A 71,336-nucleotide genomic window follows, 5' to 3' on the forward strand; every position below is an offset into this window, starting at 1 on the left:
AAACCACAGATCTTGTTCAACCCTTATACACGTAGAAAACTAAAGCCCAAAGAGATGGCCTTAGTCCACTAGGCTGCTATAACAAAATGCCATAGACTGGGTGGCTTATAAACAATGGAAATTTATTGCTCACAGTTCTGGAGGCTGGAAGTCTGAGATCAGGGTGCAGGCATGGTCGGGTGAGGGCCCTCTTCTGGGTCACAGGCTTCATTTATAAGGGCTTCATTTATAAGGGCATTAATCCTATTCTTGAGGGCTCCACTCTCACGACCTCATCACCTAATTACCTCCCAAAGGCCCCACCTCCCAATACTATCACCTTGGGTCACCTTAGGTCTCAACATATGAATTTTAGGGAGACACCAACGTTCGGACCATAGCAGCGATCTTGCACAAAGAGGGAGCAGCAGGGCGAGGTCTTCATCTCCTAATTCTTGGGATTCTGCTGTTCCTTGCTCCCCACTCTGTTGTGAAGAACAGAGCCAGAGTGTGAGGTTATAGGGGTGTGTGGGGTCCGGCCCAGGTTCACAGGGGGTGTCTGCCGGATTTTCCCCAGCTCAGTCAGCAAAACATTTTTTTCTTCAGGGGAAAGGCATTATAGATATTTTGCCGAGGGAAGTCTAGAAAGATCTGTGGTAAGAGGCTTTTATGTGTGTTTAAAGCTTTCTGCTTTTGAGTGTCTCTTGGCACCTGTGAGAGGGGGAGTAGGATGGTGTATTAGTCCAGGTCCTCTGAGAAGCAAGCACCAAGATGGGATTAAAAGTGCAAGGATTTTATGAGGGCAAACATTTGTGAGAGAAAATGGGAAGGGGGCTAGGAAGGCTAGGAGAGCCCATCAGACTGTGATGCAAGTGGAGGAGAGAGGGAAGGAAGTTTGGTGGGAAATGTTCTTGACCACACAGCTGACAGCAAGGAAGCCAATCAGAAGAGTCCATGTCTCCCAGGACTGGGCCTGTCTTGGTATCCCTGCTATACTGGGGAATTGGCTAGAAGGAGGCTGAGGGAAGTCTAGTCTCAGCATAAACATGGCGATGGATTTCAGAGTGTCACGGCAGGGCCCTTGTTCGGTATTGCATCCTGTAATCGGAGGCCTGTGGGACACGTTCTATGGCCACCCCAGATGGCATGGTGACTCCCATTTTACAGGCAGAATTCCAGAAAAATTCCAGGGTCTGCCTGAAGTCACAAAGCAGGATGAGAGTCCTCACCTCTCGACTCTCATCCCGAGCTCCTTCCTGTGTGACATAAGTCCGCAGTCCAGAGGTGGTTGATGGATTCTTAGTGCATCTGGACTTAGCATCCCAGTAGATAAGCAGGGCTGTGTGCTTCAGGGTCAAGAGCTACCTGTCCCTAGATTTGTAATGAGATCACCACCTCAACAGAGGTTGTTCAGGAAAATCCTCAGGGCCACCGTTTATCTGGCAGGGTATTATGAACTTCACAGAAACGTCTCACACCAAATTTAATTGACTTTAATTCATCATAAAGAAAGAAAGTGATTCTGTACTTTTGAAGTAGGAAAGTTAAAAGTTCATGAAATCAGAGGCTTGGAATCTCTGCTCCAAGCCAGGCTGTTGGGCTGTGAGGTACATTTCATTCTCCCCTCTTACAGGATTGCGTTAAAACTCCAACATGACAGGAATTCCAATGGTCAGGACTCTGCGCTTCCACTGCAGGGGGGCACAGGTTTGATCCCTGGTCAGGGAACTAAGATCCAGCCTCTCTACTCTGAATCCAGAGGAACAGAGTAGACTGTTTGCAAAAAAGGACTTGGACCCTCTCAAGAAGTCTCAACCTCAACTTCTTCCACTTGGGATGTGAAATGCTGGTCCTGCCATATCCAAATCTGAATACTGAAAGAATAATTTAAAAAGGAGGATCCAAAATTATATTTTCTCAACTATGAACAAAAAAAAGATGCATAGAAAGAAGGAAATATACCACAATACCTAAGTGTTGACTTGGTTACTGCTTGAGGATAGTATTGTAGATGGACCGTATTTATTTTCCTTTTTCCACAAATGAGTATGTAGTTTTAAAAATACATTTCTTAGGGTGCCAGTTCTGACTAAGATAGAGTAAACATAGTCTGTCCTTCCCACTGAATGCAAATAAAAACCCTGGGCAGAATGCAGGAAGCAGCTCTCTGAGGACTCTGAAAAAGAAATGGTAGCATGTGGACTGGGAAAGGGAACCAGAACTTGGAGTATAAACAATCTGGTGGCGAGTCTCCTGTTTTGCTTTTTGCTCCTGTAACTGCTGGCCTGGTCTCAGAGGCAGCGTGACTCCTGGAACTGTGCAGTGGACATGGAAAGAAAGAATTCCAAGAGCAGCCCTGTCTTTCTGGTCTAAGGAGTAGGAAGGAAGGCCTCTTCAGGACAGAAAGAGTGAGGGAAATCTTTTTTTGTTGTTCTTTTCTCATATAGTCCTGTCCCCGGGCAAGCCTCTTACTGAAGTTGAAACTGGGCAGCAGAAGTAGCAGTAGCAGTGGAAGCCGGGAAAGCCCCTAAAACTCGGAGGGGAATCCTTTTGTCTGACCAAAAGAACTGTGGCTTGAAAGGTGTGTGTGCTGGGGAGGAATCCCCTTGCTTTTTTCTCTCTGTTCGTCCTGTCACCTGGTCCTAAAGCAGAACCGGTCACAGAATGTATGCAGGAGAGCAGGGAGACTAAAAGCCCTGATTTCTAGCTGGAGGACCAGGGAAAGGGTGGTCTTGAAAACTGGGGAGTGTGGGAGAAACTATGGAGAGGAGGAAGCTTGAGAAATGGATCCCATAGGCTCACGTGTATGGATCTGACCCTAAACATTACTCCAATGACTTTGAGAATGAAACTACTATGCAGACCACCCAGATTTCAGACTGGGACCTGGGTGGCACAAGCTTAGGGCAGATTTGACTTACGTTGCAAAAGTTTTGAAAACTGATAATTGAACTATGGCCCTGTTAAAAAAAACAAAATTCAACTGCGTAAATTTAAAAAATCTTATTGGCTTTATTCAGTGATTCATGAATTGAGAAGTATCCAATCTAGCAAACATAAAGAGCTCTGAGGAGCTGTACAAAGTGAAAGACTTTTATAGGCAAAAGGGAGCAGAAACAAGGAAGTTATTCTAGGCAGAAAATAGCATTGGTTATTGCAAGGTTACTTTCCTTTAGGGGATGGCAGGGGTCTATCAGGCAGATTACCTAACTAGTGCTGATCAGGTGATTCCTGTTTGACTGGTTTAATATTCCATTTCTGGGTTAGCTGAAACTAGTTAAGTCTCAGTTTGGTGATGTGGGGCTTAGCATAAGTGACTCCATTTGGGGCCTGTTGTCTTGTTTTTAACAGACCACAGGAGGCAGACCAGAACTGATCCTAAATAGATCAAATGCCTCCTAAAACAAAGACTCAACATTTTCCATAGGATTTAACCAAGACCTAGAGTCTCACAATATAATATTCAAAATGCCCAGGATACAATCCAAAATTACTCGGCATACAAAGAACCAAGAAAGTCTAAACACTGAGATGACCCAAATGTTGGACTTATCAGAAAAAGACCTTAGAAATGAAAAGATAGAAAGTCTCAACAGAGAAATAGAAGATATAGAAAATAACCAAATTAAAAATTTTAAACTAAGAAAATACATTAATCAAAATTTGAAAATGTATTGGATGGCCTTAGTAGCAGAATGGCAGAGGAAATTCAGCGAACTTGGAGTCAGATCCGTAGAAATTATCTGTAGTGAGCAGAACGTCCACCTCTGCCAAATGCCCTGTTCCCTGGAACATGTGACCGTTACTTTACATGATAAAAGAGAGTTTGCAGATGTAACTGATGTTATGGACTTTAAAATCTGGACTATCTAGATTATTGGGTGGGCCTAGTCTAATCACATGAATCCTTAAAAGCAGAGATTTTTCTCTGGCTGGATTCGGAGGTGCAGCAGAAGGAAAAGTCAGAGGTATTCAAAGCTTGAGAGGGACTCAACCCACTTTTTTTGGAGGGGCCACATGGAAAGCATTAAAAGGAATGTGGGCAGCTTCTAGGAGAACAGACTAGACCCCAGCTGATAGTAAGGAAGTGAGGTCTTTTTCAACTACAAGGAACTGAATTCAGTCAACAATCTCAATAAGCTTGGAAGCAGAATCTTCCCCAGAGCCTCCAGGAAAAAACACACATGATTTCAGCCTTAGGAAATGCCTTGATTTTGGCCTTGTGAGACCCTAAGCAGAAGACTCAGTCAAGCCCAGCCAGACTTCTGACCTATAGAAATTGTGAAGTAATAAATAGGTGCTGTTTTAAGCCACTAAGTTTGTGGGAATTTGTCATAGCAGCAAGAGAAAACTAATACATTTCCCAATATGAATAGCAGTGAGAAGTAGTAAGATATTAATTTAAGTGGATTATGAAAAGTTATATGTGTATTATAATCTCTAGTGCAACCTCTAACAAAAACTATACAGAATTAAAGTGGAATACTTAAAAATATTAATAATTCAAAAGAAGGCAGGAAAAGGGAAATAAAGGAATGAAAAACAGAAAGGACAAATAGAAAACAATAAAATGGTAGACTTAAATCCAAATATCAATATTTTGGGCATAAACACACCAATTAAGAGACAAATTGGATGTATTAAAAAAGACCCAACTACATGCTGTCTACAGGAAACACACTTTAGGTTAAAAACAAATGGATATAAAAAGATGTATCACGTAAACACTACTTAAAACAAAGCTGGAGTGGTTATATTAATGTCAGACAAAATAGACTTCAAAAAATTAAGAAGGATAAAGAGACAGTGCATATTGATAAAAGGGTCAATTCACCATGAAGACATAACAATCCTAGGTATGTATGCACCTAAAAAGAAAGCTTCAAAATACATGAAACAAAAAATAATAGAATTGAAAGGAGATGTACACAAATCCACAATTTTCGTTGGATAGTTCAGCATTCCTCTCTTAGTAATCAATAGAACAAGGAAAAAGAAAACCAGGAAGAGTGTAAAAGAATTGAAACCACCATCAATCAACTGGTCCTAATTGACATTTATTGAACACTCTATCCAAAATAACCTTTTTTTCCCCCAAGTGCATATGAAGCATTCACCAAGACAGACCATATCCTACATCATTAAGTAAACATTAACAAATTTAGAAGAAATGAAATAATATAACATATGTTCTCTGACCTTGATGGAATTAAACTAGAAACCAATAACAGAGAGATGGTTGTAAAATTTCCAAATACTTAGAAGTTAAACTACACATTTCTAAATAATACATGGATTAAGGAGGACATTACAAGGGAAATTAGAAAATGTTTTGAAATGGACAAAAATGAAAATGCAGTATATAAAACTTTGTGGGATGCAGGTCTCAAATCAATAATCTAAGTTTCCACCTTAGGAAATTAGAAAAAAGAGCAAAATAAACTCAAAGCAAGCAGAACTATGGAAATAATAAAGAACAGAAATCAATGAAATAGAAAAGGGAAGAACAATAGAGAAAATTAAAGACACAAGGTAGGTAATTCTTTAAAAAGATTTTTTAAATTGATAAACCTCTAGCCAGACTAACAAAGAAATAGAGAAGACAAATAATCAGTGTGGAGAATGGATATGTGATGTCACTATAGACCCTGAAGTTAATAAGGATATTAAGGGAATACTATAAACAATTCCACATGCATAAATTTGACAATTAGATGAAATGGACCTATTCCTCGAAAATCACAAACTACCAAAACTCACCAAAGATGAAATAGATAATTTGATTAATCCTTTAACTATTAATGGAATTGAATTCTTTGTTAAATCCTTCTGAAAAAGAAATCTCCAGGCCCAAATAGTTTCACTGCTGAAGTCCAGCAAACATTCAAAGAAGAAACACCAATTCACATATCTCTTCCAGAAAATAGAAGAGAGAATACTTTCCAACTCTTCCTTAACCTAATAAAGGGCAACTACAAAAAGGCCTATAGCTAACATCATAGTTAATGGTAAAAGACTGAACACCTTCTAAGATTAGGTATAAGGTAAGACTTACTATAAAAGCTACAGTAATCAAGATAGTGTGGTATCGGTAAAGAGAAAGACACGTATCAAACAGAATGAAGAGTATGCAAAGGTGCAAAGGCAGCTCAATGCACAAAGGACAGCCTTCAACAAATGGAGTTGAAACCATTAGACATCCACATGAAAAAATATGAACCTCAAACTAAACCTCACACCTTATACAAAAGGATCATGGAAATAAGTGAAAATTTTAAACTCTCAAACATTAGAGAAAATCTTTGTGATATTAGGTTAGGCAAAGTGTTCTCAGACGTGACACCAAAACAACTATCCATAAAAGGAAAAACTGGTAAGTAGCACTTCATCAAAATTTAAAACTTTTGCTCTGAAAAATACACTTTTAAGAGAAATGAAAAGACAAGCTAGACTGGGGAAAAATACTTACAAATCCATATCTAATAAAGGACTTGTATCCAGAATATACAAAGAATTCTCAATATTCAATAGTGAGAAAACAACTCAATTTAAAAACGGGTAAAAAAGTTGAATAGACACTTCACCAAAGAGGGAATGTGGAAGGCAATTAAACACACAAAAAGATGCTTAGGGCTTCCCTGGTGGCGCAGTGGTTGAGAGTCCACCTGCTGATGCAGGGGACACGGGTTCGTGCCCCGGTCTGGGAAGATCCCACATGTCGTGGAGCGGCTGGGCCCGTGAGCCATGGCCGCTGAGCCTGCGTGTCCGGAGCCTGTGCTCCGCAACGGGAGAGGCCACAACAGTGAGAGGGCCGTGTACCGCAAAAAAAAAAAAAAAAAAAAAAAAAAGATGTTTAACATCATTAGAGAAATGCAAATTAAAACTGCAATAAGCTAATACCACACACCTATCAGAATGGCTGAAATAAAAAATATTGGCAGTTCCAAATACTGGCGAGAAATTGGATCTCTCATAGTGGAAGGCAAAATGATATTGCCACTCTGGAAATCTGGTAGTTTCTAAAAGTTAAACATAACCTTTACCATACGACTGAGCAATCCCACTCATAAACTTATGTTCACATAAAAACCTATACACAAATATTTGTAGCAGTTTTATTCAAAATCACCCAAAACTGGAAACAACCCAAACATCCTTCAACGGGTGAAGGTAAAACAAACTGTAGCACATCCAACAATGGAATACCACTTAGCCATAAAAAGCAACATGTGTGAATCTCAAAGACAGATAGAAAGTAGCCAGTCTCTAGATGTGACATCCTCTATGATTCTATGTATGTGGCAATGTGGAAAAGGCAAATCTATAGGGAATGGAGAAGAGATGGGTGTTTGCCAGAGGTTGGTGTGGGGCAAAGGTGTGACTGCCAAGGGGCAGCGTAAGGGAATTCTTTGGTTGATGGAACTGCCCTGTGTCCTGATTGTGGAGGTAGTTACACGAATGTGTTAAAACACAGAGAACTTTACACAGGAGAAAGTTAATTTTATGGTATGTTAATTAAAAATTTTTAAAAACTGAAAAAAAAGATATTCAAATAAATTTCTCTTTTAAAATGTTTTCAAAGAAATTTTCCACCTGGGTTTCTTCCTGATGGGTTTCTTCTGCTTTGGGGGGGCTCTGCCATACCAGCCCTGGTGTTTGTGGTTCTGTTTATTCATCTGTAAAATGAGATCAGTCTTGAGTAGCGATTTTCCTTCTCCCCCGACCCTAAAATTACACCCCTGGGCAGGCCCTTTGTGGAAGTGAGGGCGGGGCAGGTTTGGAGAAAAGGAGCATTTGGCCTCCAGTGGGCTCTGACCCACGAGCAGTTGTGCTCTTGACTGGCCCATGTACTGTTTGTCTGAAAATCTCTAGATTAGAATAGCTGCTCTTGACCCAGATCCACACATACCTCGGGGGTTTGAACAATCCTGGATTTCAGGGCCTACTGGTAGGGCCCACTCATTTATCCCTTTGGCACATACCCCACTGGACCCCAGCGGTCAGCCAGACCAGGGCACTGGCTCTAATGATCAGCAATCTAAACAAGGCCCTTTGGGGAAGATGGAAGTGTGCTCCTTGTTCTAGGAGTCCCAGATTGCACATGGATTAAACATTGTCCTTAATCCAATGGGAAGTCTGAAAAGGCTTTGAGGTCTAGGCCTCCTTAAAGGCAGGGTCTGAAAGGACCGAAACCATTTTTCTCCCACACAGGATGACTTTTTGGAAGAGCACTTTCTAAGCAATAAAGGGCTGTGCGCAGGCGGGGAGCTGCTGTTGTGAAGACGACTTGCTGACCCGGGGCAGCAGGGCCAGAGTATCATTCGTGATGAGAGCTGCCAGTTACACCAAGCACCAAGCACCTACCATGTGCCAGGCACCGTGCTAAGGAAGCACTGAATCTTCACGACAACCTTGTGAGGAAAGGGCTGTCATCGCCTGGACGAGGAAACTGAGGCTCCAAGAGGCCCCACATCACACAGGCAGGAGGTGACAAGGCTGGGTTCCGGTCCACAGCTCCAGCCTTCTGAGCTGAGGCCTGTGAGAGAAACCTCTGAGCCTGATGTCAGGCCTGCTCTCCACACGTGCCCCGAGATGGAGACTAATACCACCTTTCATCAAAGGCTGGTAGGGGATCTTGCCACGTACAACAGCGCTCAAAAAGAAATGTTTTTTAAGAAATTTTATACAATGGAATGCTTCCTTTGAAAACTATCTTATGCGTAAGTCCAATCTAGAAGACCAGGGTTGAAGGTGGAAGCAGGGTTGGCTTGGGGCCCCCAGGGCTCCTGGAGTACTGCTTGAAGGCTACTCATCCAGTAGGTTGGCACTTACTGTGAGAAGCATGGGAGGTGCCATGATGCTTAAGGCCGGCTTCGTGTTCAAAAGAATGAGGCGGGATTGTGGCAGACCCATTCCTGGGTTGGTCGGTCGTGGGGAGGGCTGCAGAATACCAAACTTGCCATATGCGCAGGGTGCTGGTCCATTTGGTTCACTCTTCCCTCTGGTCAGCAGCCATGAGCTGTCACTCACAGGGTAGGAAACTTATCTTCACCATCTTACATTTAATAAGCTGAATCTTTAAAGTTATGAATTATAAGATTAAGAGCTGCAGTACCCTTCCTTTTTACTTGCCCTTAAAAAAGGCATCATCTGGTTTTTCTGTATCAGTGAAAGTAGAATGTTTTAAGTACAGATCTTGGTGTAGGATCAATGGCAGATCTGTACCTCTGACCCTGGGGCAGGGGCTGGTGGAATGGCTCACAGTGGAATCATCAGACGGACCTCCTTCTCATAGATGTCGGGGATCACTCCCATGGGGGAGCTGACCATGTGCACAGTGTTCTTGCCAAACAGCTGGAACTCATAGTGGATGAGCTGCTCCCAAAAGCCATTGTTGGGCCGGATGATGGGCCGGCATGACTTGGTCCACGTGTGGGCATCCAGCAGGGACATGGCGTGGTATTTCATGAGATAGGCAAGGCAGAGGGCGGCCGAGCGGCTCACGCCGGCGGCACAGTGCAACAGGGTGCGGCCCTGCTTCACCTCCACGCTGTGGATGTGGTCTGCAATGGGGTCGAAGAAGTCACAGAGACGTGACATGGGTGTGTCAGCCACAGGCACCTGCACATAGTGGATGTCCTCATATAAGGTGTTCACCACCTCCACTGAGACGTTGATGACTGTGGTGATGTGGTTGCTGGAGAGCATGAGCTTGTTGTTGGCTGCTACCCCGTTGCTGATATACAGGCTGCTGGTGATCTGTGAGAGGCCGCTGACCGAGGGCTGCCGGAACTGAACCGGGAAGGCACACGGAGATGCTGTCATCGGGCTGGTGGCTCAGCGGCCGGTGAGACATAGATGCTGCATCTTCCTGCTAGGCTGTGTCCGTAGAAAACTGCAAGGAGGGAGAAGGGACAAATGAGGAGCCAAAGTTCTGTCCCCCCACTTAACATAATTCAGTGGCTGCCCACTGTCACGATGAGATGGAGCCCCTAAGCTTGGCTGTCAAGGCCATTTGTGGCCCAGCTCCTGCCCACCTCTTCAGCCTCCTGTTAACCTTTCCTGCATCCTGAAGGGCCTTGGCTGGGCTGAGCCACTTACAGTTCCGTATGGAGGGTGGTCCTCTCTGGCCCAGGGCCTTTCCTGCTCTCATCCTAGAACCCCCTTTCCTTACAAGCCTGTCAGGTCCTAATCTGTTCCATTCAGCTGTTGAGCATTGGGATCTTAGCCAAGGGTCACTTCCTCAGGGAAACCTTCCAGAACTACACCCCTCCCCCATATTTGATCAAGTTCCAGCTCCAGGCAGGCCCTATGTGCCCTGCTTCCTAACATTTCCTGAAGAAGTGCTTTTGCCGTGATCTGTCTGTGAGTTCTCTTGGGATATCACTGCATCTATCTTCACTCCTACTATATCACCAGTGCCCAGTTGCGTGTCCCCACAAGTAGGTGCTTAAAAATATTTGCTGAGTGAAGAAATGACTCCAACAACCACAACTCTGCCTCCTGAGAGGTTTTCTGGAAAAGATGAGGTCTCTGGCCATGTTTCTCTAGAACTTTGGGGAGGAGCTGGGTGGAGGTGCGGGTGGTTCTTAGGCTGCTGGAGAGGAAGGCCAAAGGCTGCATCGACAAATCCTACCTGCCAGTACCCCAGAGTCCAATGCAATAGGCTCACCCCAGGTAGGGCAGATGGGGTTGGTTTGTTCTAGAAGTCTTGTGAGGGTAGGGGAAAAGCCCCACCCCCAACTTCAACCAGTTGGAAGCCTAAGTGCTAAGGAATGTTCCAGATCCTCATCATCTGAAAACCCAAAGAGAAGTGGACTGAGGGCCCCCAAAACTAGTACCTAGTGGGCAACAGGAATAGGAGAGACTGCTGTTCATCACAGGGACAAAAACTGTGCAGAGGAGATACTGCTCTGCAAGGTGAGGGTAATAATGAGAGGAAAGTCATTTTCATGCTAGTCAAGAAATATTTATCAGGCACTGTAGTGGGTGCTGGGGATACTGAAATGTACAAGTCAGCCATGCCCCCCCCTCAGAGCTCAAAGTCTAGTGGGAGAGACAGACATTAAATAGGCGATTATGGGTGCAACAGAGTTGGAAAATAGGGATAACAGTGCCTCCTTATAAGAATCTTCTGAGGATTAAATGAGGTAACCTGGGTAAAGTGTTTAACAACAGGGCCTGGCACATTTATCTACAAATGATAACTACTGTTGCTGTTCTTAGGAAAGTTAAAATGCAGGGCATTATGGGAATGAAGAATAATGGTATTTATTTCAGGCTGGGGCTACGGAGTTGCGAAGATCGCCTGAAGAAATGACACAAAGATCTGAAGAACGTTTAGCGTGAGGGAGAGGGAGAGGGAGAAAGAGCGACTCGGCAGCATCTCAGTTTCACCATTTTATAGCGTACAAAGCCTTTGGTTCGATCTCCAAAACAGCATAACGAGCCGGTGTCTGGAGTTAATATCTCCATTTTACACACGGGGAAGGTGAGGCGGAATGGGGAAAAGGACCTGTCTAGGGTCACAAAGCAAGGTTCAAAAGCCGGTCTTTCTGGTCTCATGTGTGGGAAAAGTGGGTAAAAACCGCGGAGTTTTCGTTAATACTGGGTTATAAACGTGGAACAAAGTCCAAGTGTTGACGGGAGAAAGGGGCCGCTTCCAGGGGTGAGTCAGGTAGGTTTCCTGGGGAGTTGGCGTTGGAATGGGCTTCTTCGCCCGCTCAGTGTCAAGACCTCGGTGTCTTACCTCTCTCTCGAGGGCGGGAGGGCAGGTTAGTTCAGGAAACAACCTTGGGCGAGGGTCTCCAGGTGAGAGAAGACCGGTCACGACCCAGGAGCCACAATCCCCGCCGGCCCGGTGCTCCAGTTTCCATAGCAATGGTCCCTTGTCGCGGGGAGGAATGGGCCGTGCTGGGTCTCCGGAGAAACCCAGGCCTCGTCTCCCCGTCCCGGAGCTGCCCCGCCCGGATTCACCCGGTTACCCGCCCTGCGATCACGCGGGGACTACAGCAGTCCTAGTCAAGAAGTAGGGTCTGCTCTGTGCGCTGCACCCGGCAGCATGTCCCCAGCCAGTTTCCGTGGCAACGCTCCGGGCCGCACCACGGCAGCTGCCGAGGGACAATCCTGCCGCGTCCGCAGCCTTCGGGGCTTTGCGCACAAGGCCCGCCCCCAACCCCCCACCCCGGTCCCGCCTTCCTCTCGCGTCTCCCGGGCAACGCGCGGTGTTCAGCTCCTCGCGTCTGCGCCCGTCACAGATCTTGGTTACCGACCGGGTTCCCGTTCCCGAGTCGCTCTCTAAGGTGGAAGGAGAGAATCCTGCAGTTAGCCAGCAGCCCAGGCCCTCCGTCACATGGAACCTAGGGTCGCCCATTGCTTGTGCGGTGGGCCCCCGGGCGACCACCAGTTCTGGCACCAGCCCGGCCTCGGCCTTCTTCCGGCGCAGCCGGAAGGCTCGGCAGCCGCCCCGACAGATCTGCTTCCTGCGGCCGCGGACCGCTCAGTCGCCGCTGCTCTTCAGGTGCGGCCCGGGGGCACAGAGCGTTAGTCAGAGCCCGGGCCCCCGGGGGGAGCCGAACTCCCTCAGACCCCTGCTCCCTAAGCCGGCCGCGGGGACCTTGGCCCTGGCTCTTCAGAGCCTCGGGCCCCTCAGAGCCCAGCCCTTTCTTAGACCCCGGGAGAGTCTGAATTTCCCAGCCCAGCGCCTCGCCCGCCGTGGAGCCCGAACGCCCTCAGTCCAGACTCCAAGGGAGTCTGGAATTCCCACCTCCAACCCACGTATCCTCCGAATCGCCGCGGGCCCGGCTCTCTCGTGTCCCAGTTTTGACGTCGTGTATCCCGAGGGTCCCTAGCGCCCTCTGGGCCGAGCCTTGAACTTCCTTAGAGCCTGATGAGGCACAGGTCCCCTCAGGCCTCACACCCCCTCCTCAGCCTCTACTTTCCGCAGTGGCCCAGGGAAAGCCCCCAGTTCCCTCAGCCGGGCCCCAATCCCCACAGACCCCAGTTTCCCCTCTCCTCCTCCATTTCACAGATCCCTCACAGCATCCTCCAGGCTCCCACAGAGACCTTGCTTTGGAAAGCAATTTGGTTCAAAATGATCATTATTTATTACTTGAAAGGGAATATTTCCATAAAACTGCCTTTTCCCCCCTTCCCAGGAATTAATGGTAAATTTGGTGCACCACTGAGTGGGTGAAGACTGTTTCATGTGTCTTTAAGTATTTTAGGTCTTTTTTGTTTGTTTTTCTGACGGAATTTGGGAGACTTTTGTGAGCATCTTGATCTCTAAACTAACCTTTTCCAACACCTCATGTCTTTGCTTTTAGAAAAAACGTAAACGGGAGATAAGGGGTGTTTATTTCTACTAGTTTGTAAATGTAAAAACATTCATAAAACCACAGTTCCAAACTGGCTGAAAATGAATTAGGAAAAATTTTAATCCTTCAAAATGTTTTATCCTTTAAAAATTGTCCTATCAAAGTAATATACATTTATCATAGAAAAATCAGGCAAGCAAAATGAATGGCTAGAGACAATCACTATTACCATGTTGGTGTATGTTGTTCCAGATCTATTCATATATATGTACTGCAACATGCTTACACATTTTTTTTGTGGGGGCTTGGGGGGGTATATGTCACAAAACAGTTTACTATTTTGTAATCTTTTTTCCCCCACCCAATACACTTTGGATGTCTGTTTTACTCATAACTGCATAATATTTTATTGTATGACCTAACCACAATTTATTCATTTGCTTCCCTATTGTATATATAGGTAGTTTCCAAATTTTAGAAAGAAAATATTATGAATAATTATTTTTAAGTGGGAAAAGATATGTAGTTGCAAAACCACTTCACAGTGTCACCAAATTATCAAAAAGTGAAAACTTAAGGCCTGGTATTATCCATTTTTGACCAATTCCTCATTTTGACCAAATTGTTATCTCTAGTTAGGCCTGGAGCACCTGGCTCCATTCCATCACACTCCATCCCATCCCAACTTGACCTCTCACCCTCCAGAGTCTCCTCAAGTCCTTGTCCACCCCAAACTTCCTTCACTTTTCCAGACTTTTCCCAAACCCTTTTCCCTTAGAATTCCCCCATCAACCAACCTAACCTCTGTCCAAACACTTTATTCTCTTTTTTCCTGTTTCCTCTGACCTCCCCCACCCAGATCCCCCTTATACCTAGGCTTGAGCAGTGCCCCCCCACCTCAACCCCCCTCAGATTCATCCCTCTGACTTTGCTTCTTTCATCTAAGATCCTCGCCTCCCATTTCAAACTGTGTTTTCTTAAGATGACTGCTCCTGTAAACAGTTCTGAATCCCTGTTGACACTTCTCTTGTGGATTACTTTGACCTTTCTACATCCTTCTCAGGATGGTTTTCCCTCTCAGCATCCAAGAAACACCCATTTAGCGCACATTTCCTACAAGAAGAAACCTAGGCTTACTCCCTTGCTCCTCTGACAACTATGACAGGGTGGTGCCTCTCCCAAGAAACTTGGGGAAGCCTCAGCCACTACCCCAGGATCCCATCAGATCAGGTCCTGTCCTAGCCCTGGCCTAGCCATCAAGCCTGTACCACCTTGTCCTCCCTCTCCAGCTTAATGAATTCCAGTGAAGCAGCACTGAAAAAATTTTTACCCAAGAGCCACTTATCTCGGGTGATTATTCGTGACAACCTCAGTGCACAACGAATCTATGAGATGGAGGTAAAGTTGTCACAAGCTTTTGCATTAGAGGGTGTTAGTGGCTTGATCCATGTTCATTTCACTCTCCCCAAAACCTTGCGGGGAGATCACAGATCTTAGAGGTTATAGGAAGCCATCAAAGTACTCTAATACAAGCCCATTTTACAGAGGAGGCAGTTGAGACTCAGGGTTACTGATTTGCCCAAGGTGTCACAGCTGTTCCTGAGCTGAGGGAACCAAGGAGGACTCCATGTCTCTTGGCTCTGGTGGCATTTTTTTCCCTCAAAGTACATTAGCTTTCTATTTAGGGACTCCCTGAATGGATTCCTACTATCTCCCATAAAAAGAAGTCTTGGCTCTTAGAGCTTGAAGTGGCATTGACACCATTTGGTCATTTTTTTCCTTCAGGGATTATCCCTCACTTTCCACATGAGAACTGAGGCTCTTCTACTTTTTGTTTATGAACAAGAAGGGTTTGACCTGCTTACCCAGAAGCCCTCAGAAGAAGAGGGAAACCGCAGCAGCAGCATCCCACAGACCCTGATTAATTCATTAAATACATATTTGGGGCCTGCTTGGGACAGGCACTGTTTTGGGCACTAGGAAGAGGCTAGTGAACATGATGGACTCTGAGGATGTACTCGTTTCTTCCAGCGGAGCAGGCAGCCCAGAGTTGAGCCGCTGTCCCCTTCTTGACTCTGTTGAACCTCCCTCCATGTTCCAGGACCAAATCTGGATGGCGCATGGGATTCTGACATTGAAAACAGTGGGAAAGATGTAAGAGATGGTGTCAGATCCTCTTAAGGGTCACAGAGACCAAAAGAAGACTGGAGGCCTGGGTGTTTCTCCCTCTGCTAAATTTCCAGTGGCGTGGTGTAGTGGAAATAGGGTGGACTTGGACATGGGCAGGCCAGCTTTGTGTGAACTTGGGGAGTCACTTTTCCTCCAGGACTCTTTTCTCATTTGTAAAACAGGATCTATTGGGATCCTCTCAGTTGCAGGTGACACAAACTGAACTTGAACTCGTTCAAGCAAAATAGAGAATGATGAGTTTACATAATCAAGGGTAGATAGGGCAGGGTCACCAATGTTTGGGATGAGTGATGTCAGGGACTCCAGTGCCATTGGATGTGTCTTCCACTCTCCCTATCAGCTCCCCTTCTGCTTCTTTCTGCATGTTGGCATCGTTATCAGGCTGGCTGTCCCTGGGGAGCATGGCCACAGGAAACCCTGGCCTGTAGCCCAGAAAGGAAATGGAGTGCTTCCATTGTTGGTCAAGTTAGACAAATCCTGGAGAAGGACTCCAGTTGGCTCAAGTTGGGTCACGGGCCCATCCATGCCCCAGTCACTGTGGTCAGGTAGTGTAGGCTACTCTGACTGGCCCAGGATGGGTTGGGGGCCAACCCCTGTAACTAGTGGGTTTGGAGATATTGCACCTCTGGTAAGTGGGGTGAGGATCTGTGAGATATAACTGGAAACTCTCTTGAGTTGGCTTTATATGTGCCATCCTCCAGCCATCCAGAAGGTCTCCTTTTGAAGCCGTATTGAACGCTTACATGTTTTGGGTACACAATGTCCATTATGTATTATTACCCCATTTAATAGTTCAGCAAACCGAGGCTCAGAGATGGAGTAACTTCACTAAGGGGTGTCATTGCGGACTTGCAAACCCAGGTCTGACTGACCATGGTGCAGGATGTTCTCCCTAAGGACAGGGACTGTCTTCTCTGTAGACCCAGTGACTTGCTGCGGGCCCAGCTTGTAGGAACTCAGTAGATTTGAGAGGCTTGAGTGGCAGCGTGGCAGTCTTTCTCTCTCCCCCGCAAAGTGCTCCCAGCTTTGGCTAGCCACTGGCTTCTCAGGGCCTCCAGGAGGGCAGCTAAGATCTAGTGTCTTGGGAATCCTCTGAGCAACGCTCTGAGAACAGTGCATGATGGCCGGTATCCCTTTATCTATGGCCACAGTTCTCAACCAGGATGGCTTTGCTCCTCAGGGACTCTGGCACTGTCTGGAGGCCTTTTTGGTAGCACAAGTGAGAGTGGGATGGTGCTACTGGCATTTAGTAGGTGGAGGCCAGGGATGCTAATGCTGCTAAATATCTTACAATGCACAGGCCAGCCCCCTGCCACAAAGAATTACCTGGCCCCATGTCAGTAGTACCAAGGTCAAGAGACCCTGATCCATAGTAAAAGTGCTATCACTCTGTGCCTTGCTTAGAAATATCTGGGCATGTGTCCCATCTTCCTGACTAATGTTGTAGTTGCTGTGAAGACCTGCAGCTGATTTTTCATAGTATCCTCTCCACAGCTACCTCATTGGAATAAGTAAATGAATAAGACAAAGGATATGCCTTCCAAAAGCTAGCAGTCTTGTTGGGAACAGGATAGAAATGGTAGAATAGAATAAATAAGTAGAGTTCAGTGTGACATAGGGGGTGTCACCAACAATATGTGGGGGGCACCAAGTGAGTAATAGGGACTGGGTGATAGGAGTTAAGGAAGGGGGTTTACAAGATGCACCCTTTCTCCTCCTCCCCTCCCCTCTCTTTCTCACCACTCTTCAAATAGAGATGTTAGGTCAAAATCAGGCTCTGAGGCTGCAGACTGTCAGAAGGTACCATAGGAGTTACCTAGCTCAATGCCCTCACTTTAAAATAGGGAAACAGAGGCTCCCTGTGAGCCAAGTTATTGATGAAATATTGGGTTCAGCTGGCTCCTTTTCCACCCTCCTATCAGGAGCACAGATGCCTCTCTTACTGTGAAGTAGCTTCTTCATCCTAAACTCACCTTTGTTTTTTGTAAGACAAGAGCTTCAGACAAGACCAAGAAAGATGGGCCACTTGTATGACCACCTGAAAAAAAAATTCACGACAGACCAGCTCAGAAAGCTGGGGCGCTGGCGACGGGAATCCATGAACGTCTGGCAGTACCTGGATAGCATCCGAGTGTACAAGGAGCCTAACAAGAAAGACCAACCACCCTAGTCAAGGCAGAGTGATCTGCCCTGGGGCCATGATGACACTAGGCTGACGGGAGAAGAGCTGGAAGGGAGCCAGTCTACACCACTGTAGAACAACAATAAATGAGACTAGTGGACAGTGGAGCACAAAACCCCTCAGCAATTCTAATATTTCTTGCCCTGTCCCATTCCCTCTTTTCTGGTGAAGCTGATTCTGATAGTCCTGTAGCTGCCCAAGTGGAAATGGCTGAATCGAACCAGCTTCCAAGGTTAAGGTATGACCTTTGGTACCCACATGTCTGGTACAATGCCAGGCCAGGTGCACTGGGACAGTGGTACCTTGGATGAGAAGGGCTCGGTAATGCCGCTGCCTGGCATTCCAGTGGTAAGGAGTCAGGGTGGGGCATCAGGCAGACCTGGGTTAAGGGCTATTTCTGCCATCCATCAGCTGTGTGACTTTGTAACCTCTCTGAGCCTCTGTTTCCTTATCCTAAAGAATGGGGAAGTAGTGCGGGAACCTACCTCCAAGAACTGGCATGAGGATGTGGAGCGCCTGGCCCGGGGCCTGTCATTCTCAGTGGCTCTCATCACGATGCCTGCAGTTAGCTTCCAGCCTTGTCAGTCCCCACTTCCTGGCCTGCCTGCTGTCCCAGCTGTGCCCCGACAGCCCACGACATGCCTTTACTTGCTCAGGCTCCTCATCTAGAATGCCTCTTCAGCCCCTCAGGTCTCTCAGGAAGCTCTCTGCATCCTTCAGGCCTTATCTCAATGCCATCCCCCCCACCCCACAAGCTTCTCTGACTGTCTTCTGCCTCCTGCCTGCCCCTCCCACACCCTGCCCAAGCCACATGGGTTCCCCTCCACTCTGAACTTGGTTTACCTGTGGTGGCTTCTCTCTGCCTTCCGTGGTAGATGTTTGGGTATTTGTCCCAGCCCTTGATTAGACTGTACAGTCTTTGACAGCGGGGGCCAAGGATCCCCCAAGATTTAGTTCAGGCCTCTTCTGTGCCATTTCCCCCACCCAGCCCCACCAGAAAAGGCTGCTCCTTCCCGTGCCAACACATCTGTCTGCACTGAGCATGCAGTTGGCCATTTCTTGTTGCTCCCTGTCTCCCTGACCACATTGTGAATGTCTCGATGGCCAGGATGCTGACTCGTTCATCTCTGCAACCACAATGCCCAGTAACATTGAGTAGTTACTCTATGTTTTTTGAATAAATGTTCATTCCTTTGTTTAATTACAGCTTCAGCACAGTGCACAGAGTAAGGGCCTGGTACATATTTTTTTAAGTTAACCAAGTCCTCTCACTTTACAGATGAGGAAACTGAGGCCCAGAGAGGTGACCTGACTTGCCTAAGGTCATGCAGCAAGTTAGTGGCAGAGAACTAGAAGCAGGTTTCCCGACTGCCGTGGAGTGGTCATTCTGCATCACCACAGTTGCTAGGTAAGGACCTCAGTCCTCTTGGTGGCTTTCAGAAGCCCTCTTCATTCGTCCTCATCCTCATCCTCATCCAGGTGTGGGGAACCGGATGTCAATGATGCTTTTATTTTCCCTTTTTTTTTTTTGGCCCACTGCATGGCATGTGGGATCTTATTAGTTCCCCAACCAGGGATCAAACCCACACCCCCCTGCACTGGAAGTGCCAGATTCTTAACCGCTGGACTGCCGGGGAAGTCCCCTATTTTCTCTTTTAATGGTCTTCTTTTGAAAACATGATACTTTTCAGTGGGAGCCCAAATAGTTTTTTTCTAGGTTTTTGTCTGTTTTCTTGGCTGAACACAACTGATTAGAATAATTGACTTTAAATATTTAAATTTTATTATACAAGCAATATGACCACAGTTGCCCAAAACAAAAATTCTTCTAGTAGATCAACCATTGCTAGCATTTTGATGTGTTTCTTATATTTTGTGTATTCATTTCACTTCAACAACAGTCTTTTTCCTTGGCACTGTACCTAGAGAAGGGGAAAGGAAGGCTTTGGGGATCCTGGTGTCTTCAGAAGGCCCACAGAGCAGCCCTAGCCCCTCTTTTCTCCAGAGTGTCCCCAGGAATTCTCCACCTACTAGATCTTCCCTAATGCAGCCTCTCTGAGCCTCACCCCAGTCTAGCCTCTGGCCACATGCACCCTTCTTCCCTGGATGGCTGGCCTTGGCAGAGGGTCTTTGCATCCTCATGCTGTGGCCCAACGGACTGGGGGACCCCTGGGAGTGGGGCAGGTGGGGGAGTTGGCATGTCAACCTAATAAGTCACTTTATAAGCCACTAACTCGTTTCAGACTGTGTGGACTTAGTCTTCCCATTTTTGCATGAAAAAAACCAGAGGATGTTGTATTTAAGTAAGGAACAAGAAATGATGAAATTCTGGAGAAACCGCCTAATTGTTGAGAGAAAAAAAAAATAAAAGGGAAGGAAAATCAGTGAAGGAAGAATGGAGGAGTATTGGATGGGAAGATATTATCTAAGAAATAGAATCCTGAAGCTAAGGAGGGCCTTAGGGATTCTTTAGTCCAGAGGACACACACACACACGGAACTCTTAGTTCAAATGAAGTCTCACCTGGAAGCCCATTCCAGTAAAACCACTGACGTAGTCACATTTATTGAGCACTCATATTCCAGGCACAAGGCTCAGCTCTTTTCAGACATGAGTCATTGATTCCTCCCAACAACAAAGTAAGTAATTTTCTTAGCCCCGTTTTATAGATGAGAAACTGAGGCTCAGAGAGCAAGAATCCCACCTAAGATTGGGCAGCTAGTAAGTGACAAAGCCCACCTCAAGCCTGTCTCATCCAAAGACCATCTCCTAAGTGCCATGTGATAAGCTCCCAATCTTTATCACTCTAGTTGGAAGTGGAGGCTAGGGACCCTGAGCCCTCGGGAGCATGAGCTCACAGACGGTGATGTGGAGCCTCAGCTGTGTTGTCAGCTACCTGAGGTTAGGTGTTTCACAGAGAGCTGGACTAAACTCCAGGTCCCCCTTCTACCGAGTAGCTAAGGGGAACTTGTCACCCATTCTGTGATGGACAGTCTGTTAGGGAGAGTTAGGCTGCGTTAGCTGTGGATGAGGCACATGCCCACCCAGGAAGTGGAAGAACAGAACACAGGAGTCCTGACCATTGCCCATTAGCTATGTAAAGATGTTTTCAGTTTTGTCCTCAGGAAACCTTTGTGGAATATCCTTTGTGTCTGAAGAACCGTGCTGATGGCAGGGGGCAGATGAATGATGCTCTTTTAATGGGATTGAGTGTTTTGGGTGTACCTTTAATTCTTCATGAAGACACATTTCCTTCCCTCCTCCCCTTTCACCACATGCACGTCACTCCTTTAGGGTACTTGAAAAGCCTTCCCAGTTTAAAAATCTTGCTAGGTGCACAGTGGACCTAGTTCCTTCTCCAGAGTTCTCCATGACCTGGAACAAAGGGAGGGAACTTCTGTTTACCGAGCACCTGTTACACGCAAGGCATTTTATATCCTACCTCATTCAGTCCTCACAATTGTACTCTTCAGGTATCACGCCCACTTTTAAGGTGAGGAAACCGAGGCACAGAGAGGCTAAGGAACTTACTTGGAGTCTCTAGGTTTGAACCAGGGTGTGAGATGCATAAGGCGTACTCTTTCCACACCACCTGGCCCCAGTGATGCTTGGCTTCATTGCAAGCACCGCCCTCAATTTCAGCCATTGTCGGCTGCAGGAACTGCTCTGTGAGGGATGCCCATTCATGGCCCTGGGCCCTGACTTTCTTCCTAGGCTACCACTGTTGGCCATGTGGTCAGTGACATGGCAGGGAGGAATTCTTGGGTGAGGACTCGTTCCCCTCATGGCACATCCCAGCTCCAGGCTGTCAGGCAGGGGCAGTGGCTTCAGATCCCAGCAGGTGCATGTGGAGCAGCCTACCAAGGGGCTAGGCAGCTAGAATTATAGGGGCAGTTAGTCAGGGAGCAGGGGAGGCAGTTGCAACTAAGAGTGATCCCAAAGTTCTTACATATCCACCCCATCCATCTATCCACATACCCATCCACCTATCCACTCACTTATCCATCTGTCCATGTGGCACTTCACCCCACAATCAGAACACAAAGGTGGAGAAACTGATTTTCTTGTTTGCTGTGACACCTCTCACTTCTCCCAATCATTGTGGGGAAGTGGGGTGACCTGCCGACTGGGAGTGCCTCTGCCCTGATTCATTCCAACCTTGGGCAAGTCACATCTCCGCGCTGAGAGTTTGGGGAGCTGGAAAAACCTCAGAGCTGCCTCACACAGGCCCTTCCTCTTATTTCATCAACGGGTGACAGAGGCAGAGAGTGGGGGACTGTCTTGCCAAGGTCAGATAAGGAATTAGTGTTGGATTTGGGACTGGATGCCAGGGCGCTGCCACTCATTTGTAAAGTGGGAATGGGAATCCTGGCTCTCCTCACTTCCTGGGATTGTAGGGAGGACCCCACGAGATAAGTGGTGGCAAAGTGCTTTGAGAAGTGAGGTCACCAGGGCAGAAAGTCCCAGAGGTGCAACCAAGGCCCCAACTGCTGGGCCAGCACAGATCCCACAATGACCACAAGGGGTCAGCAGACGCATGTGCACTCAGCTGGGATCTGCTGGAAGGCGCATACCTGTGAGCCAGGGCCTGGCAGGGAGACCAAATCATTTAATTCCTGGAGACCCCTAGCACAAACAAGAGGATGGATGCATCCCAGCCCAGCCCATTGTTGAATCGGGAAGTGTTATTCGGGTATTACAATTCAGAGCCTGGTCCAGCCGCTGACTCAGGAACTCTGCAGGGCTTTGAGGGCTCACGGGGCTGGGCCAGGAGCAGGCCTTGACTGGGACCCCCTGTCTTCCCCAGTAACCTTTCTCTGGGCTTCAGCTCTCTAACCTGCAACTGTTCCAAGGAGGGTGGTGCTGGTGGCTGATGTCTGCACTTCCTTCTGTTCTCAAGCCTGGGATGTGGCACAGAGCGTTGCACACAAAATGCTCCATAAATGTCTGCTGAGTAAATGGGAGCAACTCCTGCCCCAAACAAAGCCAGAAAAATCCAGGTCAGCTTGTGGCCACAGATACAAATGTAGATGCTGGTTTTTGTCTCCTTTACCCAGGAAAAGAGACGCACAAGCTAAGAGGGAGGCAGGGCAGCATGTAGCTAAGAGCACAAATTTGGAAGGAAGGCCTCAGTTCAAATCCCAGGTCAGCTGCTTTCCAGCTCTATGCCCCTTAGCAAGTGCCCTGTAAAATAAGCCGGTGTAGATTTCCTCTGCTGTTATGCAATTAGATCTGGCTTACCTCTTGTCCCTTTGCCGAATGAGAATATCTGGCTGGAAGCTCTGCGTGGGGCAGAATGAGAAATAGCAGAGTCAGGAGGGCTGTGTTCTGTGGTGCCAACATCCACTATGCAAGCCCTTGCTGACCTCAGGTGTTTCATTCAGTTTCTTTAGAGAAGAGACATGTTTTCTGCCTGGGAAAATGTTACCTGCACTTTGCAAACTTCAGTGTAGAGAGGGGTAGGGCAGTGTGTTGGAGCAGTTATCCTCCCACCTCCCCCCCACCCCCCGCCCCCACCGTCCATGCTCCAGGTTGTATGTGAGTCTGTTTATTATGCACTGAGCAGATATGAAAGGATATTGGAAAATATGTGTACGGCATACAAATAATACAAGAGACCCATGGGCTCACAAACCTGTTTGAGGAATAAAACCCCCCATTTTAGTTCCCTGTTCTCACTCCTACCCTCTGCCATAACCTGTTGAATTTGAGCCCAAAGCTTCCCTGGATTCTCTCAAGCCAGCTGGCTCCTACCTCCTCTTTAGCTGGCTTAGACAATGTTCTCAGCTGCTGCTTCCACCTGTTTCACTCATAAGAGTTCTCATCCTCTTTCCATATTCTAAGCACTTGTTGAAATCTCTCATTCATCAGTGATCCGTCTTTCTTTCTTTCTTTTTTTGGCCATGCCGCACGGCGTGCGGGATCTTAGTTCCCCGATCAGGAATCAAACCCGTGCTCCCTGCAGTGGAAGCTCGGAGTCCTAACCACCGGGCTGCCAGGGAATTCCCTCAGTGATCCATCTTTATTTAAAATTGAAACACTCCCAACATGGCCTTCCCAAGCCCTCTTAACTGTTCTCTTTTTCTCCATGGCATGTCACCTTCTAAATGATTTATTTGGTATATTTCTGTCTCTTCTTACTAGAATGTAAGCTCCAGGATGGCAGGAATTTTTATCAGATTTCTTTCACTGCTCAATCATCAGGGCCTAGAAGAAGACTTGGCATATGATATGAATTCAATGAACATTTGTTAAATAAAGTCTTTCTATTTCTATTGCTGTTGAATGCTTAGTACTTTTGTAATTTTTTATTTTGTTTCAGTGGGGTCTCTTTGGGTCTCAAGAAAGATGGAAGGCAAACATGGGTTCTTGTCAGATACCCTGAGCTAAAAGTCTCAGTGTCAGTGGTCCTTAATGTGGAGGGATCATGGACCCCTTTAAGATTATGATGAAACCTACCACAAATCGGCACTTACACTTAAAATTTACGTATAATTTATGAAAACCATACACTTCATCTTAAGGACCTGTTTTCTTAGAACATTTCTGGAAAGATGTGTAGAAACTATCAACACACTAGCCCCAGAGAGGAGGAAGAGGGGAGTTCTTCTTTCATTATATATCCTGTATACTTCAGTTCTATATAGTGCAAACATTACAATTTCAAAGTTTTAGAAACCAGTTAAATATTTTAAAGAAACCTATGTTCTAACCCCTTGGGGTGATCACAAGCTCACATGTGTTCAGGGGCTAGGGAGGTCAGTGCACGTGGCTTTAGGACAATAGGCAGAGGTGGGAGCTGTGGCTAAACGGAGCTTGCACACCCCACCCCAAGATGCTTAAATGCAAATGGCATGAAAAACATGGTGTTGATCAAACTTTTCTGGACTGTTTTTTTAAAAATATATTTATTTATATTTATTTTTGCCTGCGTTGGGTCTTCATTGCTGCCTGCGGGCTTTCTCTAGTTGCAGAGAGCGGGGGCTACTCTTTGTTGCGGTGCACGGGCTTCTTATTGCGGTGGCTTCTCTTGTTGCAGAGCACCGGCTCTAGGCGCGCGGGCTTCAGTAGTTGTGGCACACAGGCTCCAGAGTAGTTGTGGCGCACAGGCTTAGTTGTTCTGTAACATGTGGGGTCTTCCCACACCAGGGCTCTAACCTGTGTTCCCTGCATTGGCAGGCGGATTCTTAACCACTGCGCCACCAGGGAAGCCCGGGATAGATTTTTTAAAATCAGTGATGTTTAACCTTTCTGGGATCACAGACTCCTTTGGGAATCCCATGGAAACTAGGGACCTTCCCCCAGGAAAATGCACAGACAGGTAAAACTCCACAGGCTACTGCAGCATCTTCACAGACCGCCAGCTAAGGTTACCCAGGCATGTCCAGGAGCTCCAAGAACTTCGCTTTTGGATGCGTTCCTTGTACTAAAACGCTCGGCTTACTAAACTCTTTCTCTATTCCTTTAGAGAGCCTGAACTATGTTGCCACTTGCGGCGAAGTGCCCTGGCTAAAGCAGAGGCCAGCTGGCCCAGGTGGTGGGGCGGTGGCTTCGGGCCCCTGAGCCTGGTGGCAGCGGGAGGGACCCATAGACAGGTAATGGCTGCCATGGGGGGCGGTGGGCGTCCTCCTCAGCTTTTAGCGTCATCCGGCTGGGCCCCTGCGCTTCGGGCGCATGTTCTGGGTTTTGGGGAGCGAACCTGCCCGGGTCAGAGGCGGGGAGCTCCGGCGCGGGGCCCGCGAACAGAGCTGCGCTGGGAGCCGGCGGGCTCCGCATTCATCATTGTTCCCACAGCGCCTGGCACGGGTTGGGGCGCAGGCAGGGATGGTGGTTCGAAGCGCGCCGTCCCTTCCGCGTCGCTAGCTCGCCGAGCTCTCGCCCCACAAGCGTTTACTGGGCGCCTTCCAAGCGCCAGCCCCGGAGCCGGGAGCTGGCGACGCAAGGGAGGGACGAGGGTCCGAGTCCAGCCCGCTGCACGCCTGGGTGCAGGAGCATGCTGGCGAAGGCGGCGCGGGGTGCACCGGCAGCGGAGAGACCCGCGCGCGTCCCCGCCGCGCGCTCGTGACGGTGCCCCCGGCCCCGCCCCAGGCCTCCGCCTCTCGCTTCCCCCCTCCCCCCGGCTCGGCCGCGCTCCGGTCGACGGGCTCCATGGGGAAAGCGGCCGCTCTGTGCCGAGGCGGTGGCTGTGGCGGCCGCTCCCGCGGGCTCTCGTCGTTCTTCACGGTTGTCCCCTGCCTGTCCTGCCACACGGCGGCGCCGAGCATGAGCGCTTCCACGCCCGGCTCCGAGCCGGAGCCCAAGCCTCAGCACCAGGCGGTGCCCCAGCCCAAACGGGATCTGGTGTCAGAACAGGTGTCGGAGCCAGTTTCTGAGCCGGTGCCAGGATCGGAGCCTGAGTCCAGGAAGATGTCTGAGCCAAGGCCAGGGTTCAAACAGGAATTGGAACTGCTGCAGGGGTTGGGGACCGGGTCAGGTCCCCGGGAAGAGTTGGGCTCAAGCCTGGGGGCTGGGCCCTTCACCAAGGCCCCATCCGAGCAGGTGCTGGCGCTGGGGCCAGTAGTGGGGAGCGTGCCCTTGACCAAACTCGAGTCCGGGTTGTTGCCGGCATCAAAGGCCCCGCGACCAGGGCAGGTGAAGACACATCTTGGGGCTCCAGTGCCAGGGAGTGGCACGCCCTCCGCTCTCCCGATGGTCTCACTTCCTCTGGACAGCTTCAAGGGCTGGCTTCTCAAGTGGACCAACTACCTGAAGGGCTACCAGCGCCGCTGGTTCGTGCTCAGCAACGGCCTCCTGTCTTACTACAGGTATGGAAGTGTCAGGGTGGGTTGGCTGAGTTTGGAGGGTGGTGATGCTGCAGCCATGGTGACAGAGGGCATCCAGAGTTGGAGGGCACTGCCACTGGCCTGGAGATGTTTGGGAACTCGCACTCCAGCAGGAGAAATAATGCCTCTGGCCAACCTTCAAGGGCTGGGGCCCTGACCTCAGGCAGGGGAGCCCCTGTGGACATGACCTCTGGCAAGCTTGGGTCTAGGGAGTGAGCAGTGACGTTGGAGTGAGGGAGTGATTTGGGACCTCGGGACCCCTCTGGTCCTGGTAGTTGTGGGACCTGGAGCAACCAGCCAGAGTCAGCCCCCAAAGTCCTTGATTCAGGAGCTTTCTGGTTCAGGAGCTAAGATCACTGTATAAGGACTGAGGGGGACAGTAACCTTGTTCAGTCCTTGGGACCCACTCATGGGAAGGGCTCCTGCTCCCTCCTCAGTTGGTCAGACTATTTCCCACTTTTCCTGGTGCCTGCTGGTTGCTGGGCCTTGGCCTGGGGGCACAGCAGGCTCACAGACGCATCAGACATGGCTTCTGCCCTTCAGGAGCCCATCTTGGCATTCAGCGGAGAACCAGGAAGCATCCCACCATGGCCTTTCTTATTCTAGAAGCAGTGTGGGATTCAACAGTGAAGTCCAGTGGTGAGATAGCTAACACTGTGTTCCATTGAGATGGATTGAAAGGGGGAAAGATCCTGGAGGCCGTCTAGGTATGTTTCCTGGGGATGGTTTAAACTTTGAGATCTCTGATCACTCTATACTATCAATTCTCAAACCTGAGTGAGCACTGGAATTCCCTGAAGGGCTTATTGAAACATCAAGTGCTCAGCTCCCCTGCTGAGTTTCTGCTGCAGTGGGTGTAGGAGGGGCCTGAGATTCAGCTTTTCTAACAAGTTCCCAGGTGATGCTGCTCTGGACCACAGTTTGAGAAGCACAGCTCCATTGTCATTGCAAACAGGAGGGCCCTGCCATTCTGTTTGCTGAAGCTCGGGTCACTTTGCTCACTTCACTCTGCTGGGCAGTATCTCTTCAGGTCAACCACCAGAGCATTTATATGGTCCTTCCTCGCCTTTTTGGAGCACAGCTTCTAGAGGATAGTTGAATCTGTGATACCACTGAGAATTTGGGAGCTCCACTGAACTTAAGTGATGGTTCCCACTCAAAGTGGGGATCACTGTCTTTAATTCCTGGCAGGGGAGAAAGCTGACCTGTGTTTCTATAAATTTATTTATTTTATTTATTTTATTTTTGTGTTGGGTCTTCATTGCTGCGCGCAGGCTTTCCCTAGTTGCGGTGAGCGGGGGCAACTCTTTGTTGCAGTGTGCGGGCTTCTCACTGCGGTGGCTTCTCTTGTTTTGGAGCACAGACTCTAGGCGCGAGGGCTTTAGTAGTTGCAGCACGAGGGCTCAGTAGTTGTGGCTCGCAGACTCTAGAGCACATGCTCAGTAGTTGTGGCACACGGGCTTAGTTGCTCCGCGGCATGTGGGATCTTCCCGGACCAGGGCTCGAACCCGTGTCTGGTGGATTCCTAACCACTGCACCACCAGGGAAGCCCTGACCTGTGTTTCTAATGTGTTTCATCTCATGTGGTGTCGTTGGTGCCCCTCAGCCCACTTGGCTGCACCATACAGATCACAGGACAGAGTGTTCTTAGAATTTGGCAACTGAGCAAAAAGAGATCCTTTTCCAAATGGTGTTTTTATCCCACTTCCCATACTCCATCAGGTGTGTAAACATTTCACCAAGGCATACAATGATAGGGATCATCATCATGATTTGCTATAAATAAGTGTCACTCTGTCTCATAGGCAAGGGACATAACACATAGGGCATGTCGACTGTGGACCACACTCTCTGCTTTATGTTATGTTCATTTATTTCATCCTTGAAATCACACTGTGAGGTGGGTTCCAGGATTGTACAAATGAGGAGTTCTGAGCTTTGCCAGAAGGATGTGGCTTGTCCAAAGTCACTGGGCAGGGTAGGCAGTAGAGAGAGATTCTGACCTAGGCCCTTTGCACTCCAAAGTCTGTGCCTGTCCCAGATGTGTGTCCTAATGCCTGTTCATCCTTGAGTTCAGCATTTCTGAGTTATCTGCATTTTACCAGGTACTACTAGGGGTCAGTAGTTGAGGTCAAGGTAATGTTTATGAGTCTAGGGTCCCACAGTGGCAGGAAGGCCTAGTTCTAGTGGAAGTAAAATCTGACCTTATGTATTTTTGTTTTATCTTAATTGGAAGAGCAAAAAAGTCCCTCTTTTTTTCTTAAGATAACTATGTATAGACAGCTAGCTTTTCAAGATTATCTCAAAAGTACAGATTCTCTGGGTAATTAAGAAAAATTCTTCTTGCTTGCTGATAAGGTTGTGGGGACAAATACTGGTTTTGGGGGGAGAAGGGGTTGGGGACAAGTTTTCTTGTTGTGTGCTTTCACAGTCCAGCTCTGTAGTTTCATTTGTGGACATTTCTAGATTCCAGGGTGGGCAGAATTGTTGCTCGACTCACTTGGGTAGGATGAATGATCCCTGACATTTGTACAGCCCTCTCCCTCCTTTAGCCCCACGTGAGGCTGGCCATGAAGATGTCTTCATTCCCATTTTAGAGGAAGGGAAACTGAGGCCGAAGGAGCAAACTTTAGTGGTGTATCCTGAGGCACCCAGCTTGCGGACTGGGCCTCCAGTGCCACAGGAGATGAGTCAGTCTCCAAGTGCAGAAAAGGCCCTTCCGAGATGGAGCTGGAATCACCACTTCTCCCTGCACTCCAGTTCTGCCTTCTAGAAGACGGCTTTGGTCTGCTCTTCCTCGGGCCTCGCAGCACTTCAGATGTTTGACACCACTCTCCTGTCCCTGCTTCTGGTCTGAATCCTGCCTTCCGGACCAGGCCTGGCTGTCCTGCCTGCTGGGCTCAAGGACTGAGCTCCCTTTGGGCCTGCCGCTCCCAGTCCTGACAGCGCAGGTTATCCTGGGTTCCATTTGCACCCAGCGCCGGGCATGGGTCACCTCCTCCAACCTGCCCCAGACCCCCAGTTCTCAGTAGTTCTACAAGTGTGTGTGCTTGGAATAGAGGCAAATTCAGGTGCTCGGAGCTGCAAACAGAATGAGAGAACTTTTATTCATGATCTCCTTTCCTTAGGGGTCAGGTAGAGTCAGCTTTAGCCCTGGGATGACAGCTGGGGAAGGAATCAGAGCTGCTTCTCTTGCTAGCTTCCCTTTTGGAAAGACCACTCTCTAATTTTTTTCTTTTAATTAAGCGAAGTCTGGTGTTTGGAGAAAATGCGGGCACGTGTCTTGTCCTCCCTCCCTGATCCCATCTTCCAGCCTTCCCCGCTCCAAGATAACCATCATCCCAAATCCTGGTCACTGCCCACTTTCTTTTCTTTTTATTTAGTTTTAGCTAACCTATATGCAATTTTTTTAAAAAAACACATTGTTCATTTCAACCATTTGAAACTTTATAAAAAAGCATATTGTACAGCATACGATTTGGGGGGACTAATTTTGACTGCTTTATAACAGCCCAGGATGTGAGTGCAGTTTTTACTTATTCATGCTCCTCTTGATGGGTGACTACAAAAATGCTTGTACACGTGCAGGCGTTCCTCTTGGGTGAAATCACTGGGTTGTGGAGAATGTGAAGGCCAAACTCTTTTCCAAGGCAGTTGTGTCAATTTATAGTCCCACTGGCACGAAATAAAGAGATTTTTGTGGATCTCTATCCTTTGCAGAACTTGGTATTGTCAACATTGATTTTGCCAATTAAATGGTTATTGCACTGTAGTCTTGAGCTGCATTTCAATCCCCATTATTTTTACTTTGATAGATAATCAGTGGGGGTTTGGATTAGAATTTCTCCATTAAGTGTCGCTTCCTCGAGTGCTTCTGCCCTAGATTTTGCTGGAAAAGCTCATTTGATTGCTCAAGTTTATTCTAAGGGAGAAAGTACATAGTGCCAACAGCTGGGCTTAGTAAATTTATATTATCAAGAATAAAAAGATGCTCTTTGTAAATACTGTCACATATAGAAAGTATTCCTGGGAGGTATGGGTAATTGTTGGTAGGTTTTTACTTCTTTCCAACAATGTGCTAGGAATATAAATACAGGAGACGAGGTTCTTATTCCATTGCCTGGCACTCTTAATCCCATATCTATTTGAATATTTGAATACCAATAAGGGGAATATGGTTTTGTGGGAATATGGTCTTTTTTTTTTTTCTTTTTTGTTTGTTAGTTCCCATTTAAAAAATTTAATCCCCAGTTCTCATCTCCCAGGGAACATGGAAGAATTCATAAATGATGCAGAATTTTCAAAGGTATTAGCCCCAGCAAGTCCTTACAGAAAGAGTGTTTCAAACATAAGTTTTATCCACATTAATGACAAGATTGATTTGATTAAACAAAATTCTGTTTTGTTGTATACAAGTTGCCTGTTTGGCGACATTATAAATGACATCTATTTCCCAGGAAATGATTTCAAACAAAATATGAAACAAAAATGTTTTGTTTTAATTTATTATTGTTCAGACTGATATATGGGTAGGAATGGCAAAGCCAGTTAGCAAGGAAGGGCTCAAAGAAATTAGTCTGGGTCTATAAAAAAGAAGAAGTGAAAGTAAGTTTTGAAAGTCCTCTGGCTGAGGAAGCCCACTGAACATATGGTGAGCTGGGCCCATTTTGGGGTGGTGGCCAAGACATCTTTGCCTCTAGAATGGATCAAGTACTCCTTCCTCCAGTGGGGCCAACTGTCAAAGGCAAACTGTCATGGAGACAGTATTTTTTTAAAAATAAAGTTTTATTGGAACACAGTCATGCCCATTCATTTTGTCTGTGGCTGCTTTTTTTTTTTTTTTGCCGCATGGCTTGTGGGATCTTAGTTCCCTGACCAGGTATCGAACCTGGACCCCCAGCAGTGAAAGCACAGCGTCTTAACCAGTGGACCACCAGGGAGTATTTTTAATATCAGTTTAGGTGATGCTTGAAGGATGGAGATGGAAAAGACTATCCAGTTGCAAAGTGTCCCTGAAAACATGAAGTTGAAGGTGCAAATCTTCAGGTTAAGCCACTGGGGTTTCCACCTCAGAAGGCAGCCTTATTATATTGGATTCAGCTTTAATTTGAAACATCATCCAGTGTTTCATACTATGAGGCCAGATAGGAGGCTGAAAAGGAATGCCCAAGTTGATAATGTGTAAACATTGGTTTGAAGTCCGTTTCTTTAACGTTTAACACGAGGGTGTTGCAAAGAGCCTGCGAGTGGACTGGCAGAGTGTTTTGGAGAAGCACAGTGCATTCTTAGCAAGGTCTAGTGACATGAATTATGATTTCCCCCCACAACCCGCTCCTCTTCCTGACCTTCTTCTTTCTATGAATAGCTGAAAACCTCTGAGTCATGCTTGCTGCCTCCTACCTGCTTCACCCCACATCAGGTGGAACTGCTGAGCCCTGCCTGTCTCCTTCCTTTCATCCATCCTTCCTCCCCATTCCTAGCGCCACATCCTGGCTCAGGTCTGCCTTCTGCTGAGCTGGTGCCCCAGCCTCCAGCTGTTGCCCTGGACAGGGTCCCCGGTGTGGTGCCACCTCCCGCCCTGAGGGCCCTGGATTTGCCTGTCTTCTCCAGGCATCTCTTTCATCAGTTCCATCCCCTGTGCTAGCAGTCCCCCACTTTGGGTTTTTCCCATTTGAAATATCCATAGTAGCCCCAGACTGACCTAAGGACCACATCTTCCTCCTATGGGAGTTTACAGGGTTTGTGTATGGGCATCTCTGCAGACAGCTTTGTGCCAAAGGGACACCGTGGCCAAGTTTGGTATCTTCTTCGTGTTCTACATGAAGCCTAGCACGGTGCTTTGCCACTGATATGCCCTCAGTAGCTTGGTTAGTCTGAATGGATGAGTGAGTGAATTAATGAGAATTGCCTGCAATTTTATGGGGTTTCAGAAAGCAAGTATGTTAGTGCCAAACTCGGACTTTTCTTAATTTGTTTTCAATTTTGAAAACTTGTTTGCTGAAATAAGATTGGGAAGATGAGCTGGAGGTTGCTGGCTTAGCCAGGAGTGCTGGAAAAGTGATAGTTATGAAATGCAGATTATTTGGATATGTTATGTTGATAGATTTGAGTGTGTTGAAATAGGCTCCTCCATGAACCAACAGCCTTGTATCTGTGGTCCTCATTTGTATTTCCATAGGGTTACAAGGGTTTGTGCATGTTGTCTCTGTGTTCCTAAGATGATTTGTCACTTCATAAAGTGTGGCAGTGACTGGATGAGTGGGGAGTAAAGATAAAGCTTTTAAAAGGGCTTTTCACAATCCCAGAGCTCTTTAAACTAGTTTCATGTGCACCCGACAGTTTGCTTTGCATGTGTTATATGTGCAGGACCCTGTGGGAAGCAGGCTGTGTGTCAGAGGTGAGGCCTCTGCCCTAAAATGTTAGATCTAACTGGATAACAGGCCCTCACAAACATGGGGTTCTCTGTGATGTCAGAGCGATTTCCAGTTCACGCTTGCGGTGAGGAGTGCAGCCTCTTCCTTGTTGTCCTATTACATGGGGGAAGAAGTGGGAACTCGTGGGCAGCACCAACCTGCTGACTCAGCTGGTGCTAAGGTGCCCACCCACCTCACATCGGGGAGACTCCTTGCTGGGGTGCCATGTTGGGGTCTCCAAGACTAACCCAGATTCAATGACCCCCTGAGAGGACTCCCAGCACTCGGCTCGATGTGTGCTCGCAGCCTGCTTTATTACAGTGAAGGGAATCAAAGCACAAGCAGAAAGGGAAGAGGGGCAATGGATGAAATCTGGGGAAGTGAGGCACAGGCTTCCAGGGCTCCTTTCCCAGTGGAGTCATGCAGGACATGCTAATTCCTCCAGCAGCTGGTTGTGACACACGTGTGAAAGATTGCCAAGCAGGGATGTTCGGTAGAGACTCAGTGCTCAGGGATTTTATTGGGGGTCTTGTCACGTGGGTACCCTCTGCCTGGCATGGTCCCAGAGTCCAGGCTCCCAGAAGGAAAGCAGGTGTGCAGCATGGACCACACATTGTTTGCACAAGCAGTTTGGGTGTAGTCAGTCACGCTTACCAGTTAGGGGAACCCCGAGGTGTTGCAGGAGCTTGCCAAATCCAGACTCTTAGGGCCAGCTTTGGATGCAGGCCTTTCAAAGGATGAGTAGTCTCCGGCTCATCTCCTTCCTCCCTGCAGACTTCAGTGACGTCAGTCAGGTCAGGGCCGGCGCTCACTCTGGTTCAAGGAGAGCAAGTGCTTACACTTGGCTCTGAGTGGAGAGGGGCTTCTTGTTTCCTGCCAGGCTTGCAGAGCGTCTCACACAACTCATGGTCCGCTGCTCTGTGTGCTGAGGGCCTTCTCTTTGGGGCCTCCGCCCACGTGGTTGGCCCTTGATTGCTTCTCAGGCACTTTTTTTACCTAGACCTCCCCTGAGGCCCTTTGGTGGCCCAGGTTTGCAAGTGACAAGGGTACACTCGCCACATGGACCTCCTTCCTCCGCAGGACCTTCCCTTTTGTGCCTTTGGTGGAGTGTCTGGTGTGAGTTTTTCAACTCCTGCTGACCCTTTTACCTTCTTCAGGGAGGGTCTGTTATTCTAAGATTGGGGCCGGCGAGCAGTCTAGAACATTGTGACAGCAAGCGTACAGCAGCTTTGGTTGTATCAGTCATTGAGGGCCAACAATGTACAAGGCAGCTTGGGAGACAAGCACATGTACTGTCATCAGCCCACTGGGTGGAGGAGGAGGAGGAGGAGGGAGGCCTGCATCCATCTTGGCCCATCAGTAAGAGCCAGCGGGTTCAGGTGCAGTGCCGTGGGGCCTCCCAGGGGCTGGGTATTCAAGCCTGTGGCTTTTACACCTCCTGTAATCTTCTGGGATGCAGTTGGCAAATGATGTCAATAAAGAAAGACAGGCCTGTGAAAAGGATGTGAGGTTCCTTAAACCAAAATCAATATCTCCTTATCCCAGGGAGGAAAGAGATACGGAGGAAATGGGCCTGTTTCCTGGAAGACTACTCTGGATACTGACACGTGGAGAGGAGGAGATGGTAGGAAACATCCCTGAACTAGTTTGAAATTGGCAGCTTCATGTGTGGTGAGTCATGTGCCAGGTGTCACCCACAGATGTGGCTTTAGGAGGCTTATCACACACACGAAGCAAACTGTCAGTGAGTTTTAGGGTCATGCTGGGTGCTGTATGCTTTTCTTCTTTTACGAATGACTCTTCCCCTCGTATGTTTCCGTTTTTAAGTGTTCTCTGAGTCCTGATCACTTAGCTTCACTCCTCTTAGCACCTCGTCATGTGCTCAGCCACAGCTCTGCACCTCAAATGCTGATTTAACAATCTCGACTCACACCATTTGATCTGCATTGCTGGGCCGTTGCCTAAACCGAGAAGAGGGCAGGTGGCATTGCTGTGCTTGCATCAGAACCTGCCAGATTGTGTGGTCCTTTGAAGCAGCAGTAGGTGCTGTCTTCCTAAAGTATAAATTATAGTTTGTGGCTTCCCTGGGCTCACCACTCACTGCCCTTCCCAGTTGGGTCTCCCCACCCTCCTTCCTCTAGCCTTGACTCTTCTTCTGCCCAACTCGCCTTATTCCCCCTCTGCAAACCACATGCCTTTCACTCTCTCCTCCAGATCCCTGCACCTGCCACCCCCTGCAGCAAGGAGAACCCTCCTCATTGCTGCAGACATCCTAGCCGAGCAGTCTAATTCCAGGTCATCTCAGCCTAGACCTGCCTGGATTCCCCTGCCATTAGCTGGACTGGAAGAACCATCCTTCCTCTGATGCCCCTTTGTGTGTTGTGTCATTTGGCCGTGTACCCCTGTTAGCTGGATGTTGGTCTGTCTCCTCCCCACCAGAGCATGGGGCTGTGTCTTCCCACTGTAGTGTCCCCTGAGGGGCTGGGCATAGCACCTTGTACTTGTAGATTCTCAAATTTCAGTGAGGTTTTTTTTTTTTCCCATAGAAGACACTTTGTAATTTTAATCTTTCTGCATGTTTTAAAGACCATGAACATGCAACCTGGACTATAGCAGTAGCTCAGGGGGAGTCACTGAATTGCCAGGAAAATGGAGTGACCACGGTGGGCTACACATGGCCCAGCTTTTCAGCTCCTTTTCTGAGGCTTATCCTGATGTGATGACATTGAGAGCTCACTGTTTTCATTTACCTTTAAAACTCTGTGTTATAAAGAATTTAAAACATATATAAGAGTAGCCAATAGTATAATGAGCCCCCGTTATCCAGTTTCAACAATTATTAACTTCCTGGCCAATCTTGCTTCATCTCAGTGCCCCCACCCCACACCATTTTGAAATGAACCGCAAATATCACACATCACCTGTAAATATTTCAGTATGTATCTCTAAAGGATGAGGATTTTAAAAAACACATCCACAACACCATTGTTACAACTAAAACAAATTAGCAATAATTCCTTGTTATCATCAAATATCCAGTTAGTGTTCAAAGTTTCAATGGTCTCAAATGTCATAAATTTTAAAAAAATGTTTTATTTTATATCGGAGTACAGTTGATGTTATGTTAGTTTCAGGTGTACAGCAAAGTGATTCAGTTATACATATACAAGTATCTATTCTTTTTCAGATTCTTTTCCCATTTAGGTTATTCCAGAATATTGAGCAGAGTTCCCTGTGCTATACAGCAGGTCCTTGTTGGTTATCTATTTTAGATATAGCAGTGTGTACAGTACATGTCAATCTCAAACTCCCAATCTATCCCTCCCTCCACCATAAATGGTTTTTTGATACATTTGTTTGTATCAGGACCTAAATAAGGTCTACCTATAGAATGTCCCACAGTCTAGGTTTTGCTGATTGCATCCTCCTGGTGTAGGTTAACATGTTCCTGTGTCCTCTGTAGTTCCTTAATTTGGTAGATAGATCTAGAAACTTGATCAGGTGGTGATGTATTCTTCCATCAGGAGCTCATAATGTCTGGTGACTTCTAGGTCTATGACATTAGCAGGTGGTAACAATCAGTCTTAGATTAACCTAATTCTATCATTCTTCCTCATTTATTAGAAGGAATACTTCTATAAAGAGAAACTTACCCTCATCTACTACTCATTGGTTACTCAGGGATACAGTTCACACAGGAAAGGCAGGATAAATGCCATGTAGCCCTTAATGATGCTCGTATCATCCTACCTTAACTTTGCTTAGTGGAGGCGTCTTCAGTTGGCTCTGGAGTCCTCTGGAAAGGACCCTGATGGTATTGATAGCTTCCCACGTCCCGCTTGAAAAGATGTTCTAGGCTCTTCTTGAACTTGTCTTGGCTCAGCCCTGGAGTCAGCCATTTCTGACTATACTCTGACTGGGAGGCTGCCTGGTGCTAGGATGAAGCATATGGAAACAGGAATTGGCCTTGACACCAGCCTACTTTGACTTGCAGGAATCTTTGAAAAGAAGGGAGACAGAGATATGAAACCTCGCTGTTCTATTTGCCACATGTCCTCTTGAGCTGGGCAGAGGCTGTCCTATCTATATTTAAGGTCTTTGGTTCATCAAAGAAAAATTCAATGCATGAGATGAAAATGGTGATGGAGACCATACCCTGTATTTTTTCTCTGTTCTATCTTAGATTCTAATAATGACCACATTTGAACAGTGCTTAATGGTGTATAAGGTGCTTATGCGTGTGTCATCCCACTTGATGACCACCCAGGGAGAAAGGTAGTTATTATGTCCTGATGACAATTGAGAAAGCCAGGGTTTGTCCCACTGCAGTGGCATCGCTTAGTGGGTGGCCTAGCTGAGATCTGAATCCAGCACTTTCTGGAGTTCCACACCACCGGAGCCTGTCCTCTTAGTGTCAGAAGCTCTGACTGTCTTCCCACCCAAACAAGCCACCCCTCCAGCTCCCCCTGGGGTAGATATGTCCCTGGTCCACTTGGAGACCTGTGAGTGGGCAGCCTCCCTCAAGAAGGGATGGTTGGGGGGCCTTTGCCCCCTCTTGATTCCCCACCTGTTACCTTCATTCAGGAGATACTCTGTCTGGCTCGCCTGTCTTCAGGATTGGGCCATGCATGTGACCACACAGCAGGAGTGCTGGCTCTGGAGGCCTCATGAAAAGCTAGGCTCGTCCCATTGTGATCAGGTACTTGCTAAACAGTGAAACTGTTGGCAAGGACAGCTACCCCTGTGCACTAGGCTTATCCGTTATCTATTGCTGCATAACTTGGAGGCTTAAAACAACAACAATGGTTTTATCATCACTCACAGTTTCTCTCAGTTGGGAATTCAGAAAGGGCTTGGCTGTACAATTCTGGCTTGGGCCCTCTCATGGGGCTACAGTCAGCTGGTGGCTGGGGTCGGAATGGCAGGTTCTGGAGCATCTGGAGACTGGCCGGGCTTCTCTCTCAATCCACAGAGTCTCAGGGCTTCTCCTTGTGCTCTGTCCACATGGCTGGTTTGGGCTTCCTTACTGCATGGTGACTTCAGAGCAGCCAGACTGCTTCCCTGGAGGCTGGCTTGCCTCAGAGGGAATGTCCCAAGGAAACGGGGCAGACATGCACAGACCTGACCTGATCCAGAGACTACATTTTCAGCAGTACCGCTTTGATCACTGGACCCACAATTGAGGTAAAAGTGGCTTCCTAGTAATTTTTACCCTTCAAATCAATAACATGGGACATATTGAGCCCAGGAATTAAGTCTACAATTGTCTTGATTTCTTAGGCTTTTTGATTGCAAGTAGCAAAAGCTTTCCAAAGCAGCTAGAGCGATGTGTGTGTGTGTCTAAAAAAGGCTTTCTTGTGAGACCACAGAATGGTTTTACAAAGCCTGCCTGGCAGTTTGCACGCTTTTCTCACTTTCATCACTTCTGATGTCTGCTTTACTTCTTTTTTTTTGCGGTACGCGGGCCTCTCACTGTTGTGGCCTCTCCCGTTGCGGAGCACAGGCTCCGGATGCGCAGGCTCCGGATGTGCAGGCTCAGCAGCCATGGCTCACGGGCCCAGCCGCTCCGCGGCATGTGGGATCTTCCCAGACCTGGGCACGAACCCGTGTCCCCTGCATCGACAGGCGGACTCTCAACCACTGTGCCACCAGGGAAGCCCTGCTTTACTTCTTATTTTCCTCCCTGTAGTCCAGTCTGTTTTGTTTTTTTGCTCCTTGGGCCATGTGGCAGAAGATGGCTGCTGCCTACAGCTCCTGAGTTCATGAGTTACAGGTATAACCATCAATATAGCAGAGGCTGTCAAACTACCTTAACCCAATTTCTATGAAGGAAAACTGGATTGGTTCCATTTTGGTCAAGTTTAATCAACTGGAGTCTGGGAACAGGTCTGGGTCAAAAATCACTGCTCAGGCCACCTGGGAGTGGGGCTGGGGCAAAGTTCCAAGTAGGTTTGTCAGATTTAGCAAATAAAAATATAGAATATTCAGTTAAATATGAATTTCAGATAAATATCAAATTTCAGAATAAATAAATAAAATTTCAGTATAGGTATATCCCATGCAATATTTGGGGTATACTAAAAATTATTTGTTGTTTATTTAAAATTCAAATTTAACCGGGCCTCCCATGGTTTTGTTTTTTTTTAAATAAATTTATTTATTTTACTTATTTATTTTTGGCTGTGTTGGGTCTTTGTTGCTGGGCATGGGCTTTCTCTAGTTGTGGCGAGCGGGGGCTACTCTCTGTTGCGGTGCACGGGCTTCTCATTGCGATGGCTTCTCTTGTTGCGGAGCACAGGCTCTAGGCGCACAGGCTTCAGTAGTTGTGGCACGTGGGCTCAGTAGTTGTGGCACGCAGGCTCTAGAGTGCAGGCTCAGTAGTTGTGGCGCACAGGTTTAGTTGCTCCGCGGCATGTGGGATCTTCCCAGAGCAGGGCTCGAACCCGTGTCCCCTGCATTGGCAGGCGGATTCTTAACCACTGCGCCACCAAGGAAGCCCCTCCCATGTTTTTTTAATTGTACTATATATTTTAGCTTAGGACTTTGTTTTTTTCATCCTGTATTTTATCTGGCAACCCTATTCTTTCTTTTTTTAAAAAAATTTATTTATTTATTTTTGGTTATGTTGGGTCTTTGTTGCTCCGTGTGGGCTGTCTCTAGTTGCGGCGAGCAGGGGCTACTCTTCGTTGCGGTGTGCGGGTTTCTCACTGCAGTGGCTTCTCTTGTTGCAGAGCATGGACTCTAGGCGCCTGGGCTTCAGTAGTTGTGGTGCACAGGCTTAGTTGCTTCGCGGCATGTGGGATCTTCATGGAAGAGGGCTCGACCCGATGTCCCCTGCATTGGCAGGCGGATTCTTACCCACAGCGCCACCAGGGAAGTCCCTGGCAACACTATTCTAAGAGGAGGACAAGGGAAATGCCACATAGTGTCTGCTACAGCCCTTCCTTGCCTGTTCAGAAGCTGTCAACAGTGTAATCTTAAATATGTATCCTTAGAGGGCTTTATTTCTCATAATAACATTTGTCATATTTAATATGTGTCAGGCCCTGTGCTAAGCACTCTGTATGGGTTATTTCATTTTATCCTTTGAACGAGCCTAGGGGTTGTTGGTTCTATTATTATTGTCCCTGTTTTACAGATGGAGAAATGGGTCTAGAGAAGTTGAAAAGACTTGAAGATTTCACGACTAGTAAGTTGCATAGCCAGATTCAAGTCCAGGCCAAGCTAAGTCCAGAGCAATTGTTCTTAGTTACTTCACTGTCCTGATCCCCTTTTTCCCCAAAAGTTTTGAAAATAGATGTGTTTGAATTAGAGGTCCATGTAGTTTACCCTTTGTCTGTTCTAAGGATCCAGTTGTCTAGCTGCTGGATAGAAAGTGAGAGGAAACACATGAAAGTATCTACTAGGACTCCTCTTGGGTCCCAGGAGTTCTCTCAGTCCCAAATTATCCAATTCTTAAGTATTAAAATATTTCCATCAGATCATGTATGGAACCACATCTTTCATAATCAGGGTCTAGCCACTGTTAGATTTGATAATCTATAGGCTGTAAAGACAGTGGGAAATCAAGCTCACCCCCAGCCCTGCTGCCTTTTTTGGTCATTAATTAGCAGTGTAATTTTTAAAACTATGGTAAAAACACATAACATAAAATTTACTATCTTCACCAATTTTAAGTATACAGTTCAATAGTGTTAAGTATATTCACATTGTTGTGAAACAGATCATCAGAGCTTTTTCATCTTGTAAAAATGAAACTCTTTACCTGTTAAACAACTTCCCTTTCCCCTTCTCCCCAGCCCCTGGCAACCACTATTCTACTTTCTGTTTCTATGAATTTGACTACTTTAGATTCCTCATAAAAGTGGAATAATCACAGTATTTGTCATTTTGTGACTGGCTTAATTCACTTAGCATAATTTCCTCAAGGTTCATCTATGCTGTAGTATGTGACAGGATTTCCTTGCTTTTTAATGCTGAATAATATTCCGTTGTATGTATAGACCACATTTTGCTTATCCATTCATCTGTCAATGGACATTTGGGTTGCTTCTACCTCTTGGCTATTGTGAATAGAACATGGGTGTGCATCTCTTTGAGACCCTGCTTTCAAGTCTTTTGGATATATCCCCAGAAGTGGGATTGCTGGATCATATGGCAGTTCTATTTTTAATTTTTGAGGAACCTCCATACTGTTTTCCATCATGGTTGCACCATTTTACAGTCCTACCAACAATGCACAAAAGTTCCAGTGTCTTCATATCCTTGCCAACACTTTGTGTTTTCTTAATATTTATTTATTTTATTTATTTATTTAATTTATTTCTTGGCTGCGTTGGGTCTTCATTGTGGTGCGTGGACTTTTCTCTAGTTGTGGCGTGCAGGCTCCAGAGCACGTGGGCTCTTTCGTTGAGGCACTGGAGCTCAGTAGTTGAGGCATGTGGGCTTAGTTGCCCCGTGGCATGTGGGATCTTAGTTCCCCAACCAAGGATCGAGCCCAGGTCCCCTGCATTAGAAGGCGGATTCTTTACCACTGGATTACCAGGGAAGTCCCTGTTTTTCGTTGTTTGTTTGTTTTTTTAATAATGGCCATCCTAATGGGTGTGAAATGATATCTCCTTGTGGTTTTGATTTGCATTTCTATGATGATTAGTGATGTTGAGTGCATTTTCATGTGCTTGTTGGCCATTTGTATATTATCTTTGGAGAAATGTCTAGTCAAGTCATTTGTCCATTTTTTAATCTACTTGATTTTTTTGTTGTTGATTGTAGGAGTTCTCCATATATTCTCATTATTAATCCTTTATCAAATATATGATTTGGAAATATTTTTCTCTTATTCCATAGGTTGCCTTTTGACTCTTTTGATTGTGTCATTTTATGTACAAACATTTAAAATTTGACGTAGTCCCAATTGCCAAGCCCAGGGTCATGAAGCTTTTCCCCTGTTTTCTTCTAGGAGTTGTATACTTTTAGGTCTTAACATTGAGGTCTTTAATCTATTTTGAGTTAATTTTTGTATACAGTGTAAGTTAAGGGTCCGATTTCATTCATTTGCACGCAGATATCGAGTTTTCCCAGCACCATTTGTTGAAGAGAACTGTCCTTTCCCCATTGAGTGGTCTTGGCACCCCTCTCAAAGATCATTTGACCATATATGTGAAGGTGAAAACCAGCCCTTTTGAAAAACACGGACACTCATTGAATATGACAGCATGTCATCTTCAAGGTCCAGCTACAACTCTGTCATCTGGGACCATGGGAAGTTAAATCTAAGAAGGCAGACCGCTAAGGCCCCTTCTCACATCTCTAGGCTTCTGTGACTAGCTACAGAGTCCTCTACTCACAGAAGAAGTGTTTGCCATAGCCTAAGAGGAGGTGGGTGGAGATCAAGAGCAGACACTTAGGTTGCCAACAAGACTGCTGACAGCCCTCTGCATTTCGACACTGGAGCCTCCTTTTCCACCTTCCCTTCATCCCATACCTGTACAACCCACCCACCCTCAGGACCAGCCTTATCTCTGCCTCTCCAGGATCATCTCACCTCTTCCTCCACGGTCACACTCTGATGACAGTGGGCTCTGTGACCATCCTGACAGGAGAGGGAGTTAGAACTGGGTCCTCAGCTCACTCTCCTCCTGGATCAGGCAGCTCCAAAACAAATCACCCCCAAACCCAGAGGGTTAAAGCAAGGGGGGATTTATTCTTGCTTGCATATCCGCAGGTGGCCGGGACAGCTCTGCCTCAGGCAGCGGCACCTGGGACCCTCTTCCACCTTGAACAAGTGGGCTGAGTGATATGTCATCTGTGGGCATGTGCAGCTGCTTGAGGGCAGGACCAGTAGATCATATTTCAGTTGTTTCCTCCTAGAAGGCCCATTGCATGTTAGATCAGTGTTCAGTAACTCTTAGCTGGCCACACACTGGACAGACCTGTCATCGGTACCTGGGAAGCTAGTGGTGGGAGAATGTCTAGGTAGGAACGGAACTTAAAGGCCATCTGGTCCAACCATCTGTCTGTTCATTGACTTCTTCCTATAGCATTTCTGGCCCCTCAGCACGAGCCTTGGGCAAACCTCTCAGGTGACAGAGAATAAACCTTTATCTCCAAGACAAAATGGTATTCCTGAGATAATTCTGAAAGTTAGAAAATTCTTCCTCTGTTGAGCTGAGGTGGGTTTCCAGGCAGCATTTGTCCTGATTAGGGTGTTTTTCTGTTCTGCACAGCTGGACTTATCCCTTCCATGTGACCATACTCTTCATCTTCAGAGAGGCTGGCTCGGTGTCCCTGTGTATTATCTATTGCTGCATGACAAATCACCCCACATTTAGTGGCGTTAAGAATTCATGAGTGAGGGACTTCCCTGGTGGTCCAGTGGTTATGACTCCATGCTCCCAATTCAGGGGGCCCAGGTTCGTTCCCTGGTCAGGAAACTAGGTCCGCGTGCTGCAACTAAAGATCCCGCATGTTGCAACAAAGATCCTGTGTGCCGCAACTAGACCCAGCACAGCCAAATAAATAAATATTAATTAAAAAAAAAAAGAATTCTTGAGCAGGAGTTGGAGGGATTCTGGCTGGGGATGATTTCATGAGGGTGACACTCATCTGAAGGCTTGACTGGGCCTGGAGGCTCCACTTCTAAGGCAGCTCCCTCACTTGCCTGGCCAAGTGGTGCTGGCTGTTGACAGGAGGGCTCTGTTCCTAGCTCTGTGGACCTGTCCAAAGTGTCCTCACAATATGGCAGCTGGCTTTCCCCAGGGGGAGTGATCCAAGAGAGAGCACGCAGGAACCACAATGCCTTTTCTGACCTACCCTCGAAGTCACACTCTGTCATTTCCACTGTGTCCTCTTGGTTATACAAGTCAGCCCTGCCCAGTGGGGGAGGAAGGCTCCAAACCTTTGTGACCTTCACTTTCCTCATCTGTAAACGGACCTACTTGGCTGTCTGAAATAAACCGTGAAGAAGCATTTGGTAAACTCTTTCGTAAGTGAAGGGGATGTTCTGAATGTCAGGGTTTTTCTAACAGTGAATGCGTAACGAGTGAAAACCTCCTGTTGAACCCCACACTCCTGTTTAACCAGTCCAGTCAAGGAAAGCAGGGCTGGATTTGCCAGAGGATGAAGAAGACATACTTGAGGTCTCTTCAAACGTAGTCACGCCGGGGACTATCTTTCTAGAGTTGAGGAACCGTGTCGGGGGGAGACCCCTCTCTGCTGACAGGGCCCTTCCCTTGTTCAGTCCAAATGTTGGAGGGGAGACAGAAGGCACACTCTTGCTGGATGCTGTGAGGGCCCAGGAGATAGACTATGCCACAGAGGCCCCGACCTCATCTGTCTTGCTCACTGATCTGACCCCAAGGCCTGCCCTGCCACGTTGACTGAACGAAAGAATGAATGTGCCCCGCAGGGGTGATGGTTGTTTTAAACTCAGCCTCCGTTTGGGAGTCTGTGACTGTGCTGTGGGGACTTTGGTTTTGCAGGCTGCTGTCACGGTCTGACAGGAGCTGAGCTGCTGTTTCTGCTTCCGTTGAAGCTTGGTGGGAGTCACTTTTACGTAAGATTATTTCATCTAATATTAACGTCAGTGCCTATAATACCGGAGCCCATGAAGGGAAGTAGAATTCCTGAATAAATTATGTCTCACCATCAGCTCTGTAAACTTGTATAGTAATATGTGCATTTAAATTTGTAATTGTCCTTAGTGTGTTAAATTTTGACTTCAGTGTCTCCTTAATTGACCTCTAATCCCTGGCATTTCAGTCTTTCTCTTGTCTTGGTAACTGATTTTCTTTTTTAGAGCCTCCTTTGCTTGGTGTAACATTTTTAGGGGGTATGTTTTAGTGCTGCTGAACATTTAAGCTCACAGATCACTTGTAAAAGGAAGAATCTAGGTTGCTGGGACACTCTGTAGATTGTGGCTGCAGCTACAGAGATTGTGTGCTGATTTAAAAAAATCAAATCCGTTCAAGTATCCTGAATGTGTAGGCGCAGGACAGTGCTCAAAATAGATCCTGCCCTGTGCCCTAGGGACCCGTCATCTCGTTTCTTGATTCCTGAGACACTCAGCACATAGCCTTGTGCGCTGGCTCACAGGGGCTCGTCACCAAAGTCCTTCATCGCTGCTGTTGGCTGTCGCTGTACACAGGGAAGAATTTAAAATGCGATAGATTTTAAATGGATTTTATTTTTTACTGTGGAAATTTTCAAACGCATAAAAGTAGATGATGGTCCATCACCCAGTTAGCAAGTCTCACTGTAAGGTCAGTCTGTGGTCTCCCCACCCTCAGTTAACTTGAAGTAAGTCGCAGACATCTTTTACTTAATTCTAAGAATTAAGTTAAAAAATAAGTTAGGGCTTCCCTGGTGGCGCAGTGGTTGAGAGTCCGCCTGCCGATGCAGGGGACACGGGTTCGTGCCCCGGTCCGGGAGGAACCCGCGTGCTGTGGAGCGGCTGGGCCCGTGAGCCACGGCCGCTGAGCCTGTGCGTCTGGAGCCTGTTCTCTGCAACGGGAGAGGCCACAACGCTGAGAGGCCCGCGTACCGCAAAAAAAAAAAAAAGTTAAAAAATAATTTTAATAATAAAGAATATTTGTAAATATTTCATTATGTATCTCTTTAGAGATGAAAGTTTCTTAAAAATTAACCTAAATGGCATTAAAATGCCAAAATATTTAACAATAATTCCTTAATATTATCAAATATCCAGTCAATATTAAAATTTCTCCATTGATTTCTCTTTAATAAAAAAAATTTTGTAGGCATTCAATAGATATTTATTGAATGACAGTTTCTTTAAATTCTATAGTGCTTTACAATTTTCAAAATTTTTACATGCATGATTTCATATAATCCCGTAATAAAATTTCCCCATTAGTTTAAAATTTTTTTAGAGTTTCCAGAAATCAGGATCCAAATAGAGTCCATTCATTGCAATTGTTGATATTTCTCCTCAGTTTTTTTTTTTTTTTTTTTTTTGGTACGCTGTAAACACTGATACAAAGCTACCATCCAATCCGTGGACCCTGTTCATATTTTGCCAGTTGTCCCAATAATGTCCTTTCGAGGATCATAGATTGCATTTGGTTGTTGTGTCTTGTCACTTTAGTTTCAGTCTGGAACAGTCTTCCATTTTCCCTTGTCTTTCATGACCTAAACGTTTTTGATAAATTCAGGCCAGTTACTTTGTAGAATCTGCCTCAATTTGGGATTGCCTGGTGTTCCCTTATGTTTAGATTCAAGTCCTGCATTTGCGGCAGAAATACCACAGGATGCATACTGTGTCCTTCACAGTGCATCGTATCAGGAGGCACATGATGTTGATTTGTCCTACCACTAGTGATCATCATTTGGTTAAGATGATGTTTGCCAGGTTTCGCCACTGTAAAGTTAATTGTATAATTACTAATTAATGACTAATTAGAAAGTATTTTTATGGGGAGACACCTTAAGGCTATGTAAAACCCTGTTCGTCAACAAATCTCCCCACTGATTTTTTTAAAAATATTTATTTATTTATTTATTTGCTTGCACTGGGTCTTAGTTGTGGTAGGCAGGCTCCTTAGTTGTGGCATGCATGTGGGATCTAGTTCCCTGACCAGGGATCAAACCTGGGCCCCCTGCATTGGGAGCTCAGAGTCTTATCTACTGCGCCACCAGGGAAGTCCCTTTCAACTGATTTTTACCACCCTTTGGTGATTCTTGCCTGAATCTATTATTACTTTGATGGTTGCCAATTGGTGATTTTCTAATAACATCATTCCTTCTATATTTATTAATAGGCATTGTATTATAAAGAAGAGCTTTTAATTGATCCATTTATTTATATAAGTGTGAACCCATGGATTTCTAGATTATCCAATGGGTTGTTATCTGTAATTATCATTTATTTTGACACTCAAATTGTCCTGGTTTTGGGTAAGAGGAGTCCTTTTAAACTGGCTCCTGTGTCCTTTTGACATTCCCTATTTGAACCCTCCTTCCTTTTTTTGTACAACAGAACGATCCTGGTTCTTCTGTACTGGAATCTGCCATTTCTCCAATGAGCCCTGGTTCCTTTTAGTGTAAAATGGTATCTAGAAGCCAAACACTGAGTGCTAGGTGGGCTCATTGTCATTGGGACGTTATTGCTTCTAGGCTCTCTTTGTGGATAGAGGTAGTTTTTTCTTGCCTTTCTCTTCCATGTTTCCAACTTCAGACTCTGACAGTAAGAGATCTGGCTTCCATTATCCTCAATATATTTACTTATTTGCTCAGTCCCTTGTATGAAAACACCCTCCTGGTCACGCTGGCCAAATCTCCTCTGTTCCTGTGCAACCAGTCGTGCTGGCTGAGTTATCTCGACGTTGGTATTGCTGATCTTGGTGGTGGTCTTGGCCAAACCCCTCTGCCACAGGGCCTAGCTGCACTGTCTGAATCCCCACAGCTTAGTTTCTCCTGGGAAAGGGGAAGGGGCTCCCCAATCTCTCTTGATTTATGGGTTCTTCTTCTCTCTTTCTCTTTTTCCCCTTGCAATTTATTTGTTGAAGAAACGGGGTCATTTGTTCTGTAGTTTCACACAAACTGGATTTTGCTGATTGCATCTCCATAATGTTATTTATCATACTCTTCTATCTTCTTTATTTCCTGTAAACTGATAGCTAGGGATTCCATCAGAGTAAGATTAAATTATACTGGCAGGATGGTTCATGGATATATTGAAGAGGGGCATGTATTGGCTGGTTCTTTCTTTCCTCCTTCCTTCCTTCCTTCCTTCCTTCCTCCCTCCCTCCCTCCCTCCCTCCCTCCCTTCCTTCATTTCTTTCCCTCCCCTTCCCCCTCTCCCTCCTTCTCTCTCTGTCTCTTTCACACACACATATGCGCACAAATATCAGAGGCCATTGTTGACAATTTTCTAGACCCATTAGTTTATTACAGTTTGCAAAATGCTGATATTCTATTATTGCCTTTTTCAGTTATTAGAGGGAATAATTCTATAAAGAGAAACTTCCCCTCATCAACCATTAGGTTACCCAATGGTTTAGTTAATATGGAAATGGTAGGAAAATGCCCCATGCTTTCTTTTTTTTTTCTTTGCGGTACACGGGCCTGTCACTGCTGTGGCCTCTCCCGTTGCGGAGCACAGGCTCCGGATGCACAGGCTCAGCGGCCATGGCTTACAGGCCCAGCTGCTCCGTGGCATGTGGGATCTTCCCGGACCGGGGCACAAACCCGTGTCCCCTGCATCGGTAGGCGGACTCTCAACCACTGCTCCACCAGGGAAGCCCCCCCATGCTTTCTTTTATTCACCAGTTATCAAACAAATAAATGGGTCCCTAGCATCCCTCCAAGGTTACTGATGACTTACTTTTTCAGCTTTGTTATGAACTCCTTGACTTGATATCTTTTAATGTATTACAGCTGTTATTCTTGTTCTAATCTTTGAGAGATAATTCACATACCATGCAAATAATCCATTTAAAGTGTACAACTTAATGGTTTTTAATATATTCACAGATATGTACAACCATCACTAAAGTCAATTTTAGAACGTCTTCATCATCTTCAAAAGAAACCCCATACCCTTTAGCTACCACTCTCGTGCGCTCCCAGCCGTGTGCTCCCAGTCCTAAACAACCACTCCAATCCTTTCTGTCTCTCTGTATTTCCCTATTCTGGACATTAATATGGATGGAATTATACAATATGTGGAGTTTTGTGCCTGGCTTCTTTCACTTAGCATAATGTTCAAGGTTCAACCAAGTTGAACCCCATTGTATGAATCTTTTTTTGTCCATTCATTCATTGATGGTATTGTTTCTACCTTTTAGCTGTTATGCATAATGCTATTATAAATGTTTGTGTACAAGTTTTTGTGTGGGCATATGTTTTCACTTCTCTTGGGTGTATACCTCAGAGTGGAATTGTTGGGTCATGTGGTCGCCCTATGTTTAATCATTCTTTAGTGTTTTTGAGTATGTCTCTTTGGATAACTTTTTTAGTGGTTCTTCTAAATATTACATTACATATACATGACTTATCACAGTCTGCTGATGTCATTTTACCAGTTTTAGTGAAGTATAGAAACCCTACCTCCTTGTAAGTTCCTTTACACTCCCCCATTTACAGCATAATTGTCTTAAATATTTCCTCTACACACATGTAGAACCACCTCAGACAGTGTTTTAATTTTTGCTTCAGCCATTAAAACATTCATCCATTTTCTACTTGACAAGACCTTTTTAGTCTAAATTTGAGATCTAAAGCATTTGTGCAATATTCTGTGACAGGCTTTCCACTTAATAATCTGAAGAACCACCTTAGGTGTCACTGAGTAGTTCATGATATTCTGATATTTTGATGGAACCGCAAAAAGCGTCTAATGGATTTTCAGTCAGTGATGTTGATGGAGTGGGGTGGTGTTACCCCCATTACTCCACCTTTAGCATGTGAGGTTGGCAGAACTTCTGGTGTGGGCCGAGCCTGGATCATCTCCTTGGGTTTGTTCCTCTGCATGTAACACGCATGCATTAATTCACTCTGCCAGCCCAACATCTCTGAGCTCCCACCGTGTGTCACGTGTGTGGGGACAAGACAGGCCAGGTCTGTGGCTCATGGAACTTATGTCCTAGCTTGTAAGCGGCAAATACAAACAATGACCGGGTAAAGCAGAACATTTTTTCTGGATGGAAGCCCCAGTTTTCTCCTTGAGAAGAGCCCTGTGCTGGTGGCAGAGAAACTGAGTTCTGGTGCTGGCTTTGTTGTTTACCAGCTCTATGGATGGGGGCACATGATTTACCTTTTTCTGGCCTCCTCTCTTTTCCTGGATATAAAATGAGGCTAATTTCCTCCTACAGGTGACTGCCATATAGAATATACTTGCTAAATATTTGCTGAACAAATCAATGTCTGCTTTGCCCACTTTCTGGACCCTTGCAAGGATCAAAAGACTCATGTTTGTGACAGACTCTTACAGAAAGTGAGGTACTACCTGGATATAAGTTGTCTTGTAAGTGTGCTGTCTTTTATAAATTACTGTCAACCTCCATTTGTGTAAAAATGTAGCCTCGTGAATTTCAGTGACTGGAGGATGGATCCTGAGTTTCCTTTTTAGTTTTTATTCTAAAAATTACACTAGAAATATCCTTCCTGTAGAACTTGTAGCAGCATTTATTTAACATTTCTCAAGGGAAACTCTAAATGGCGAAGAATGAGGCCAGAAGCAAAATGAAATGGGGTCAGGTCTCGTAGTGATAGTCTCATCTCTGGAAGCAAACACTGCACTGTAGATGCTTCTGTTTGATGGGCCACGTCTGACACTTGCCATGTCGAGCATTTTCTAAATAGAGCCACCAGCTTTGGTGACTTTTGAGAGCACACGTGAAGCCTGGCAGACAAGTCTGTGCGGCCCTGTGGGTAAGAGGCAGGGCTGTGGGTGGGTGGGCCTCGCTCTAGTGGTGCGGTCCCCTTTGGGAGCTCCACTGAGCTGCCCACATCTCCGAGGCTCACCCTCCGCATCTGGAACAGAGAGGTGACATTCCTGCCTTTCTTGTCACATCTTAAATGGCTAACCTGTGTGAGACACTTCTAAGGTAAGCCCTCGGGATGGGGTAGTTAGAACAAACAGCTGAGCTTCATTACTTAGACCTGGAAGGGTCCTAACAGCATCCCCTTGGCCCAAGAGACAGAAGAACCGAACTGCCCTCCCCACCTTCCGACATCCCTTCTGTGGCTGCTGCTCACGTGTACCAGCAGGTTCTTAGTTGAGAATAACAGTAAACCAGCTCTGGATATGTTAAACCAAAAAAAAAAAAAAAAAAAAAAGGTATTTACTGGAAGGATCTTCATTTGCTCACAGAATCCCTGGAAAGGCAGAACAGAGATCTCAGAGGACAGGTGAGAAGAAGGCAGGCTGGGCAGCCGGATCCAGGCTCAAAGTCGTGTCACAGAACCATCCCGGCAAGGACATTGCCACTGGGGCCCTGCTACCTCTACTGCCGCTGAGAAACATTGTTGCTGCTGCCACCACTGCCAGCAAAGAATTCTCCCCATTCCTGTTCTTTTCTTTTGGCCATAAGACTTGCGGGATCTTAGTTCCCAGACCACAGACTGAACCCGGGCCTTCAGCAGTGAGAGCACGGAGTCCTAACCACTGGACTGCCAGGGAATTCCCCCCATTCCTGTACTTTTAAATGTAAACTTTTAATAAAGTACAATATACAGAGAGGAAAGTGGGCAAATCACAAAATGAACACACTGAATAAGCTCTGCCCCGCTGAAGAAATAAAACATGACCAGCCCTCCAGGAGTCCCTCCATGTCCCCTTCCAGTCACTGCTCCCCCAAGGGTAACTGCTGTCTGGACTTCTCACCCCAGAGCTTTCTTTTGCCTGTTACTGTACTTTTTATCAGTGGAATCACACAATACGTCCTCTTGGTGTCTGACTTCTGCTCAACATTATGTTTGTGAGGTTCTTGCAGGTTGTTATGTGCAGTTCTAATGCTTTTATTCTCATTGCTGTATAATAATACATCACCATTGGATAAACCACCAAACAAATATACCACCATTTGTTTATCCGGTCTAGTGTGGACAGATGTGTGTGTTGTTTTCAGTTCTCGGTTATTAGGAAGATGCTGTGGAAGTTCTGGAACATGTACACGTGTGCACATCCCGAGTGGGGAGTTCTGTAGGAGCAGAATTGCTGGATCGTGGGGCATGTGTATGTTTACTGATAACTGATGACATTGAGCACTGCTTTGTACGTTCATGAGCCATTTGGATATCCTCTTTTGGGAAATGCCTGCTTAAATCTTTTGCCCATTTTTAAATTGGGTTGCTGGCCTCTTTATTACTGATTTTAGGAGTTCTTTGTATTTTCTTGACACAGGTTCTTTGTTGGGTACATTTATTGCGAATAACTCTCTCAATCAGTGGCTTGCATTTTCCGAGTGTATGTTTTGCATCTCTAGATCCAGATTTTAAAACCTCTGCAAACACACAGGATTTGCCTGGTTGCTAGGGAGCCCAGGCAGCAAACATCACATCTTGTTTGCAGTCACAGGATGGCATTCCAAGATGATGTAGCCTCTGGGGAGGTGCCTGGGTCAGGACTCAGCCACGCACAGCATACATGACTCTGGCTAGTGTGAGCAGAAGGCTGTGTGGCCAGGGGCGGGGTCATTTCCCACTCGCTGGAAGGGCTGGAGGAGCGGGCTGGAAGGAGTCAGGAGCAGTCTGGGCCCGCAGACTCTCACCACCTCTGCTGTGATGGGGAGAACCGCTGATACCACTGCAGGGAGCCCTGGAATCGGGGGCTGCCAGAGCACACGCCCTCTGTCGCAGTTCCTGCCACGACGATGGGTGCCTTTCCTCTTGCTCACCTCCACATTTATGTTTTGTGTGAATGCATGTCGTCGCTGGAAACTGATTCCTTGGAATTTTTGATGCAGGTCGTTTTTGGCTGTCTAGCCACTATGGTGTCGGAAGAGGGGAAACCTCCGAGCAGGACGGGCAGCTTTGGGGCAGGGCTGCTCCAGTAAGGAGAGGAGCCGTGCGGGTACCGTGGTGCTGAGTATTCTAGGCGGGAACTGTGTGGAGGGTGAGGTGCAGCCCTGTGGTTGGTGTGCTCAGCTGATGAACAGGCTCAGCTGCATGTGAGGTTCCAGAAGGTCATTCCTCCACCCATCTGTTCAGCCATTGTGTTTAGTGTCCTAGGCTGCTGTGATAAAGCACGAAAAAGTGGGTGGCTTAAAACAAAGGAAATGTATAGTCTCATACTTGTGGAGGCTAGAAGTCCAAAGTGAAGGTGTCAGCAGGTCTGTACTCTCTCTGAAGGCCCTGGAGGAGAGTCTATCCCAGGCCTGCCTGGCCTCTGATGTTGGCTGGTGATCCTTGGCATTCCCTGGCTTGTAGATGCATCATTCCCATCTCTGCCTCCCTCCTGTTTCTGTGTCTGTTCCTCTTCTTATAAGGACACCAGTCTTATTGGACTACGGCCCACCCTAATGACCTCATCTTAACTTGATTATATCTTCAAAAACCATATTTCCAAATAAGGCCACATTCACAGGTGCTGGGGGTTAGGACTTCAATAAATCTCCCTGGGGGACACAATTTAGTTCACTTTTATGCCCATCATCAACCCAGGCCTTGGCTGGACCCTCTCCTTTGGCTGCTCCGGATCCCTGGGCTTTCCCAGAGCCACAGCCCCATGCCGCTGCTCTGGGTTAGCCTGACCCTCCTCCTGGTCTGTGCTTGGGCAGAGTCCCTCACTGTTTGAGACACTGCTCCAGTGTATGCCTTGACCCCTCTAGGACAAGAAAGGGTCATTCTGTTACTTGAGATCTAACCACCTTTCATTTTGATTTTAAAGCCAACTTTTAACTGACAACCGATATGTATGTAGCGTACAACACATTGTATGTGTGTAACAGACACATAGAAAAGTAGGTAAATTACAAGAATGTAACTCAATGAATTTTTATAAAGCGAACACCCCCTTTGTTTTGAATTTATTTCCCTCTGCTTATTAAATAGTACCTTGCAGTTTATGGACCTGCCTCTTTCACAAAGCGGAATGTTCTTTGAGGCCAGAAAATGTGTCTTATTTACCTTTATATCTACCACCTCTCCAGTTTCTAGCACAATTCCTGTATATGGTAACCCATAGGAAGTACTTGCCAAATTAGAATTTAGAAGATCGGAGAGGAATTTACCAAGTGAATCAGAGTCAGCTTGAGCAAGCATTGAACAGAAGTCTCATACAAGGCTGAGTGCTTTGCTCCAAATTAGTAGCCTTTGTCTTTCTATGTGTCTGAGTTAAAACTTGTTGCCTGTCAATTTTTTTTCTTGCCTGTGGACATTTTTGTGTGTGTGTGAAGGTCCTCCAGAACGCATAGCCCAAGGCAAGGATTAAAGAGTTGACACTTTCCATTGATAGATGAATGGATAAAGATGTGGCACATATATACAATGGAATATTACTCAGCCATAAAAAGAAATGAAATTGAGTTATTTGTAGTGAGGTGGTTGGACCTAGAGTCTGTCATACAGAGTGAAGTAAGTCAGAAAGAGAAAAACAAATACTGTATGCTAACACATATATATGGAATCTAAAAAAAAAAAAAAAAAAAGTGGTTCTGAAGAACCTAGGGGCAGGACAGGAATAAGGACGCAGATGTAGAGAATGGACTTGAGGACACGGGGAGGGGGAAGGGTAAGCTGGGACGAAGTGAGAGCGTGGCATGGACATATATACACTACCAAATGTAAAATAGTTAGCTCGTGGGAAGCAGCCGTGTAGCATAGGGAGATCAGCTTGGTGCTTTGTGACCACCTAGAGGGGTGGGATAGGGAGGGTGTGAGGGAGATGAAAGAGGGAGGAGATATGGGGATATATGTATATGTATAGCGGATTCACTTTGTTATAAAGCAGAAACTAACACACCATTGTAAAGCAATTATACTCCAATAAAGATGTTAAAAAAAAAAAAAGAGTTGACACTTTGAGAGATGCAGTCGAAGGGCAGTGAAGCAGAAATGGGGAGTGGGAAGATGGAAGTGACAATGATGCAGTGCGTTTCCTTTGCTGGATGTCGCTTCACAGCGAGCAGCAGAGACACAGCGGGCCTGGCGCACATACTCCTCCAGAAGACACACGAGGAGAAAACACACCACTCAGCAGTCCGCAGAGGCGCAAATGGAGGGAGGACGTATCTGCCCCATTCACTCCCATCTCCCGTTTCCCACTGTCATTTTACGAGAGTCCAGAAGTGGAGGGACAGTTGGGCAAGGAGGAGGCATCGACTGACAGAGGAGGTGGTCGAGGGAATCTGGGGAGGTGCACAAGGTTTGTGTCCAGCACGCTCCACACCTTGCGCTACTCAGGTCCGCACATGCCTTCATTGGTATCTGCTGTCCCACTGCAATGGGGGGACCACCACCCTCTGAGAGAACAAAGACACGTTGACCCCTTCCCTGGGAGGGGACGTGGCGAGTCTAGTCAGCGACATGGTCCCCTTCCTGGTGGCCAGCTGGGGTCGCCTGGAAGACTGAAGCAAGAAGGTTGTGAAACAGGCTCCTTCGGTGCTGCTGTGGCTGGTCCTGATGCTGTGATCGACATTCATCCTCTTCTTCCTCCACCACCCCTTCTGAACCCTCTTCACTCTCTGCTAGCACCATGCAGATTTTCAACTGCACAGGGGGTTGGGTGCTTCTAACCCCTGATGTTGTTCAAGGGTCAACTGCATATCATCTTCCCTAAGGAATGTAACCAAAGCAGGAGAGAATCAGAAACCGTAGTTCAAATGAAAGATAAATGTCTTCCTGAGTGTCAAGTCATCTGACTTTGGAGCTGGCAGAAGAGTCAAGGAAGTAATAACAGATGATGAACAGCCAGGGAGTGTAAGTGAGCATTAAAGAGCAGCAGAAGTGCCAAATGGGCTCCAGCACTGGCAGGGTTACGTGCTGGCCAGTTGCTCTTCCTTTTCCCACATCCTCTGTGGAAAGAGCTTTGGTACGTCGTGGGGGAGGGTGGGGGAAGAGTGGTGTCTGAATTTCCTTTGAGTGTCTAAAGGAGTGAGTTAAGTAGATCCAGTCATGATAGTTGGATCTCACTTTTCAGACACTGGTCACAGTTGGAAATGGCCCACACTTTAGTCACCTCCGCTTCCCCTTACCTTGGTACCATTAGCTCCATGACCTTGTAACTAGCCAAGGGTCAGTCCCTTGTCGCAAGGGGTACTGTGTCAGCCCAGCCATTGCCTTCATCTCCTGGGGCCAGAGGAGAATGGTGGCATCCTCTGCCACTCTCCCCACTGAGAACCACCCCCAGAAGCCAAGCCCTTACCAGTCAATCCCGAGAGGCCTTATTTCCCATCTCCCGTGCCAGCTCCAAGGGTCTGAGATTCCAAGGATGTGCCTTGAGGCTTTTATTCAGTCTAGGACTATTGAGTTTGGGAGCCTCACCCCATCCCTTCTCTTGCATCCCACAGAAATCAGGGTGAAATGGCCCACACCTGCCGTGGCACCATCAACCTGTTCACTGCGCACTTTGACACGGAGGACTCTTGCGGTATCGTGCTGACCAGTGGGGGCAGGACCTACCACCTCAAGGCTGGTTCAGAGGTGGAGCGGCAGCAGTGGATCACCGCCCTGGAGCTGGCCAAGGCCAAGGCTGTCCGCTTGATGAGCAGCCAGTCAGGTAGCGAGTGCTTGGTGCGGTGGGAGTACGTGCAGTGTCGTGGGTCTGGAGAGAGTGGGAACTGAAAGTGTTTGGAGGCCAGTGGTGACCAGGCTAGTTCAGACCAACCTCGGAAGGTCAGGATGCGTGTTTGCCCTTCCCACTCAGCTCCGTGCGTCCTCAACAGTGGGATGTTAGGTGGTCAGGGTGGCTGGCAGTTCTCGGGATGGAAATGTTGAGGTGGGCAGGGCTGTGTGTGTCTTTCTTTGGACAAGTCTGGTTCCTGGGCTTCAGCAGAACTTTCGGTTGCTGCAGTGAGTCAGTTCCAGAAGCAGAGTCGAGGTGGGAGACCAGGATGGTGCACTTGTGCCTCAGGCCAGACTTTTTTCGAGGTCCATTTGGAGACTGAAAACCATTTAGCCGGAGATGCTGTCTTTGCCAAGATGGAGGGTCAGCTCAGAAGTCCTGAGCAAGACATTTTATTTTTTACTTTAATACATTTAAAAAAATATGTATTGTCTTTATAAGATTCATAAACCAATGGTTTCAAAGCATATGCAGTGAAGTCTGCCCTTGACTCTTATCCCCAGCTACCCACCCTGTTCTCCCACCCAGGGGCAACCAGAGCTACCAGTATCTTATGTGTTTACATGTGTATTCAAATAAGTACTTATAGGAAATTCAGTCTCCCACCTTGCTTTTCTTCCATTTGGCAATAGTATATCTTGGAATTTTTTCCTATAAATACATAAAAAGCTTCCTCCTTGTTTTTACAACAGTACAGTACTTCATTGTACGAAAGTACCCTAGTTTATGTAACCTATAGCCTGTTGATGAACATTTAGGTTGTTTTTTTAATTTGCTATGACCTGCCACGCTGTAGTGAGTAACCTTGCATTTCATTTCAGGTGTGTACAAGAATAAATGAAACGTACGTCCCAGGAAGGGGGGTTGCTTTGTCGGTGGGACTGTGCATTTGTAATTCTGAGATACTGTCACTCTGCCTCCCACCTGGGTCGTACCAGTAGATGCCTGTGGCCCTGTGTAAGAATGCTGGCCTCCTTAGAGCCTTGCCCGCCCAGAGCAATAGCAGGTTTCTGATGGGTGAAAACTGGGTCCACACATATGGAGGGGAGGACTGGGAAGCTGTGATCCTTTTGAAGTTATAAGCACAAGGTGTGTGTTTATTATAGACCTGTGTGGTTTTTTTTTTAATATAAATTTATTTATTTATTTTAGGCTGTGTTAGGTCTTCATTGCGCGCGGACTTTCTCTAGTTGCGGTGAGCGGGGGCTACTCTTTGTTGCAGTGTACGGGCTTCTCATTGTGGTGGATTCTCTCGTTGTGGAGCACGGGCTCTAGGCGCGTGGGCTTCAGTAGTTGCGGCACAGGGGATCAGTAGTTGTGGCACACGGGCTCTAGAGCACAGGCTCAGTAGTTGTGGCGCATGGGCTTAGTTGCTCCGCAGCATGTGGGATCTTCCCGGACCAGGGCTCAAACCCATATCCCCTGCATTGGCAGGTGGATTCTCAACCACTGTGCCACCAGGGAATCCTAGACCTGTGTGTTTTTTAAAGAGGCAGGGCCCCAGGTGAGAAGGAGTCACAGCCCCTGTTCTCCAGGATTGTCTCCAAGGCTGGTCCGGGAGATAGTGAGTCCTGTGGAAGGAGCTCTAGCACAAAGCAGGCGGAGGGGCTAGTGACATCAGTCATTGTGCCCCATACTCAGTCTCCCTGCATTGGGGTCTCTCCCCCAGCACTGGCTTCTCAGTGCACATGGAAGGTCATTGACTATCAGTCTGACCTTCTCTTTTAGTCTCACCCATTTGGATCATGGGTCCCTCCATGATGACTCTTTTTCTTGGGGTCAGCACTCTGTGGCTTGGGTGTGTCAGCAGTGATGCTGAGCTTGGCCAGGGGTCCCCAGGGTACCACTCCATTTCCCAGTGAAGGAGGGTGTTTGGGGGCATCTCAGGTATGGGCTGCATTGAGACCCCCAGCAGGACCTGTGGTCTCAGTTTGGATGCTTGTAGCAAATGATGTAGCTGGTGTTGTGGCTGGGGTCGGGACAACCCCATTGGCCAAGTGCAGGGACATTGCTGGTTGTGGAAGAACTAGCTTCCTCTTAGTAGCTTCTAAGTAAAATCAATCAATCAATCAGTCATTGCCTCATTTTTAGGAACTTCTTGAAAATAATGTAGCAGGTAGCACCTACTGGATTCATCATTCTGGAACAATTTTCCTGGGACAGCCAGCAGCAGGGGTTTCTTTTGCAGCTGGTACGGAAGTACTGTTAACTCAGCTGACAGTGCTAGGGATTGCTAGCCTGCACTTCCTCTAGGAGAGTCTGGAACCCCTGAGGGAGCAGCCTCAGGCACACATTCCTTCATTTCATGTCCTTTAGGCATGGTCAGAGGCTGGAGATGCACCACATGTCTTGTGTTCCCAAGAGGTTAGCCTTCTGGGTAAGGTCACAGGACAGACATTCAGGTACAACTCAAAGTAACACATGCTACGTGTCAGTGAGACATGGTAGGATTCCTCTCCTTTTGGTGTCTTGAAGCACAAATAATTTCACTGAAGAGAAGACACAGATGGCAAATAAGCACATGAAAAGGTGTTCATTATCATTAGCTGTTAGAGAAATACAAATTAAGATCACTGTGAGATATCACTACACATTATTAGAACAGCTAAAATAAAAAATAGCGATAATACTAAATGCTGGTGAGGATCCATCATAAGTTACTGGTGGGAATGTAAAATGGTACAGCCACTCTGGAAAACATTTTGGCAGTTTCTTAAAAAACTAAACATGCAATTACTATATGACCCAGGAACTACACCCTTGCATATTTATCCTAGAGAAATGGAAACTTATGTTCACGCAAAAACCTGTACACAAATGTTCATAGCAGCATTATTTTTTAATTAATTAATTAATTATTGTCTGTGTTGGGTCTTCGTTGCTGTGCTCAGGCTTTCTTTAGTTGCGGCGAGCGGGGGCTACTTTTCGTTGCGGTGCGCAGACTTCTCATTGCAGTGGCTTCTCTTGTTGCAGAGCAAGGGCTCTAGGCGCTCGGGCTTCAGTAGTTGTGGCACGTGGGCTCAGTAGTTGTGGCGCATGGGCTTAGTTGCTTCTTGGCATGTGGGATCTTCCTGGACCAGGGATTGAACCTGTGTCCCCTGCACTGGCAGGCAGACTCTTAAGCACTGTGCCACCAGGGAAGTCCCATAGCAGCATTATTTTTAATAGCAAAGTACTGGGAACTTCTCAGATGTCCTTCAGTGGATTGAACAAACCCTGGTACATCCATTGAGTGGAACACTATTTGGCAGTCACAATGAATGAACTATTGATGTGTACAATAACTTGGATGGATCTCAGAGGCATTATGCTGAGTGAAAGAAGCCATTCTCAAAAAGTTGTATGATTCCATTTATATGACACTCTGGAAGAGGCAGAAACTAGAGATGTAGAGCAGGTCAGTGGTTGCCAAGGGTGAGGGGTGAAGGGAGGGAGTGATACAAAGTTGTAGTAGGAGGAAGTGTTTTGGGGGTGATGGAATTGTTCTGTGTCCTATGGTGAAGCTGTGTCATGAGTCTATACATGCGTTAAAATGCATAGAACTGGCGAATTCCCTGGCGGTCCAGTGGTTTGTACTCGGTGCTTTCACTGCCCTGGCCTGAGTTCAATCCCTGGTCGGAAAACTAAGATCCCACAAGATGAGAAAAAAAAAAAAAGCATAGAACTGTGCAGCAACAAAAAAATTGCTGTGTGTTCATTTGAAAATAAAATGCAGTTTTGACTTCTGTTCCTTCTTGGTTCTCCCCGCCCTACAGACCTGTCCAGCTTTCCCTCTCCTCATTGGCACACCGTCTTGCTGCCAGGCCGGCTTGCAAGCTGAGCCTCCTGCTTACAAACCCTCTTCGTTAGCACCCAGCCCCTTCCCACACCCTGCTTCCCCTTAGGTCTGCTTCCCCTTCAAGGAGAGGCCATTCTGGAAACCCTCCCTGAGCTGGCCCCCTGCCTGGGCTAGATGCTTGCTCTCTGCCACTGGGCTCAGCCCCTCATGCGTATGCACAGTGGTGTGCTGGTTAGTGTGAGCATGAGTTCCCGGAGCCTCAGATTCCCTGTCGGTCAGTCCACCAGAGGCTTTGACTGTGTGCCTCCCAACGTCCTTCCAATTCAAAGATTTCTAAGTCAGTGGGAGCCACCTTTCCTGGGTTCAAACCACGGCTTAGTAACTGTGTGACCTTGGGTGAGGTGCTTGCTGTCTGTTGCCTCTTTCTCTCCTCTGTAAAGCAGGCTTAATCATAGAACCACCCCTTAGAGGTGCTGTGAGGACTATCTTAGACAGTGCATGAAACGAACTTAGCACATGGCTTGTCAAATGCTCAAGAAAAGTCAGCGGTAGTTATTGATAATAGCCACCTTGGCAGCTTTAAAATAATACAGGTTCCCAGGTCCCCCTGCAGGGATAAATCTGAATGAATGAGAGCATTGGGGGGGTGGCGGGTGGCGGGGGGGCGGGCACCTGCATTAAAAAAAAAATCTTCCTGGATAGGATTGCCAGATTTAGCAAATAAAAGGTCAGGTCACCAACTTTCATTTGCACTTCAAACATACACAGATGTTTTAGTGTAAATGTGTCCCATGCTATAGTTGGGACATACTTACACTGAAATTTGTTTATTGTAATTCAGTGTAAAGGGCGTCCTACATTTCATCTACCTGCATTTAGCCGCATCCTGGGGGACTTTGATGCTCAGCCCACTTGGGTGGGTGTTGTCCAAAGTGGAACTTCTCAGTCAGAAAATAGAGAGTATCCTTTCACTTGACACAGGGGGGAGCTAGAGGGTAGTTTGTTTGCTTTCCTTGCTCCTAAATGAGTGAGTAAGGAAGCACCAGAAGTTCAGCTGGCTTGCAAGCTACCTCTCAGAATCATTTTCATATCTTCAGGTCCGCCTCCCAGTGGGGGCTCCAGGAGGCTGTGAGCAGTGAACCCAGAGCCGGACACCTCTCTCTCTTGGGCCTTACCTCCAGGGGGGCTAATCCAGCTCCTCAGGGGCTCTCTCTCTCTCCTGCCCTGCTCCCCCAGGCTGACCTGCCCCCACCTTGAGGTCATAGCCCTATTCTGATATCACAGCCCAGCACTTGGAATTATCCCAGGCAGCCCAGATTCTGCCCTTAGGGCAACCAAGGCGGCGTTTGAGCAGGGGGTGAGGGGGCCGTTTGTGGCTGGTGGCCCTAGGGGCTGACCCTAAAGACCATCTGGGCACCCTGCCATCCTATTGCTTCAAGATGAAAATCCTCTAAAAGTTAGGACTTGGAAGGCTTTCCTGCTGTCCCTATTGGCCATGGTCCCCCAAGGTAGAAATAAGTCCCTGGGGAGTGGTGGGGGGTAATCTGGCTCTGGATCAGCTCCTGGAAAACCTGCTGCCTTTGTGCCTCAGCAGGCAAGTGGCCTGGAGAAATGGTGGTCTTGCCTTGGTCCACTCAGCACTCTTCCCATTCGAAGGAATGGCTTCCTAAACTGGGGGTTTCTGACTTGTTGGGGAGAACTGTTCCTTAGTGCTCAGAAAATCCCTGCAAGCACTGAGCCATGGCTTCTCCTGTGGTCACCCCCAGAGGCTGGGTGGGGACAGGGGTGTGCTTGTCTCAGGACAAAGGGAAAACATAGCCACATTCAAGCTATTAACCCTTGGACCCCTTAGTCCCAAGGAGGAGGAACCCCATCCACTTAGCTGGTCAGAAGGTGTAATGAGGTCTCTTGTAAGCTCATTAAGTTAGTAAAGTATTGAGTGGCATGGATTAAACAACACACACAAACCCTGGAAAACTTCTCTCTAACTTTGGTGGGCACAAAGGCTGCTGGGGTGACTGCATTAAAATTCTTAGGGGAGGACCACCAAGATTCTGATGAGATGATCAGATGGTGCCCATTAAAAATGGTCCCGGGCTTCCCTGGTGGTGCAGTGGTTGAGAGTCCGTCTGCCGATGCAGGGGACGCGGGTTCGTGCTCCGGTCCAGGAAGATCCCACGTGCCGCGGAGCAGCTGGGCCCGTGAGCCATGGCTGCTGAGGCTGCGCGTCCGGAGCCTGTGCTCCGCAACGGGAGAGGCCACAACAGTGGGAGGCCTGCGTACCGCAAAAAAAAAAAAAAAAAGGTCCCCATTTTTAATATGCATTCCATGCAGCGCTCCTGCTGGCCCCCCATGGATCTCATTTTGAGAAACATGGTCTGCTCAGACTCCTGGATGGCTTGCTGCAGCTGCCTTGCTTCCCCCATTTCCAAATTCTGTGTTTTCCATGGAATGGGTTTAAAAATTTTTTTTTATTGAAATATAGTTGACATTTACAATGTTGTTTTAGTTGGAATGGGGGTTTAATTCTGTTTTACTACCATGTATTTTTTTGGCTGCTTTGGGTCTTCGTTGCTGCACGTGGGCTTTTTCTCTAGTTGCGGCAAGCGGGAGCTACGCTTTGTTACAATGCGTGAGCTTCTCATTGTGGTGGCTTCTCTTGTTGCGGAGCACGGGCTCTAGGCACGTAGGCTTCAGTAGTTGTGGCTCACGGGGTCTAGAGCACAGGCTCAGTAGTTGTGGCACATGGGCTTAGTTGCTCCCTGGCATGTGGGATCTTCCCAGACCAGGGATCGAACCCGTGTCCCCTGCATTGGCAGGCGGATTCTTAACCACTGCGCCACCAAGGAAGTCCCTACAACATATTTTTTTTAAATTCACTGGAACCACAGAGACAAAAGGGATGGTGTGGGGCGTTCACCAGGTGCACTTGTATCCGAATTCTTGTCCCCTTTCTTCTAGGTATAGGTGCAGCCTTTTTCTCCACCTAAGAAGAGGGATTAATGTCCGTATTGGGAGTGCTATACCCTTCACTCATCAGAGACTCTCTCTTCATCGTCCTCACCTTGACTGAGAGAGTGGGACAGTGGGTGTGAACTGTTGGTCATTGAAACTGATAGTGGTGAAGGGTGTTGCTGACCAGAGGGGTTGGCTTTTGTTTCTGTGGTGGCCCCGGGATGAACGTTTAACGGTACCCCAGGAGGGGAGCCATTGCTCTTTGATGGGTCAGCAGCTCAAGGTGGGAATTCCCTGCTTGCTTTGGCTGTGAATTCGGGGCTCCAAGAGCATGAATGCCACACAGCCCTCTGAACAGATAAACAGATCTATGTCTAGTTTGGAGGGGAAGTCGGTTTCTGGTTTTGAGTCCTTTGGATTAGGCAGTGTCCAGCCTTCAGGTGTTCAGGCCTGGAGCCCCTTGTGATCTCAGCACTTCCCTCCAAGCTTCTGGCCCAGGTGGGAGGCATGACGTGTCCTGGCCCTTGGTCCTTGGCTCTCAGGTTGCAGGACAGAGGGGTTGACCTCACCCTACCCCTCCAAAACATGGATGGGTCAGCCTCACTTCCCCTCAGACTCTCCTCTGCCTTGACTCACACCTGGGCCACCTCATCCAGACCAAGGGAGGAATGAGGGGCAGTTAAGATTTCCCCTCAGTGATGCCAGGACAGGGAGCTGAGCTCACTCCATTCCACGTGCCCACCCTGGTGTTTGGAGAGAGAAAAACCTGTGCCCAATTTGAGAAATGAGGCCTTGAGGATTTTGTCAAAATAGAGGACCAGCCTCTGCATCCCGAGAGCTTGTTGCACGCAGGCCAGTGGCTTTTACTTTGCAGCTTCAGCAGCACCTTGTGTGGAGTTGTTGCTCACTAAATGTGTCAGTTGAAAGAGGTCCAGGTAAAATCCTCACGTAGGACAGTTGGACTCAGGGATGCTGCAGAACCCCAAGGATGGGATTTTTTTAAAATCCTTTTGTTGTTATGGAAAATTTATGACATAAACAGAAGCGGACAGAAGTCTCAGGAGCCGGCACATACTTGTCACCAGCTATCAACTCAGTCTTGTTTCTGTGCCTCTACCCTCTTCCCTAATCCTGTGTCATTTTGAATATTCGTCAATATTTCAGGATGCATCTTTAAAAGATGATTCCTTTTTTAAACATTTAATATTTAGTTCAAGGTACTGTTATCACATCTGCAAAATTAACAGTGCAGTGGACTGAAGTTTGTTTAAAGGAAACTTTACTCTCCCTGGTGACTTCGAGGGTGTGAGGGAACTAGAAAAGGGGGTGCAGTGCCTGAGAAAGGGGGACACACATGTGCTTCCAGTAGAGAAGACTGGGCTTTATTCAGAGTCTGAAGGAACCCAGGGGAAAGTTAGTGTCCCTCAGCTGGGAGAGAATTTTGGCCCTTCCTGAAGAAGTGGGGCTTGGCACAGAGCAGGAGGTCCTGGAAGGCTGGAGACCTCTGATGGCTCGGCCTTGCCAGGGAGCCTGCAGGGTGGGGTGGGGGGGTATGAGTTGGAGTCAATTTTTAAGAGTCCACATTAGCAAAGGCAAGAGCCAACAGAAAGGAACTTAGCAAAAGGATGGTATTTTGTTGTGCAAGAGGTGTTGACAGTTTGGACTTAGATGTGATTCTGTGACCCATACAGATGGCAGAGGCTACCCCTGAGGGACTCGTGTAAATTGGTGCTAGTTGAAGAGGCTCAGGGTAACTGGGTCACCAGCGAGTTCAAATGTATGTGCACAGTTCGAGCAGACTGATGCTCAGTTCTCAGAGAAACTGGGTTGGATTTTTGCAGCAAGGGCAGTGTTTGTTCTGACCTCGCCTCTTCCCACAGGGCCCTCTGCCAGCCATCCCAGAGGTGGCCCCCCTATTTCAGTAGAAAAATAAGCATTCTGAAATGTTTGTATTGGAGGTGGTCTTCATAAGAGGATTAGTAGGTCAGAGTCATTTGACCAAAAACGTAGATAAAAAAGTCACTTGTCTACATTTGGTACATTCTTACCATTAAGATGCTTTAAGCAAGAGGGAGGAGATATGGGGATATATGTATATGTATAGCTGATTCACTTTGTTATAAAGCAGAAACGAACATACCATTGTAAAGGAATTATACTCCAATAAAGATGTTAAAAAAAAATGCTTTAAGCATCATTTTCCTGCCAGGGCAATTACCCTGCTTCCTTTGTAACTAACCTTTGTAACTATAGCACTTACCTTTGTAATTACCAGATTTAGAAGGCTTATGCTTTGTTGCCATTTAGATGTTAACCTGCTCGAGGATCTGTGGGCATGAGTGCCAAGCCTCTGATGCAGGTGGGGCTGGCAGCTCATTGTGTCACTGGTTCCAAAATACAGCATGTGTCCTGAACCCAAGGTGAGCAGGGCTAGAATATCTTCCTGGGATCCTCCTGCACTTAACTTCGCCAGCTTGAGCTTTGATTTGGAGGTAAACTTTGAAAGGGCAAGGCTAGGTATTCTGGGCTGTGGAACTGGAAGGTGGGGCTCTGTTCCCCTCCCCCCCACAACCCTGCCGCCCTGGGCAGTTGCTGAATCTCATCTGCATGATGGTGTGAAGGGGCGTGGCTTAATAAAAGCAGTGCAAAATTTGGGATCCTGGCTTTGCTTTGAGTCATTGTGTAACTTTTTAAAACAATGTTTTTATTGAAGTATAGTTGATTTACAATGTTGTGTTAGTTTCAGGTGTACAGCAAAGTGATTCAGTTATATATATGTATCTATCTATATATATCTGTATATATCTAGACATATATGTTCTATTTCAGATTCTTTTCCATTATATATTATTACAAGATATTGAATGTAGTTCCCTGTCCTGTACAGTAGGCCCTTATTATTTATTTTATATATAGTAGTGTGTATCTGCTAATCCCAAACTCCTAATTTATCCCTCTCCCCCCCATTTGCCCTTTGGTAACCATAATATTGTTTTCTATGTCTGTTTCTGTTTTGTAAATAAATTCATTTATATCTTTTTTTTAGATTACACAAATAAGTGATATCATATGATATTTGTCTTTTTCCATCTGACTTACTTCACTTAGTGTGATAATCTCTAGGTCCATGCATGTTGCTGCAAATGGCATTATTTCACTTCTTCATGGCTGAGTAATATTCCATTGCATATGTATTCCACATCTTCTTTATCCATTCCTCTGTCAGTGGACACTTAGGTTGCTTCCATATCTTGGCTATTGTAAATAGTGCTGCTGTGAACATTGGGGTGCATGCATCTTTTTGAATTAGAGTTTTTGTCTTTTCCATTGTGTGACTTCGGACGAGGCCCTCAACCGCTCTAAGCCTTAATTTTTTTGCTCCTCAAAGGGAGGAATAATGCCTATGTCCTGAGATGGTGGTGAGGGTAAATAATAACAGCAACAACAACAATAATAAAAAAACCTCAGACCCTGTCCCCACCCCCCACCCACACCTGAAGGGACCAGGGCAGGGCTGGCTATCTGCTCCAAGCTGCCCTGGGAGAGGGACTGTGTGGCACAGCTGAGCAATACCAGTCGTTATTACCACCCACCAACTCTGGCTCTTCAGCTGGCTCCTTAGTCCAGTACTGGTCCGTGGCCTGTTAGGAACCGGGCGGTGAGCGGCGGGCGGGTGAGCGAGAGAAGCTTCATCTGTATTTATAGGGCTCCCCATCGCTCGCATTACTGCCTGAGCTCTGCCTCCTGTCAGATCAGCGGTGGCATTAGATTCTAATAGGAGCGCAAACCCTACTGTGAACTACGCATGCGGGGGATCTAGCTTGCGTGCTCCTTGTGAGAATCTAATGCCTGATGACCTGAGGTGGAGCTGAGGCGGTGATGCTAGCGCTGGGGAGTGGCTGCAGATACAGATTATCATTAGCAGAGAGGTTTCACTGCACAGAGACCATAATAAATCAACTGCTTGCAGACTCGTCTCAAAACCCTATCAGTGAGTGGCAAGTGAAAACAAGCTCAGGGGTCCTACTGATTCTGCATTATGGTGAGTTGTATGATTATTTCATTATATATTACAATGTAATAATAATAGAAATAAAGTGCACAATAAATGTAATGTGCTTGAATCATCCCGAAACCATCCCCCCACCCCCACCCCGGCCCGTGGAAATATTGTCTTCCATGAAACCGGTCCCTGGTGCCAAAAAGGTTGGGGACTGCTGACTTAGTTGACAGTAGGTCTGCCTGCAGTGGTATCATGCCTGTGGGGATGTCTCCTCACTGCACTGGAAACGCCTTTATAGACAGGGACCTGTTTTCTAATTCTTTTCTTTTTTCATGGTCTTCTATTCAGGGTCAGTTGGTGGCAGGGAACAAAAACCCACTCAGAGTGTCCTCAGTAAAAGTAGAGCTTATGCAGCACCCTACAGGGACTCTCCCATGTCCCCTCTGTTACCTTTCCTTCTATGGACTGGCTTCTTTGTTCCTCTATATCTTCGTTCTCCCAGGAGCTCTGACCTGCCCTGGCTGAGCTCGGCCTCGTGGCTGCTGTCTCTGTGCCCCAGATTCAAATTCTTGGGCAAGGGAACCCGGAGCGGCTTGGAGCAGGTCTCCAGCCCTGCTCACATCAGGTGCAGCTTGGGGTGGGGGTCATGGCCACACCTGAGGGGCGACCTGAACGTGTTTAATGAGGGAGTGTGAAATCCTGCCCACTCTTCTGGGTCTCCCTGAGATGTGACCTCTTCTCTGAGCACCTCTAACCTCCGTGGAGTGGTCCCTCACTGCCACCCCCAGGAGTTGGCTCAGGAAAGAGAAGGTGAGGGCAAGCAGCAGCTGGATGGGCTGTTCGTGCTCTGCATGCTCTGTGGCTGCTCTCTCCTGTGCCCAGCCCAGGCCAGGGAGCTGTGGAGAGCCAGGACCCAGCTCTGAGGGAGGCGAGGTGGGCAGGCTGGTGTAACAACCACAGATTGTGGAAGGGAATCCTTGGGGGATAAGACACGTCCCCCGGAGGCAGGGGCAGGAAGCACAGAAGCTTCAGAGGCCCCTCACAGGTAGGTGGGGTTGCCAGGGAGGCCCTGTGAGCATAGGAAGAGCTGGGCCCAATGGAGGCTGGTGCCCCGTCCACACACAGCACACCGGGCACAGAGCACCAGCGACGCAGGGCCTTGATGTGATGCCTGCACCTGGGGCCAGACGAGCTGCCACCCTGCTCAGGAGAGGGTGCCGGTGGGTGGCGCTCCGGGCTGGCCTCCTCCCACCGTGTCTGCCCCAGTAGCTTTCCTTGTCCTGTGTCTGCTGGTCTCTTTCAAATAGGTTTGTAGAGAAACCTGTACAAAAGGTTTGAAAACCATTGGTGCAGAGCTTTCACCTGAGATCGGAATTGGCTTTGAAATGGAGGCTGACCTGAGGGTGGCAAGGGCTCGGGCCAAGGCAAGGGTCAGGGCCTGGCCCTTTTTACCATCTCCCCCCTCCCCCACCCCCAGCTCCAGACACACACACAAAAGGAAGCCAGTGGGGACAGCTCGCTGGAAGGCTTCCCAGACTCAGCCTGGGTTTGCACTTGACCGTGTTTAGCTGGCATTGCTCTCCAGGGGCCGCCACATCTTGGGTCCCTTCTCCTCCCACAGAAAGGACTGAGGCTGTGCCCGTGCACAGGCCCTCTGCGCCTGGAGGCAGAAGGAATATTCCGTCCAGTCCCCACGTGTTTGGTGTGCACAGACCATACACTTGTGAGCCACCTCAGTCCAGGTGAGAGTGGGTTAGAGCAAAGCTGGGCCAGCATGTAGCCACATGCCGAGAGAGCTGGACCCAATGCAGCCACCCAGGCAGGAGTCGGCCTTGGACACCTCCCTCTAGAGCAGGAGGAAATGCTTGTAATGGGTTGGTGCGGGACCAGGGCGGAGACTGCAAGCTGGGCTTCCAGTGGGCGAGTTCTGGTTTTAGATGAAAGTGGTGGGTTTTTCTCTCCCACTGGCACCCACCTTACATATTTCTTTTCTCTGGAAGACAGTCGGAAACACTGGGTTGCTCGGAGATGAGGTAGCTTCTCTTGAGGAATGGAATTTCCATTTTAATGAGGCTCCTGAGTCAGGGCCTTCTGCCTGCCTGGGGCGAAGTGCCACTACTGTGAGCCCATCTTTCCTCATGTCCATTAAAGCACCAGGAGTGGGGAGGTTGCACTGGCCCACGGGACGTCTTGTCACTGATGAGGCAGCTGTGTTCGCAGAGAACTCTTCTTCATAGACGTTTTGTGAGCGCAGCCAGAAGTGTCACCTTCAGGACTTGGCCACAGAAACCCTTGATCCCAGACGTCCCGGAGGCAGCCCTGCCGGCTCCGGGCACACCTGTGACCGGTTAGGCCTGGCTTTGAGGCCGTTGTGAGGTCTGGCTCTCCCTCTCTTCCGCTGAGTGACGTCCTCTCTGGACTCACGTTCCTCTCTGCAGAGGGGAAACGACAAGAGCCCCTGGGCAGGTGGACAGCGGCATGAGCTCTGTGCACTGTGGTGTCTCTCACACTCGATGGCTGTTCTTATGTCATGAAGCCTTTTCTCCAGGACCCCCTCCTGACTCCCCAGCCCAGGTCTGCTTCCCACCCGCCGTGGGTGCCCTCCTGGCCCCTGGTGCCTCTCCTTTGAGCATTCACCATCGTGTCGGTATTATTCATGGTGCTCTCATCTGTTTAACGTCTGACTTCCCTGGTCATCCCACCGCCCAGGCCGGGCTCATCTCAGAGTAGGCACACAGAACTGTTGGGTGGATGAAGGAAGGGATGGAGGGAGGGAGGGAGGGAGAATGAGTGAGAGAATGAGTGTGAGGAGTGGGTGCCTGGTGCTTTGGCCAGGCCTGGTGGCTCCTTTGGTCCGTATGCTCTGGGTGCAGGTAAATTGTGGGGGTCCTCGCAGAGCCAAGTTTGGAGAGCGTCCTTCCAAAGGGCATTACCAGGAGCGTGAGAGGTCAGGAGGGACTATGTGTGACTCCAGGCAGCTCAGCCAGAGACACCACCGCGGGAGCAGCTGTGTCCTTCGCAGTGGGCTGTCCAGCAGCAGTCACTGTAGTTATCCCTCCTCTGGCTGATGTTCACGTGATCTGAGTGGCGGCTGGAGACGTTTGGCTGTGTGTGATAATGCAGGGGTCTGAGTTGCACCTGTGCAAGGTCATGTGTAGTGGTCTTCGTCTCCCGAGTGGAGGGCCAGCCCCAGGCCCCAGCGCCTGGGTCCTGACCCCCAACAAAGGGTGGCTCCTGGGAGAAGGAAGGGTCCCCTTGGGCTGGTCCTGCCTTGGCTGCTCAGATGTTTGATGTAGGCAGCCCCCCGGCTTTCACTTCCTCGTCTGTGAAGTAGGGACGGTCCCAGTCCTGGCCCAGGCGACTTCACAGGGTGGCTGAGAGAGGCCGGATGAACATGTGCAGGAGAAAGAGTTGCAGGGGTCATTGTTGGGGTTGTCATCATTGACAGGGGTGTCCAGGTGGGCCCTCCTCAGCCCCCCCATGGGGAGATGTACACTGCAGAGGGCGTTGCCACTGAGCAAGTACCCAGGTGTCAAGCTAGCCAGGTGGCTTTTGTTAGGAATCTGCCATTTTCCAGGACCATTCTGTGAGAATGCAGGAGGTAAAAAGGGTGTTCTTAAACATTTCTGCCTTTTAAGAAAAAAATCTTTATTGTTTTGTAAAAAGACTGAATGAAAAAAGAAAACTGCAAATCATACTGGAAAATGGACCAAAGGGAGAAAAATCTCAAATCTACTAACCTAGAAATGATCATTGTTAAACCTTTGCTGAACAGCATTCCAAACATTTCTTTATGGGTATATATGCATTTGGATCTAGATATGTAATTTCACACCACTGGGAAAAGTCCCAATATGCAGTTTTGTAACTGGCTCATTAAATTCAACATGTTGTGGGCATTCCATGCAATAAATATGCATCTGTGGCATCACTTTTTATTATGGAAACTTTCTAATGAGCTATATACATGTATATATAACATACTTGTACACATGTAGAGTCCCATGTTCTTATCACTTGCCTTTCAACAATTATCAATCTATGGCCAATCTTATTTCATCACACTCCGTCATCTGGTTCCCCCATTATTATTTTTTTATTGTGGCAAATACACATAACATAAATTCACCATTAGTGACATTTAGCACATTCATAATGTTGTGCAACCATCACCTCTATCTAGTTCTAGAACATTTTCATCACACCAAAGGAAACCCCATGCCCATTAGCAGCCACTCCCTATTCCCCCCTTCCCTCTGCTCCTGGCGACCACTAATCTGCTTCCCTCTGCCATTATTTTAAACCAAACCTCATCTGCAAACATTTTATGTGTGTCTCTAAAAAACAAGGACTCTTTTTAAAGCATCAATTTGAGACCACTATCACACCTGAAATAATAATTCTTTAATGTTATCACCTGTTTGAATATCTAATTATAATGTCATTTTTAATG

General features: G+C 47.3%; 2 protein-coding genes across 2 annotated transcripts; one reads left to right on the forward strand and one right to left on the reverse strand.

The window, feature by feature from the left end:
- Positions 1-6,787: 6,787 nt before the first annotated feature.
- DUSP18 (dual specificity phosphatase 18) lies at positions 6,788-12,159 on the reverse strand. The gene is made up of 2 exons (XM_022600333.3): positions 11,729-12,159; positions 6,788-9,874 (listed from the first exon to the last, which is right to left on the reverse strand). Exon 2 carries the CDS (start codon positions 9,802-9,804, stop codon positions 9,238-9,240), a length of 567 nt encoding a protein of 188 aa, XP_022456041.1. The 5' UTR covers positions 9,805-9,874; positions 11,729-12,159; the 3' UTR covers positions 6,788-9,237.
- On the forward strand, positions 11,860-25,085 carry C14H5orf52 (chromosome 14 C5orf52 homolog). Its single transcript, XM_030764267.2, is given in 5 exon segments — positions 11,860-11,958; positions 12,012-12,499; positions 14,585-14,698; positions 17,480-17,497; positions 17,499-25,085. Coding segments are annotated over 5 exon segments (876 nt in total). The 3' UTR covers positions 17,656-25,085.
- The last annotated feature ends 46,251 nt before the right edge of the window (positions 25,086-71,336 follow it).

Source organism: Delphinapterus leucas, chromosome 14 (assembly GCF_059928025.1).
Source record: "Delphinapterus leucas isolate spDelLeu-1000000601 "Yukka" chromosome 14, BTC_Dleu_Yukka2, whole genome shotgun sequence".
Lineage (NCBI taxonomy): Eukaryota > Metazoa > Chordata > Mammalia > Artiodactyla > Monodontidae > Delphinapterus > Delphinapterus leucas.

Coding starts and splice junctions, on each gene's coding strand:
- DUSP18 (XM_022600333.3), bottom strand. CDS start 9,804: ATGACAGCATCTCCGTGTGCCTTCCCGGTTCAGTTCCGGCAGCCCTCG.